Here is a 72,089-nt window from a genome sequence, read left to right as displayed (position 1 = left end):
CAGCGAGGGATAAATGAAAAGCCACCTACAAAGGAAAGTCTATAAGAATAAGTTCAGACTACTAAGCAGAAACCATGCAGGCAAGAAGGCAATGGGATGACATATTTAAAAAACTGAAGGAAAAAAATGTCTGCCAAGAGTCATATATCCAGCAAAACTGTCTCTTAAATACGAAGGTGAAATTAAGACATTTCCAGATAAATACAAGTTGAGGGAATTTGTAAAAACCAAACCAAAACTACATGAAATACTAAAGGGGGTTCTTTGGTTAGAAATCAATAATATCAGGTATCAACCCAACTAGAACACTGGGCAGAGCATCCAGAAGTCAATCCAGACAGGGAAATAAAGAAAAAAAAAGCTCAAAACAGGGTAACAGCAATGTTATTATATAAAAGAAGACAACATTAGAATAATAAAGAGGGACTATGAAATGTAATCATACACCTTCCATATGGAGAGGAAGATACAACAATACAAAGAAATAAAAGTTAGGTTTAAATTTAGAAAAATAGGGGTAAATAATAAGGTAACCACAAAGGAGACAAACTATCCTACTCATCAAAATAAAATACAAGAAAAAAATAGAGACTCCGCAGAAACAAAATCAACAACAACAAATATGAGGAAAGGGCAATATATAAAGATAATCTACTCAGCACCTAAAATTAAGTGGGAGAAAAAACTGTCAACAACACACAAAAAAAGACATCAAAATGATAGCACTAAATTCATACCTATCCATAATTACCCTGAATGTAAATGGACTAAATACACCAATAAAGAGACAGAGAGTGGCAGAATGGATTAAAAAACAAGATCCATCTATATGCTGCCTACAAGAGACATGCCTTAGACTTAGAGACACAAACAAACTAAAACTCAAAGGATGGAAAAAAATATATCAAGCAAACAACAATCAAAAAAGAGCAGGAGTGGCATTATTAATTTCTGACAAAATAGACTGTGAAGTTAAATCCATCATAAAGGATAAGGAAGGACACTATATAATGATTAAAGAGACAGTACATCAAGAAGATATAACCATATTAAATATTTATGCACCCAGTGACAGGGCTGCAAGATACATAAAACAAACTCTACCAGCATTGAAAAGTGAGATAGACAGCTCCATAATAATAGTAGGAGACTTCAACACACCACTTTCAGTGAAGGACAGGGCATACAGAAAGAAGCTCAATAAAGACATGGAAGATCTAAATGCCACAATCAACCAACTTGACCTCATAGACATATACAGAACACTCCACCCAAAAGCAACCAAGTATAGCTTCTTTTCTAGTGCACATGGAACATTCTCTAGAATAGACCACATATTAGGTCATAGAAAACCCTGGTGGCGTAGTGGCTAAGTGCTACGGCTGCTAACCAAAGGTCGGCAGCTCAAATCCACCAGGCGCTCCTTGGAAACTCTATGGAGCAGTTCTACTCTGTCTTATAGGGTTGCTATGAGTTGGAATTGACTCGACAGCACTGGGTTTTTTTTATTAGGTCATAAAGGAAGCCTTAGCAGAATCCAAAACATTGAAATATTACAAATCATCTTCTCTGACCATAAAAAAAAAAAAAAACTGACCATAAGACTATAAAAGTGGAAATCAGTAACAGAAAAAGCAGGGAAAAGAAATCAAACACTTGGAAACTGAACAATACAGTGCTCTAAAAAGACTGGATTGGAGGTGGGGCCAAGATGGCTGACTAGGTAGAAGCTACCTGGGATCCCGCTTGCAACAAAGACTCGGAAAAACAAATGAATTGATCACATACATGACAATCTACGAACCCTGACCATCAAACACAGATCTAAAGAGTTGATCTGAGTGACAAGGGAGCAAAAGGCTGCGCCCTGAAGCAGCGACCGCCCCTGGAACCAGTGACCAACTCCACAGCCTTGAGCCCTCACAGTTCCCTGGTGCAGAGTGGCGGGGCTGATTGTGGCTTACTGAGGTGGGGCAGGCATGGGACACAGCCCTAACCCCTAGGCCCCTGGGGTAACCTCGGTAGAGACTCAGCCACACTGACGTGGCTAATGAGAGAATGAGCAACCACGGGGAAGAAGCGACTGTTTTCGGAGCCTGGACCCAGCATCCCAGTCAGAAAACCTTGGCGCTAGGCTTTGAACTGGGCACGGGGAGCTGAGCATGGCTTCCTGAGCCTGAGCAAACATGGGACACAGCCCTAGCCCCCTGAAGTGACCTCAGGGGAAGCCCAGCCAGTGCATGCAGCAACACAATGACATGGCTGGCAGGAGGAGAAGTCACTGGGAGGCAGCGACTGGTTTTGGAGCCTGGAGTGCAGCGTCCCAGCCAGGGAACCTCGGCGCTGGGCTTTGGACTGGGAGCAGAGGAGCTGACCACGGCTTCTGAGACAGCACAAGCACGGGACGAGGGTCTGACCCTTGGGGGCAATCTCGACCCAGCCAGCGCAGGCAGGCTACATGCCCCTTGGGAATCTCAGATAAAACAGTCATTGCCAAGCAAGATAAGTAACTTTGTCTATATTGCTGGGTGCTACTCTCTCCTATCTATCTGATCCCTCCCCTTGCTGCCCCAGGTGGCTTCCTTAACATTGGAATTTCCTGGGCCAGGGAGTGAAGAGTGCTCTGCAGTTTGTTTGTTTGTTTTTTTCTTTTCCTAACCCATTCTCCTGGCCTGAGAGAAGCAGCTACTAAAAACCCAGGGACAAAAAATACTTCCCTGACTTCCCGAAATTGACATAAAAATACAGAACCAGCTCCAGCCAAGCATATGAGATCCACAGTCTTTGGCTTTCATCCCTACAGGGAACAAGGTGCCTATTATCAAGCAAAGGCAATTCTGATAGAGATCTGACTGTAATTGTTTTAGCAGATCACTGGAAAGACTAGTTTTCCAGGTCTGATATCTCTACCTATTAAACAGAGCCCTCACTCATCCACAACAAGGAACTGAGGGCTGAAGCTCCACTCAAACCACCTAGCCACCTGCCAAAGGGGTCTGAGGATACTGACACCTACCAGTCTTTAGAGGTACATGCATTGGGTGCCTAAGGTACAGCTGCAGAGCCCACCCACCAAAGTGCTTTAGGAATAGAGACACACCTACCTCACTGGCATGTGGGGGAAGGCTGTCAGCAACCTGTCCCCCATGGAGTGTGACCCCCTGCTGCTACTAGAATCTGGTGCACACAACTATCACCACTACTCCCCTAAGTTAATAGGTGACAGTCTACACCACACACTTGGTGACCCAAAATCAGAACACCTAAGCTGATTCTATTCAAGAATAGTGAATGGACTCTTAGGCTTATATATCTGGTAACAGCCCAAACCAGCTGGTAATAGGACATAAGTGATTCAAAGGCTACAACAATCAAGAGATTGCAATCTAGTAGCCCATCTGCATATATTGAAAGAAAACAAAACAAGATAAGACTCAGTGAGCAAATATAAAATAAATCATTACAATATCTTATAGATGGCTTGGAGACAGCAGTCAATATCAAACCACATAAAGAAGCAGACCATGATTGCCTCTACAACTCCTCAAATTAAAGAATCAAAAACTTTCCTAAATGAAGATACCATCCTGGAATTGCCAGATGCAGAAGATAAAAAACTAATATCAGAATGCTTCAAGACATCAGAGATGACCTCAGAAATGAAATAAGGCAATCTACAGAAAAAGCCAAGGAACACACTGATAAAGCAGTTGAAGAAATCAAAAAGATTATTCAAGAACATAGTGAAAAAATTAATACGCTGCAAGAATCCATAGAGAGACAGCATTCAGAAATCCAAAAGATGAACAGTAAAATTACAGAATTAGACAACTCAATAGGAAGTCAGAGGAGCAGAACCGAGCAATTGGAATGCAGAGTGGGGGAGCTGGAGGATAAGGCAATTGACACCAATATAGTTGAAGAAAAATCAGATAAAAGAATAAAACAAAATGAAGAAACCCTAAGAATCATGTGGGACTCTATCAAGAAGAATAACTTGTGTGTGATTGGAGTTCCAGAACAGGGAGGGATAACAGAAAATACAGAGAGAATAGTTGAAGATCTGTTGGCAGAAAACTTCCCTGGCATCAAGAAAGATGAAAGGATATCTATCCAAGATGCTCATCAAACCCCATATAAGATTGATTGAAAAAGAAAATCATCAAGGCATATTATCATCAAACTTGCCAAAACCAAAGATGAAGAGAAAATTTTAAAGGCAGCCAGGGATAAAAGAAAAGTCTCCTACAAAGGAGAATCAATAAGAATAAGTTCAGACTACTAGACAGAAACCATGCAGTCAAGAAGGCAATGGGATGACAAATATAGAGCACTGAAGGAGAAAAACTGCCAGCCAAGGATCATATATCCAGCAAAACTCTCTCTCAAATATGAAGGTGAAATTAAAACATTTACAGATAAACACAAGCTTAGAGAATTCACAAAAACCAAACCAAAGCTACAAGAATTACTAAAGGAAATTGGTCAGAAAATCAGTAATATCAGATGCCAACACAACACAAGGTCACAGAACAGAACATCCTGATATCAACTCAAATAGGGAAATCACAAAAACAAATCAAGATTAATTTTAAAAAGAAAAAAAATGCTCAAAACAGGGAATCATTGAAGTCATTATGTAAAAGATCACAATAATCAAAAAGAAGGACTAAATACAGGAGGCATAGATCTTCCACATGGAGAGGAAAACAAGGCGATATAGGATGATACAAGTCAGGTTTTTACTTAGAAAAATATGGGAAAACATTAAAGTAACCACAAAGAGGTCTAACAATTCCATAATTCAAAATAAAAACCAAGAAAAACATAACGACTCAGCAAACATGAATTCAACTACTATGAAAATGAGGAACACACAATTTACAAAGAAAAACGTCTCAGCACAAAAAAGTAAGTGGAAAAATGAAATTGTCAACAACACACACAAAAAGGCATCAAAATGACAGCACTAAACTCATACTTATCTATAATTATGCTGAATGTAAATGGACTAAATGCACCAATAAAGAGACTGTCTCAGACTGGATAAAGAAACATGATCCGTCTATATGCTGCCTACGAGAGACACACCTTAGGCTTAGAGACACAAACAAACTAAAACTCAAAGGATGGAAAAAAATATACCAAACAAACAACAATCAAAAAAGAGCAGAAGTGGCAATATTAATTTCTGACAAAATAGACTTTAAAGTTAAATCCACCACAAAGGATAAAGAAGGACACTACATAATGATTAAAGGGACAATTTACCAGGAAGAGATAACCATATTAAATAATTTACCCAATGACAGGGCTGCAAGATGCATAAAACAAACTTTAACGGAACTGAAAAGTGAGATAGACACCTCCACAATTATAGCAGGAGACTTCAACATGCCACTTTTGAAGAAGGATAGGACTTCCAGTAAGAAGCTCAATAGAGGCATGGAAGATCTAATTGCTACAATCAACCAACTTGACCTCAAAGACTTATACAGAACACTCCACCCAACAGCCGCAAAGTATACTTTTTCTTCTAGTGCACATGGAACATTCTCTAGAATAGATCACATATTAGGTCATAAAACAAACCTTTGCAGAATCCAAAACATCGAAATATTACAAAGCATCTTCTCAGACCACAAGGCCATAAAAGTAGAAATCAATAACAGAAAAGTCAGGGAAATCAAATACTTGGAAACTGAACAATACCCTGCTCAAAAAAGACTGGATTATAGAAGACATTAAGGAGGGAATAAAAAAATTCATAGACTGCAATGAGAATGAAAACACTTCCTATCGAAACCTCTGGGACATGGCAAAAGCAGTGCTCAGAGGTCAATTTATATCGATAAATGCACATATACATTTAAGTGTTCTTCAATTCCCATTCTTCCCAATGTTATCCATAATTTGTTATGATCCACACAGTCGAATGCCTTTGCATAGCCAATATGTTAATTCTTGCCTTCCTTTAAGTGTCCTGTCTTGCCTTGGTCATGTAGGGTTGGCTTCTCCTACGTTACGTACTGCCCCTCTCTTCAGCAATATTAGTATTTGTCTTCTGTCCAGTTGATAATTTACCCTCTCTCCCCCTCCCATCCCTGGTAACCATTAAAGAATGTTATTTTCTTGTGTGTAAATTATAAAATGACAATGAAAGAGTTTAAACCTTTCATTGTCATTTTATAAAAGCGGCCTCATATAACATTTGTCCTTTTGTGACTGAATTCACTCAGCATAATGTCCTCCAAATTCATCCATGTTATGAGATGGTTCTTGGATTCAACATTATTCTTTATTGTTGTATAGTATTCTATTGCATGTACCACAGTTTGTTAATCCATTCATCTGTTGATGGGCATTTATGCTGCTTCCACCTTTTTGCTATTGTGAATAATGCTGCAATGAACATGGGTGTGTATATGTCTATCTGTGTCACAGCTCCTGTTTCCTTAAGGTATATACCTAGGAGTGGGATTGCTGGATCTTATGGTATTTCTATTTCTAGCTTTTTGAGGACGTCCATACCATTTTCCATAGTGGTTGTACCATTTTACATTCCAACCAAAATGTGTGAGATTTCCAATCTCCCCACAATCTTGCCAACATTTGTTATTTTCTGACTTAAAAAAAAAAAATTATTGCCAGTAATTATGAGTGAGGTGGTATCCTACTCGTTTTGATTTACATCTCTCTAATTGCTAATGATCACAAGCATTTTTTCATGTTTGTTAGCAGCCTGAATGTCTTAGTGAAGTGTTTGTTCATATCCTTTGCCCATTTTTTAATTGAATTGTCTTTTTATTGTTGAGATGTTGAAGTTATCTATAAATTTTAGAGATTAGTCCACTGTCAGAAATGTAGCCAAAAAATTTTATGTGTGTGTGTGTATATATATATACACACACATATATACATATATATATATAAGGAAACCCTGGTGGTGTAGTGGTTAAGTGCTATGGCTGCTAACCAAAGGGTTGGCAGTTGGCGCTCCTTGGAAACTCTATGGGGCAGTTCTACGTTGTCCTTTAGGGTCACTATGAGTCCGAATCGACTCAAATGGCACTGGGTTTGGTTTGTTTTGGTTATATATATATGTGTACTTATTTATTAGATATATTACTTTATGTGCATGACACACTGCATGAAAGTTTCAAAGAAGATTACAGAGTTTTCTGATAGAAACCTGGATGGCAACACTGGGTTTATTGCTGAGATCATTTCAATTCCACCTGAGGGTCTGAATCCATGGACATGGCATCTGGACACCAGGGCTACTGGTTCTTATAGTTGGGCTGGCCCCATGTCCCCATAGGGCCCCTCTGAGGCCTGTTTACTGAGAGGACAGTACTGAGCATGCTCAAGAACAAGGGCACCTTCAGGAAGACCAGGAGTAGGAAGTGAACACTGCTGAGTGGGGACTTGGGGACACGGTAACAGTGAGGTGCTTCCTTGGGGGGAAGTCCTAGAGCCTCCTATTCCCCTTGTCCATGAGCTCAGGTCCTGTGTTCACAATAATCCACACCAGGAACAACCCTGGATGGGTCCAAGAACAGGATGCCCCACTAGAAGGACTGCTGTCCATGACCATTAACTTAGGCCTGATGACTTGAGGAAGGGCCCAGCTCTGGGGATGAAGTGAAGGGAGACTCAGGGGTCCAGGTGGGACCTGCATCTTTGCCACTGTACCCCTATGCCTGGAGAGCCCCTGCACTTAGTAGGACCTAAACAATTAGATGTGGAATTGCACCACCCAGGGACGTTTTATATACAAGCATATATACATCTACATTTTTTCTCCCATTTCACACACAAAAAATATAGTATACATACTACAAGTAGTCCCTGACTTACGACGTATTTAAGTTACCACAAACCACACTGATGATCATCTTTTTTTTTTTTTTTTGTATATATTATTGAGCTTCCAGACTAAGACAGACTAGGAAGAAGGACCCGGCAGTCTACTTCTGAAAGCATTAGCCAGTGAAAACCTTATGAATAGCAGTGGAACATTGTCTGACATAGTGCTGGAAGATGAGCCCCCCAGGTTGGAAGGCACTCAAAAGATGACTGGGGAAGAGTTGCCTCCTCAAAGTAGAGTCGACCTTAATGAAGTGGTTGGAGTAAAACTTTCAGGACCTTCATTTGCTAATGTGCATGACTCAAAATGAGAAGAAACAGCTGCAAACATCCATTAATAATCGGAACCTGGAATGTACGAAGTATGAATCTAGGAAATTGGAAATTGTCAAAAATGAAATGGAACGCACATTGATATCCTAGGCATTAGTGAGCTCAAATGGACTGGTATTGGCCATTTTGAATTGGACAATCATATAGTCTACTAGGCTGAGAATGACAACTTGAAGAGGAATGGTGTTGCATTCATTGTCAAAAAGAATGTTTCAAGATCTATCCTGAAGTACGACGCTGTCAGTGATAGGATAATATCCATACACCTACAAGGAAGACCAGTTAATACGACTATTATTCAAATTTACGCAACAACCACTAGGGCCAAAGATGAAGAAATAGATTTTTACCAGCTGCTACAGTCTGAAATTGATCAAACATGCAATCAAGATGCATTAATAATTACTGGCGATTGGAATGTGAAAGTTGGAAACAAAGAAGAAGGACCAGTAGTTGGAAAATATGGCCTTGGTGATAGAAACAATGCCAGAGATCGAATGATAGAATTTTGCAAGACCAACAACTTCTTCACTGCAAATACCTTCTTTCACCAGCATAAATGGTGTCTATACACATGGACCTCACCCAATGGAACACACAGAAAATCAAATCGACCACATCTGTGGAAAGAGACAATGGAAAAGCTCAATATCATCAGTCAGAACAAGGCCAGGGGCCAGCCGTGGAACAGACCATCAATTGCTCATATGCAAGTTCAAGCTGAAACTGAAAGAAAATCAAAGCAAGTCCACGAGAGCCAAAATATGACCTTGAGTATATCCCACCTGAATTTAGAGACCATCTGATGAATAGACTTGATGCATTGAACACTAGTGACCAAAGATCAGACGAGTTGTGGAATGACATCAAGGACATCATCCATGAAGAAAGCAAGAGGTCATTGAAAAGACAGGAAAGAAAGAAAAGATCAAGATGGATGTCAGAGGAGACTCTGAAACTTGCTCTTGAATGTCAAGCAGCTAAAGCAAAAGGAAGAATTGATGAAGTAAAAGAACTGAACAGAAGATTTCAAAGGGCTTCTCGAGAAGACAAAGTAAAATGTTATAATGACATGCGCAAAGAGCTGGAGATAGAAAACCAAAAGGGAAGAACAGGTTTCTCAAGCTGAAAGAACTGAAGAAAAAATTCAAGCCTCGGGTTGCAATAGTGAAGGATTCCATGGGGAAAATATTAAATGATGCAGGAAGCATCAAAAGAAGATGGAAGGAATAAGCAGAGTTATTATACCAAAAAGAATTAGCCGATGTTCAACCATTTCAAGAGGTGGCATATGATCAGGAACCAATGGTACTGAAGGAAGAAGTCCAAGCTGCTCTGAAGGCATTGGCAAAAAATAAGGCTGCAGGAATGGATGGAATATCAATTGAGATGTTTCAACAAACAGATGGAGCGCTGGGTGTGCTCACTCGTCTATGCCAAGAAATATGGAAGACAGCTTCCTGGCCAACTGACTGGAAGAGATCCATATTTATGCCTATTCCCAAGAAAGGTGATCCAACCAAATGTGGAAATTACAGAACAATATCATTAATATCACACGCAAGCAAAATTTTGTTGAAGATCATTCAAAAATGGCTGCAGCAATGTAATGACAGGGAACTGCCAGAAATTCAGGCAGGTTTCAGAAGAGGACATGGAACCAGGGATATCATTGCTGATGTCGGATGGATCCTGGCTGAAAGCAGAGAATACCAGAAGGATGTTTCCCTGTGTTTTATTGACTATGCAAAGGCATTCGACTGTGTGGATCATAACAAACTATGGATAACAATGAGAAGAATGGGAATTCCAGAACACTTAATTGTGCTCATGAGGAACCTTTACATAGATCAAGAGGCGGTTGTTCGGACAGAACAAGGGGATACTGATTGGTTTAAAGCCAGGAAAGGCGTGCGTCAGGGTTGTATTCTTTCACCATACCTATTCAATCTGTATGCTGAGCAAATAATACGAGAAGCTGGACTATATGAAGAAGAATGGGGCTTCAGGATTGGAGAAAGACTCATTAACAACCTGTGTTATGCAGATGACACAACCTTACTTGCTGAAAGTGAAAAGGACTTGAAACACTTACTGATGAAATCAAAGCCCACAGCCTTCAGTATGGATTGCACCTCAACATAAAGAGAACAAAAATCCTCACAACTGGACCAATGAGCAACATCATGATAAACAGAGAAAAGATTGAAGTTGTCAAGGATTTCATTTTCCATGGATCCACAATCAACAGCCATGGAAGCAGCAGTCGAGAAATCAAACGACGCATTGCATTGGGTAAATCTGCTGCAAAGGACTTCTTTAAAGTGTTGAAGAGCAGAGATGTCACCTTGAAGACTAAGGTGCGCCTGACCCAAGCCATGGTATTTTCAATCACATCATATGCATATGAAAGCTGGACAACAAATAAGGAAGACCAAAGAAGAATTGATGCCTTTGAATTGTGGAGTTGGCAAAGAATATTGAGTATACTATGGACTGCCAAAAGAACGAGCAAAGCTGTCTTAGAAGTACAGCCAGAATGCTCCTTAGAGGCAAGGATGGTGAGACTGCATCTTACATTATTTGGACATGTTGTCAGGAGGGATCAGTCTCTGGAGAAGGACATCATGCTCGGCAGAGTACAGGGTCAGTGGAAAAGAGGAAGACCCTCAGTGAGGTGGATTGACACAGCGGCTGCAACAACGAGCTCAAGCATAACAAAGATTGTAAGGATGGCTTAGGACCGGGCAGTGTTTCGTTCCATTGTATACAGTGTCGCTATGAGTCGGAACCGACTCAATGGCACCTAACAACAACAACATTGTTAGTAACACGTATGTATGTATTAAAATAAATCTCTAAGTTTATATAGAATTCTTCCAACCCCCAAAGACAAATAAAGATTGAATTTATAAAGATCCTCTCTGGAAGCTCAGTGCAGGTCTAGCATGGCTTCAGCTACCCAAGCTGGGAAACACAGCCTTGGACGTCCAACCCGGCCTGGGACAGAGGGGCCCGAGAGGTTCCAGCTGCGAGGTTATAAGTGCCGCTGTCTACTGGGCCAAGTCTGGACCACCAGCGGGGAGGAGGCACAGGCCAAGAATTCCCACCTCCAGGTCACGGGGACTGTGGTGCCTTACTCTGGGCCCTGGCTCTGGTTGGAGTTCTCCCGGCTGTTCATGCTATGGGTTGCACCCACTGTGGCCAGCATCGTGAACACCAAATCTAGACCTTCAGTTGTTGTTGTGGAAGTCATCGAACTTGTAGGTATGCTTGGCGTTGGTGCTGGTGCTAAAAACACACATCAGACCCAGGAGCTCTTCTCTGACCCTCCTGCCACTCACCACCTTGGTGACTTGATTTCACATATCACACTCACTTAAGAAGGGGGAGGACAAAGGAGCCTGGGCCAAAGGAGCATTTCCAGCAGGACACAGGGACCCCACAGTCCTGATTCCATCCTGCTGACACAGGCAGGATATCACTGAGAGCTCTAACTTCTCACCCACCCCAGTCTCGCCCCCTCCAAGCACAGCCAGACAGCGTCCACAGCCGTGTGTCCACACTGTACATCTGGCATGTCAAGGGTTAAAGTCCTCACTGAGCCCAGCACTGGCCCTGTCTGAGTTTCTGGGGTGCTGACCACAGAGGGCTCTCACTCTCTGTCCTTTGCAGGCTCAGCTCTCAGCCCTCTTGTCTCCTGCAGCAAGGCTGAGCAGAGACATTAGCTTCCTCAGGGAGCCCTCCCCGAGGTCATAGCAATGAGTCACCCCCTGAGTCCTGACCCCCTTGCTGCGGGAGTCTACAGTAATATGGGTGTCAGTCTGTCTGTATTGCAGTGGTCCCTGTCCCTGACTCTGCCTACTTGGCCACAGAATGGTGCCTGAGACTCCTTTGCACGGCAGCACCTGATAGAGAGGTGGCCCTGTAAAATGGGGTTGCCGAATGGACTTCCCAGTGGACGAGCACTTCACTGCTGAGGGGGGATCCCAGGTTGAGGAGAGGATCAGGGAGGCGCTGTGAATGGGACCCCACAAGGCAGAGAGAGCCCCACAGGAGGCAGGGATCCACTGAGCCTTCTCCATGGTCGCTACAGTTGCACCAGGACCCATACTCAGGCTGGTGGCCAGGCCTTCACAGGGAAAGTTTGTACAAAGTAAGAGGAACCTGGGGTTTGCATGGGTAGCACAGGAAGTGAAGGCCAAACTAAGTGGCTTGAGGCTGGTGATATGGTCTAGAGAAAGGGTGGGGCCTGTGTTTGAGGATCAGGCAGCAATCAGGACATGGGGTTTCGCAGAGGCTGGGCCACCCCAAGTCCCCTCCACACTGGGAAGTCTGGATGGCTGTGTGTGTGACCTCTGTTCCTTGACAATAGATGCCAGAGGCCCCATGCCGTCCAGGCCCAGGGAGACGACAGGGAGCCATTCAGAATGGGCCTGTCCCACACAGCTCCAGTGGGGCAGAGGGTGCAAGGACCGTGCTGATCTGGGGATTCAAACTCAGGTACTCCTCACTCACCCCACCCCTCCTGCCTCAGTACCTCCCAGGCCCACTGAGATGACCGCAAAGTTGGCGCAAGGTAGATTGCTCGTGGGTTCTCTAGCGTGCTCTCTCTCACACATATGTGCACATACACACACACACATGCACACACACTCATAGTTTTCCCCAAGTCTCTGATCTGAGACCTGCCCCAGCCATTCTGATATGAGCTTGTTCAGTCCTGGTGCTGGTGTGGGGGTGGGGCTCAGCTGGGGACACAGACATTACCACTGGGAAGGTGAGATCTAACCATGTCCTGTAGTTCCCATACCAATATGTGCCTGCGTCCTCTGCTCTGAGGTTCCTTATGGTCACTGTGAAGCTGAGCCAGGCAGGATGGTCCCTGATGGACACTCAGCCCCTCCTCAGCTCTCTCTCTGACCCTCTGGTCTTCACAATCTTGTCACACGGTCTGAAAACTGGTTCTGTGCACCAATATTTGTCACTTTCCTTGAATTTCTCCTCATACCAGCAGTGCACACAGAGATTCTCCCACATAGCCTGTCACAGTGCTGGGGCCACTCAGCATCAGGCAGCCTGGAAAACACAAGCCAAGTCCAGGCTCCACACCCGGACAGGCCTGGGTCAGCAATGCCCTGGGGGTCAGTCTTCCTGAAGCTTCTTCCCCCCACTCCACATCAGCTCCTCCCCAACACACCTTAGGTGTCCACCTCTGGCAAGCTGCCAACCCCAGGATTTTGATCATAGTAGTCCCTTCCTCCGCCCCAATCTCCTTTCCTGCTGCCTCTCTCATCTTCCTTACTCATGCCATTTCCAAATTCCCTCCCATTGGCCTTCCATTTCCAAACTCACCAAAACTATAAGAAGCCCCTCCTCTAAGCACACTGCTCTTACCAGAAAGGCCACCGCAGGTTTCACAACAGCCCCTAGCATCTCACAAACCAGACACCCATCTGCTCCCACCAAGGGATATAAACCAGGGCACAAATAAAGTTGCCAAATCCATTTAACAAAAATGCTGGATACACTTGATAAAACTTGTGGAAGATTCACAAGGACAAAACATTTAAATGAACTTTTCACAGTTTCCAAAGCTGTAGAGCTCTGGAAGGTTGCATCACTCCTAATCCAGATAAAGATGCAGGCTAGAGAGCACCAGTGTCCTCCATAAGATGCGCAATGAGCCAGCAGCAGAGCTGAGACACAACAAAAACCATTCACGTGCACAGAATATTTGCTGGTGATGGCCTTCATCTCATTTTTCATTTGCCCAGCTCTTGTAGACTTACAGAAAAACACTCTTTGTCCTTCCTAGATTTATGTCCACTGTTTTCTCCAATAGCTCTCAGATGTCAAGCACAGAGAGTAAGGTGATGTGTGTGAAGCTGATGCTGGCCACCCAGGGTAGAGGACACTGGCCCTGCCCTGAGCTGAGGGGCAAGTGACCCTGAGCAGCTGTGAGTGCTGCTCCCCACCACCCTCGTAATTCTGTGATCAGGTCCCAAGGTGGCTTAGTCTCTTCTCTTAGAGTTACCAAAAAACCAAACCCATTGCCATCAAATCGATTCTGACTCATAATTTTACTTGCTTTTTCAGGTTTTTAAATTCCTTCCCTTACAGACTTCGGCACCACTTGAATATCAGCTCCAGGAAGGTAGGGCCTTGTCCTCGTTACATCTTCAGTGCCTAGAAGTGCCTGGTACATAGAGGCCCTCAATAGACACTTCACTGTGAGGTTCCTGCCTCATCCGGGGCTTCTTCAAAGCCTTGGGCCCCTCATGCAAAGCACCGAGGCTCTGTACTCTCCTCAAAGGCTGCCCAAAGCAGCCCATCGGTCCCCCTCCTGGGGGCCCTGGACCTCCTCTCCTGGCCTGGGTGCCCAAATCCTCTGCAGAGGGGTGCAGAGAAGGCCTTCCAAGCTCTGAGGTGGGCTTGACCTTTACAGAAATCTAGGCGTGATTCTTCTCCAAGGCGAAGTTCAAAGGTACACCCTGACTTCAGCATCCCAAGAACCTGGGTTTATGTCTCAGCTCTATTTCATATCAGCTGTGTGTCCAGGGGCAATTTCCTTACCCTTTCTGGGCTTCAGACACCTTAACTGTAAAGTGATGAAAATCGTGCCCACCTCGTGTGGCATTTGGGGGCGTTAAATGAGATAATGGATGTAAAATGCCTGCCAAATAGTACCAGGTTGAACCATATGAAACTGCTGATGTTCAATTGTTTTTGGACCAGAAAGGCAGGAATGTCACATGATAGAATCTAATAAAAATCGATAACCCTCTGGCAGGCCAAAAGAAGAAAAAAGAGAGAACACAAACACATAAAGTTAGAAATGAAAGAGAAAATAACCAGAAATACAGAGAAAATCAAAAGATTCAAGGCAGTACACTGCAGAAATTCTCTACAAATACATTGTCAAACTTGGATGCATGTATGGTTTTCTAGAATAACATAAATTATTAAACTGACATACATTTAGTGTTTAATAAATAAATATCAGTCCCCAGCCCTCCTTCACCCAAGATGCTGTTCCTGGTCCCTACGTCCTAACTCTGTTCCCTACCTCTGTTTGGCTGTAAATTGTCATCTTTCTTTGCCGAGTTATGGCTCCTCTGCCTGATCTGGGTGACCCACTGCCCCTGCCCACAGCTTCTTGTCTGCTGTTCTGTCTCCAGTGTCTGGCTTCTCTTTGGTTGGTCTCTCTCTCTTTCTCTCTCTCCTGATTCACTTTTCTCATCGTACAAGCAACAAAAATTAGCCCACCTTAAAGCACATCCTACATTTGAAATTTTGAAGGTAAAAATATCACCAGGACTCCCAAAGGATTCTATGTCACCTGTGAAGGTGTCCTTATCCTTTAGAGATAGCAAGGATGTCAGAAAACCTTCAGTGTTATCTCCCCACTTACCTGGAACAACACACTTATTTACAAGCCTCCTCATTTGCCTTTCTGTGCTTTCTCCCACCCAACACTTACCAATCCTCTTCCCCAATTTCACTAAACATGAACAGGGGGGACTGGAGGCCATTCTTGGGCTAGGATTTTCACTATTTCTGTAACTCCTCCTACTGGGAGGCTCCCTGTTGTCTTAATGTTTTATGTTAGGATCCCTACGTCTCCTCTCATATATATCGCTGAACAAGAAACCAGGAAGGTAAACAAACTAAACATTCAACTCAAGAAGTTGGCAAGGATGCCCGGCACAGAAGGGAAGACAGGATAAATCTAGTGCAGACATTGGTGAACTAAAAAAAAAAAAAAACAGGAAAACAGTGGAATTAATATAAACATTGAACACCTGATTTTTCTTTGGGAAGGAGCTAATGGTAATACAGACAAACCAGTGGGTAGACAAGTTAAGGAAAAAAAAAAAAAAGGTGACAAGAATACACAATTTAAAAGAAAAATAACCAGGGTAATTTGCAAGTCTCTACAAATAAGGTTGTAAACTTGGATGAAACCAATGATTTTCTAGGAAAATACTATCAATTATCAAAATCGGCCCAGAATAGTTTCTGTTTTTTTGTTTCTTTTTAGGTAGACCATGTAAGGATGAATGTTATCAAGAGCTTCCCCTCCCAAAACTGGCAGAATTCAGACAGTTTCCCAAATTAACTCTTCTAAACTATCAAGGAACAATCCCAACTTTATTTAAACATTTGCAGAAAATATACAAACAGAGAAATCTCTATAATTCTTTCCATAAAATCAGCAGAATATATGGAGAGATCAAGTCTGACCAAATCTCTTAATATAATTCACCACCTTCTTAGTTCACAGGAGAAAAAAACAATCATCTCCATGGATACTGAGAAGACATCCAACACCTGTTACTGGTGTTTTTAAAAACCCGTTATAAGTAGGCATGAATGGACACCTCCTTTGGTTTCCAGATTAACACATAAAAATTATTTGGTTTTCTATAGACAACGAATTAGCAAATAAAATAGAAAAAACATCCAATTTATGAGAAAAACAACCAAAAAGATTGTAGATATCCTGGAAATAAACCTAACAAGAAATGCACAGGGCCTGTGTGAGGAAACTGTCTTGGCTGAGGGCCCAGAAGCTGAATCCCTGGGAAGACTCCACCCTGTGAGTTCTCACCAAAGAAAGGCTCCACCCTTCTCCCCCACTGTTTCACTTCTCTGCCCTTCCTTCCCACGGCTCTTCCAACTCTCATCCAGCCCCATCTCTCTTCCCTGGAGACAATGAACCCCTGGTCTTCAGGCGCACCTTGGGATTGTCACCACCCAAACCCATATCAGGGCTTCTCTCTGCTCAATCTCCAGTCAGCCCCTGTGTTGCCCTAGCTACACCTCCGTGTACCTGACACAACAGCCCACTTGTCCCCAGTCGCCATGGTCCCTCCACACCCAGCAAAGGGAGAACCATGGGGAGGAGGGTTCCTCCCCGCAAAATGCATGCCCTCAGGTGCCCTTAACTATCCTCTTGCACCCACTCAGAGGGTAACCTGCTTCCCACCTTCCTTCTTTCCATAATGATTTCTCTGAGAACCTCCCACAAATACCCTCCTCCACACCTGTCCCTGTCTCCCACACCCTACGAGGCCCATTCGAGATCAGAAGGGTACAGAAAGAGGCACAGGCCTTCACCCCTTCCCTCCCAGGGTCGCAGTCCTTCAGATGTGGACAGGGTTCTGTCAGAGTCCAGAGTTTGGGTGCCTCACGTGACACTTCCCTTGCCTCCTTTCCTTTCACACACCTTCCCTGCCTCCCACCCACTGGAGACAGAGTTTCAGTCCAGGATACCCCCTCACCTTGGACCCAGAGAAGCAGCAGAGCTGAAGGCAGCCACATGGCCCAGTCCCACTGGGTCACTTCTTGAAGCCAGGTGTCATCTGAAATATCCTGGGTCTCAGCTGGACAACAGGCTTCAGTCCTCACCAAGAGGAGGGGGCCAAATCTCCAAGAGTCACACTTCTACTTTTCTTTGTGCTGCAGTGCTCCTTCCTTCTTCAGCCTTTTTCTCCTAGAGCTGGTTAGAAAATGGAGGACACGGAGGAGGCGGAGCAGCCCATAGTCTACAGAGATGCCACTTGGAATGAGTATTCTCCTATTTGATCCAAGTTGAATCAAGGGTCTCTAGCTATTTCCAGTCAAGTTACCTCCCCCACCCCCATTACTCACCATACTCACAGGCCTGCTCTGTCCACCGTCACCCACACGCCCCAGGACTACATGGCCTGGTGGGGTGGCTCCCTTCTGGCTGAGCAGTAGCTCCTCCCTCACTTCCTTGTGGTCATGATGAGCAGCCCTGTGGGGAGGAGTAAGGCCAAGCCTCCTTCTCTGACCTTGGTGGTACCCACAATGAGGCTGTGTCCCAGGAAGCTTCCCTAATCCCATGAGCCTCCCAGCTCTAGGCCTGAACCACCACTTGGCACTATGACCCCAGAGTTCCTGAATGGTTTCTAGTCTTGAACATGTGTCCTCAACTTGTCAGGTTGTGGCCTTCCTTCCTATATAACCCCCACCAGACCCATTTCAGTGCTGGGCACAAAGCAGGGACCCTACAAACTTGCATGGACCTACCTTCTTTCGGATACAAACTCTAAAAACACACACACACACATTCCTTGTGGTAAGTGCCTTCGGTTTGCACAGAGTGGCCACATGTGGTTAGGAAACTTGAATCTTAACTTGTATTGCATTCCCTGAGAGCTTGCAGTTCTTAAACTCACAGCATCTACCCATAGGGAACAATGTTTCAACCATGAGGTCCAAGAATGTCCTTCCTTTCTGGCTCATTGATGCTCCTTTTGGAATTTCCACTTTCCTCCTTCCTTCTGGCCACATCAGCACCTTCCCTGGGAGAGCTCTAGGAAAGGAAGAAGAGTTGCTGGTTTTCCTCCTGGAAGATTCCAAAGATAGAGTGTTGTAGACACTGGAAGAATTTCTATGATAAGGGGTTGATTAAGTAAAGCTAGTATGGTTTTTCCTTTGTATCTTCACGTTTTTTTAGGTGAACATGAAAATGTATGAGAATTTTATGAGGTTGTTTACTTGGTCTAATAACTGTAATGTGTTCAATCCAGCCATGATCCAAAAAGCATTCCTACAGTCATGAATGTCAAACTTAAGAGGAGAATGCACTAGACTGGGAAGCAGGAGGCTAGGTCCTCCTGTGGCTTGTCCACTTATGACTTGCATGACCTTGAGCAAGACCTGTGGTCTCTCTATAAAATGATGATAATAAAATCTAATCTATGGAACAACCAACAAGAAAAGACAAACAATCCAGTTAAAAATGGGCAAAGAAAAAAAAAAGCAAAGGACCTGAATAGACATTTCTCCAAAGAAGATATACAAATAAATGGTCAATAAGCACATGAATAAGGCTTTGGTGATATAAATGATACCAGAGATTACATGACAGAATTTTGCAAGACCAATGGCTTCTTCATTGCAAATACCTTTTTTCAAAAACATAAATGTCGAGTATACACATGGACTTCGCCAGGTGGAATACACAGGAATCAAATTGACTACACCTGTGAAAGAGATGATGGAAGAGCTCAGTATCACCAGTCAGAAAAAGGCCAGGGGCCAACTGTGGAACAGACCATCTATTGCTTCTATGCAATTTCAAGTTGAAGATAAATTAAATTAAAACAAGTCCACGAGAGCCAAAATATAACCTTGAGTATACGCCACCTGAATTTAGAGACCATCTCAAAAATAGATTTGACACATTAAACACTAATGACCAAACCAGGGGAGTTATGGGATGACATCAAGGACATCATGCATGAAGAAAGCAAAAGTTCATTAATAAGACAGGAAAGAAAGAAAAGGCCACAATGGATGTCAGAAGAAACTCTGCAACTTGCTCTTCAATGTAAAGCGTCAATGGAAAACATGATGAAGTAAAATCTTCTGAAAATAGTAGATTTCAAAGGGTGACTGGAGAAGACAATGTAAAGTATTATAATGAAACATGAAACGACCTAGAGTTAGAAAACCAAAAAGGAAAAACACAGACAGCATTTCTAAAGCTAAAAGAACTGAGAGAAAAATTCAAGCCTCGAGTTGTAATACTGACAGATTCTACCGGGAAAATATTAAACGACGTCGGAAGCATCAAAAGAAGATGAAAAGAATACACAGAGTCAGTGTACCAAAAAGAATTGATTGATGTTCACCCATTTCAGGAGGTAGCATATGATCAAGAACCGATGGTACTGAAAGAAGAAGTCTAAGCTTCACTGCAGACATTGACAAAAAACAAGGCTCCAGGAATTGAGGGAATACCAGTTGACATGTTTCAACAAACGGATGTAAGTCTGGAAGTGCTCCCCTGTCTATGCCAAGAAATTTGGAAGACAGCTACCTGGCCAACTGACTGGAAGAGATCCATGTTTGTGCCCATTCCAAAGAAAGTTGATTCAACAGAATGCAGAAATTATCAAACCATATCATTAATATCACACTCAAGTAAAATTTTGCCTAACCAAAACGTTGGCAGTTCGAATTCACCAGCTGCTCCTTGGACGCCTGTGGGGCAGTTCTACTCTGTCCTATAGGGTTGCTATGAGTTAAAAGCAACTTGATGGCCAGGTTTTTTGTTTTGTTTTGTTTTGTTTTGTTTTAACTGTGCCCTGTAGGTTCCCTATGAGTAGCAATCGACTTGATAGCAATGGTTATTTTTTTTTTTTCAGGATTGCTATGAGTTGGAATCGACTTGATAGCAACAGGTTTTTAGGTTTTTTAGTGAAACAAAAAAATCAAAGCCTTTTCAAAGATCTTTTTATAAGGTGCACTTGCTGCAGGTGAAGGTGGCTGTAATGAAGAATTTGTTGTGAGTTGGGGTTGGTTCAATCTTTTCAAAGTGAGGACAAATTTACATAACATGAATGGGCAAGCAAGTTGTCGGTAAGTCAGACCTACTGTATGTAGTTTTTGGGTTTTCTTTGCTTATCTTTTGTTTATTACTTTTCCTTGACTCCTTTTTATCTTTCTTTCTTTTTTTTTATTTATAAAGTTTGTCCTTTTTATCTCATATTTCTCTGAATGTATTATCTGTTAAATTTATCAGCTCTCTGTTCTTTCTTGCTTAGTTTTTATTTCTGCCATTTCTTTTGTTCATATTCTTTCCTGAACTCTATCAGCTAATTGATGAGTTTTTCTAATTCTGATTTATGATGTTCTTTCAAATTTTATATCTTTTAAAACTAACTTTTAGATTGGTTTGAAATATTAAGTTGGAGATTTTAGTCTTTTTTTTGAGTGTGGATATGATTTTCTGACACGATTTTATTATCTGTAGGTATGTTATTCTCCTTTTCCTTCTTCTTCTTATAATAACTTCGAATGAGATCTGACCGTGATCTTTTTCTGTTGGTTGGTTTTATGTGTAGTTTTCCTGAACTTTTAGAAGACAGGTGTGATTTAGAATACTTTTTATATTTTTCTAGAGCTTTTTCATTCTTGTTGTTTTTGTGTTGTTGTTTGCTTGAAGTGTTCAGCAATAAGGCAGTTTACTTTACAAGATCTTCTGGCTCTGCTCACCCCTTTTGTGTGGACTTCTTTTTCCTTTGTCTCTGTTGTCCCTGTTCAACTCAATTTAGATTCAATTCTCAGCGCTTTTTCCTTAGTATGGTGCTATAAAAAGAAACTACAGCTGGCAAGTTTTGGGAGGTCATAGGGATCAGATCCTCATGATTGGAGGGTGCAAACTCCTTGGAGTTGAAGCTGCTGTTCTCAAATTGGCTTGCTGAGCTTCGGGGCAAGTATCTGTTGGTTATATCTGTCAGGTACTTTGCTGCTTCCTCCTTCACAGATGCTGATATTGTGCTGATTTTATAACTGCCAATTCCTACCTGTCCATATTTTGGGGTTCGTGGGGTACCTTCTAAGCTCCTCACCTCCTAATTCACTCTTCTTGGCCCTGCTTTGTGATACTGGAGCTGGGTCCTGTAAACATGTCTCCTTTTTCAGCTGGCACGATGTTAAGCTTAGTCTGTAGAGGGCACTAGAGGGACAGTGGAGGACAAAGAAGCTCCTCTCCTGGTTCTGATGTTCTTTACCTGGCTTGCCTCTGTGGCTTACCTCGGCCTGCCAGGGTGTAGGACACTGAATGGTGTGCAAGTCCAGTGAGTAGCAGTGATATCACCTCCATGGACAATTTCCCGGTGAGTCCAGCAGCACTCCTGTGAGGCTTCTGAGTGAAGCCCAGCAAGTCTTGCTGGTGCCCCTGTGGGTGGCTTCTTAGTATGTTCTATCACACCCCATACCTCAGTGAACTTCTCTGCTATTCAGTCCCCTACAGCCACATCCTTTCCAATGATGTCTGCATCTCAGAAATGGGGTTGGAGAGGGAGGATATGCTCTATCAGGTTTATGCTTTCCTTGGGTGACCTGTATCAGCCCTGAGGTAGTGAGTCCTCCCTATATCTGCTCTTCCCATGTCCTTTACCTGTTAGTAGTTAATATCATGTTGTTCTTGTTGGGTGCCATGTATTGGTTCTGACTCATAGTGACTCTATGTACAACAGAATGAAATACTGCCTGGTCCTGTGCCATCCTCACAATCCTTGTTGTGCTTCAGCTGTTGTTGCAGCCACTGTGTCTGTCAGTCCACCTCATTGAGGGTCTTCCTCTTTTTCGCTGATCCTCTACTTTACCAGGCATGTCATTCCCTAGGGACTGGCCCTCCTGATAACATGTTGAAAGTATGTGAGATGTAGTCTCACCATCCTTATTTCTAAGGAGCATTCTGGTTGTACTTCTTCCAAGACAGATCTGTTTGTTCTTTTGGCAGTCCATGGTATGTTCAATATTCTTCACCAACACCACAATTCAAAGGTGTAAATTCTTTTTTGGCCTTCCTTATTCATCATATAGCTTTTGCATGCATAAGAGGCTATTGAAAATACCATGGCTTTGGTCAGGCACACCTTAGCCTTCAAGGTAACATCTTTGCTTTTCAGCACTTCGAACAGGTCTTTTACAGTAGATTTGCCCGATGCAATGCATCTTTTGATTTCTTGACTGCTGCTTCGATGAATGTTGATTGTGGATCCAAGTAGAATGAAATCTTTGACAACTTCAATGTTTTCTCCATTTATCATGGTGTTGCTTACTGGTCCAGTTGTGAGGATCTTTGTTTTCTTTATGTTGAGGTGTAGTCTGTACTGAAGGCTGTGGTCTTTGATCTTCATCAGCAAGTGATTCAAGTCCTCTTCAATTTCAGCAAGCAAGGCTTTGTCATCTGCAGAACGCAGCTTGTTAATGAGTCTTCCTCCAATCCTGTTGCTCTGTTCTTCATATAGTCTGACTTTCCAGATTATTTGCTCAGCATACAGATTGAACAGGTATTGTGAAAGGCTACAACTCTGACGCACACCTTTCCTGACTTTAAACCACATAGTATCCCCTTGTTCTGTTCGAACGACTTCCTCTTGATCTATGTACAAGTTCCTCCATAGCACAATTAAGTGTTCCAGAGTTCCCATTCCTCATAATGTTATCCATAATTTGTTACGGTCCTTACAATTAAGTGCATTTGCATAGTCAAAAAAAACACAGGTATACCCTGGGCAGAGCTGAAGAAAAATGTGGAACAAAATTCTAACTCAAAAAGAAAGACCAAACTTGCTGGCCTGACAGAGACTGGAGAAACCCTGAGTATGTGGTCCCCGGACAGCCCTTCAGCTCAGTAATAAGGTCACTCCTGAGGTTCACCCTTCAGCCAAAGATTGAACAGGCCCATGGAACAAAACAAGACTAAAGGGGTGCACCAGCCCTGGGGCAGGGACCGGAAGGCAGGAGGGAACACGAAAGCTAGTAACAGGGAACACAGGGTTGAAAAGGGAGAGTGTTGACATGTTGTGGTGTTGTTAACCAATGTCACACAATAATGTCTGTACTGTTTGTTGAGAAACTAGTTTGTTCTATAAACCTTCATCTACAGTTCAGTTAAAAAAAAAACACAGGTAAACATCTTTATATACATATAGGAAATATTTTTGTTTTCTTCCCTCACTTATTTCATCACTTATTACAAAATATAAGATATAAATAGAGCTACTGTGTTTTTGGTTGTACATGTGTTGTATCATGTTAGGCGCAAGTATGACTTTATAATTGTCTTTATTTGGAAATTACATATGGTTTCAAGAAATGTGCACAGGTGCAAAGTTGACAAGGGATGGCCTGTGATTTTTAAGGTTGAATGTCAACTTGGCTAGGCCATGATCAGTGGTTTGGCAGATATTATGTAATCACTGTCCATGAGGTGATCTGTTGTGAGCAGCCAATCAGTTACTAGGGGAGTTTCCTTGGGGGTGTGGCCTGCATCCATCATATATGCATGTTCTGGCAAAGCTCACTCTCTCTCCATCCTAAATCTGACTCATCATCCTCTCACCTTTGGTTCTTGGGATGTGAGCCAGAAGCCGGCTGTCTGACCTGCAGATTTTGGCATTGGCCAGTTCCTGCAGCCCCATGAATCAGCGGCCTACCACCTGACCTGCTGATTTTGGGTTCGTCAGTCCCTGCAACCATGTGAGTCAGGAGAAGCCTACTGCCGGATACCTCACCCATGGATTTGGGACTTGCCACCCTTCACAACTGTCTAAGCCATTTTCTTGAAATGAATCTATGTGTGTATATATATATATAAACACTTTACTGGTTTTACTCCTCTAGAGAACCTACCTTTAGAGAACCCAGCTTAAGACATTTACCAACCATGATACCCTTCTCCAGAAACTGTCCCTCCTGGCAACATGTCCAAAATACATGAGACATACCCTCTTCTTTGCTTATGGTTTAGTCCAGTTGTGCTGACCTCCCCTGTATTGTGCGCTGTCTTTCCCCTCACCTAAAGTAGTTCTTATCCATCAACTAATTAGCGAATACCCCTCTCCCACCCTCCCATCCTCCCTCCTCTTGTAACCACAAAAGAATGTTTTCTTTTCAGTTTAAACTATTTCTCAAGTTCTTATGATAGTGAACTTATACAATATTTGTCCTTTTGCAACTGACTAATTTCACTCAGCATAATGCCTTCCAGGTTCCTCCATGTTATGAAATGTTTCACAGATTCCTAACTGTTCTTTATCGATGCATAGTATTCCATCGTGCGAATATACCATAATTTATTTATCCATTTATCTTTTGATGGGCACTTTGGTTGCTTCCATGTTTTTGCTATTGTAAACAATGTTGCAATAAACATGGGTGTGCATATATCTGTTCGTGCAAAAGCTCTTATTTCTCTAGGCTGTATCCTGAGGAGTGGGATTGCTGGATCGTATGATAGTTCTATTTCTAGCTTTTTAAGGAAGTGCCAAATCGATTGCCAAAGTGGTTGTACCATTTTACGTTTCCACCAGCAGTGTAGAAGTGTTCCAATCTCTCCATAGCCTCTCCAACATTTATTATTTTGTGTTTTTTTGATTAATGCCAGCCTTCTTGGAGTGAGATGAAATCTCATTATAGTTTTGATCTGCATTTCTCTAATGGCTAATGATCATGAGCATTTCCTCATGTATCTGTTAGCTACCTGAATGTCTTCTTTAGTGAAGTGTCTGTTCATATCTTTTGTCCATTTTTTAATAGGGCTACTAGTCTTTTTGTAGTTGAGTTTTTGCAGTATCATGTAGATTTTAGAGATCAGGCGCTGATCGGAAATGTCATAGCTAAAAACTTTTTCCCAGTCTGTAGGTAGTCTTTTTACTCTTTTGATGAAGTCCTTGGATGAGCATAGGTGTTTGATTTTTAGGAGCTCCCAGTTATCTAGTTTTTCTTCTACATTCTTAATAATGTTTTGTATACTGTTTATGCCACGTATTAAGGCTCCTAACATTGTCCGTATTTTTTCTTCCATAATCTTTATCGTTTTAGATTTTATATTCAGGTCTTTGATCCATTTTGAGCTCGTTTTTGTCCATGGAGTGAGGTTTGGGTATTGTTTTTTTTTTTTTTTTGCAGATGGATATCCATCTATACCAGCACCATTTGTTAAAAAGACTGTCTTTTCCCCATTTAGCTGTTTTGGGGCCTTTGTCAAATATCAACTGTTCATATGCGGATGGATTTATGTCTGGATTCTCAATTCTGTTCCATTGCTCTATGTATCCGTTGTTGTACCAGTACCAAGCTGTTTTGACTACTGTGACGGTATAACAGGTTCTAAAATCAGGTAAAATGAGGCCTCCCACTTTATTCTATTTCAGTAATGCCTCATTTATCCAGGGTCTCTTTCCCTTCCATATGAAGTTGGTGATTTGTTTTTCTATCTCATTAAAGAATATCGTTGGGATTTGGATTGGAATTGCATTAAGTGTATAGATCGCTTTTGGTAGAAGAGACATTTTTAGAATGTTAAGTCTTCCTATCCACGAGCAAAATATGTTTTTCCACTTATGTAGGTCTCTTTCGGTTTCTTGCAGAAGTGTACTGTAGTTTTCTTTGTATAAGTCTTTTACATGTCTGGTAAGATTTATCCCTAAGTATTTTATCTTCTTGGGGGCTACTGTAAATGGCATTGATTTGGTGATTTCCTCTTCGATGTTGTTTTTGTTGGTGTAGAGGAATCCCACTGATTTTTGTATGTTTATCTTGTATCTGGATACTCTGCTGAACTCTTCTATTTGTTTCCGTAGTTCTCTTGAGGATTCCTTAGGGCTTTCTGTGTATAAGATCATGTCATCTGCAAATAGAGATACTTTGACTTCTTCCTTACCAATCTGGATGTCCTTTATTTCTTTATCTAGCCTAATTGCTCTGGCTAGGACCTCCAACACAATGGTGAATAAGAGCGGTGATAAAGGGCATCCTTGTCTGGTTCCCCATCTCAGTGGGAATGTTTTCAGGCTCTCTCCATTCAGGGTGATGTTGGCTGTTGGCTTTGTATAAATGCCCTTTATTATGTGGAGGAATTTTCCTTCTATTCCTATTTTGCTGAGAGTTTTTATCATGAATCGGTGTTGAACTTTGTCAAATGCCTTTTCTGCATCAATTGATAAAATCATGAGACTCTTATCTTTTGCCTTATTTATGTGGTGGATTACATTAATTGTTTTTCTAATGTTGAACCATCCCTGCATACCTGGCATGAATCCCACTTGGTCATGGTGAATTTTTTTTTTTTTATATGTTGTTGAATTCTATTGGCTAGAATTCTGTTGAGGATTTTTGCATCTAAGTTCATGAGGGATATAAAATATATATATATATATATATATATATATATGTCTATAATTTTCTTTTCTTCTGGTGTCTTTACCTGGTTTTGGTATATGGTGGCTTCATAGAATGAGTTTGGTAGTATTCCATCCTTTTCTATGCTCTGAAATACCTTTAGTAGTAGTGGTGTTAACTCTTCTCCGAAAGTTTGGTAGAACTCTGCAGTGAAGCCCTCCAGACCAAGGCTTTTTTTTTGTTGGGAGTTTTTAAATTACCTTTTCAATCTCTTCTTTTGTTATGGGTCTATTTAGTTGTTCTACCTCTGTTTGTGTTAGTTTAGGTAGGTAATGTGTTTCTAGGAATTCATCCATTTCTTCTAGTTTTCAAATTTGCTAGAATACAATTTTTCATAGTATTCTGATATGATTCTTTTAATTTCAGTTGGGTCTGTTGTAATATCGCCCATCTCATTTCTTATTCGGGTTATTTGCTTCCTCTCCTGTTTTTCTTTTGTCAGTTTGGCCAGTGGTTTATCAATTTCGTTGATTTTTTCAAAAACCATCTTTTGGTCTTGTTAATTCTTTCAATTGTTTTTCTGTTTTCTATTTCATTTAGTTCAGCTCTAATTGTTATTATTTGTTTTCTTCTCGTGCCTGTGGGTTTCTTTTGTTGCTCTCTTTCTATTTGTTCAAGTTGTAGGGATAATTCTTTGATTTTGCCCTTTCTTCTTTTTGGATGTGTGCATTAAAAAAAGCATGTATTGATGTAAATAGGCCTCTGAGCACAGCTTTTGCTGTCCCAAAAGTTCTGATAGGAAATGTTTCCATTCTCATTGGAGTCTATGAATTTCTTTATTCCATCCTTAATGTCTTCTATAATCCAGTCTTTTTTGAGCAGGGTATTGTTCAGTTTCCAAGTATTTGATTTCTTTTCTCTGTTTTTCTGTTATTGATTTCCACTTTTATGGCCTTATGGCCAGAGAAGATGCTTTGTAATATTTCAATGTTTTGGATTCTGCTGAGGCTTGCTTTATGATCTAATATGTCGGTCTATTCTAGAGGATGTTGGGTGGAGTGTTCTGTATATGTCTATGAGGTCAAGTTGGTTGATTGTGGCATTTAGATCTTCTGTGCCCCTATTGAGCTTCTTTCTGGATGTCCTGTCCTTCACCGAAAGTGGTGTGTTGAAGTCTCCTACCATTATTATGGAGCTGTCTATCTCACTTTTCAATGCTGATAGAGTTTGTTTTATGTGTCTTGTAGCCCTGTCATTGGGCACGTAAATATTTTTTGTGGTTGTATCTTCTTGGTATATTGTCCCTTTAATCATTATATAGTGTCCTTCCTTATCCTTTATGATGGATTTAACTTCACCGTCTATTTTGTCAGACATTAATATTGCCACTCCTGCTCTTTTTTGATTGTTGTTTGCCCGGTATATTTTTTTCCATCCTTTGAGTTTTAGTTTGTTTGTGTCTCTGAGTCTAAGGTGTGTCTCTTGTAGGGAACATATAGACGGATCTTGTTTTTTAATCCATTCTGCCACTCACTGTCTTTTTATTGGTGCATTTAGTCCATTTACGTTCATCGTAATTATGGATAGGTATGAATTTAGTGCTATCATTTTGATGTCTTTTTTTGTTGTTACAAGTTTCTTTTTCCCACTTGATTTTATGTGCTGTGAAGATTTTCTTTATATATTGTCCTTTCCTCATATTTGTTGTTCTTGATTTTGTTTCTGCTGAGTCTGTATTTTAACCTTGTATTTTATTTTGATGAGTAGGATAGTTTGTCTCCTTTGTGGTTGCCTTATTATATACCCCTATTTTTCTAAATTTAAAATTAATTTTTATTTCTTTGTATCACCATATTTTCCTCTCCATATGGATGGTGTATGATTACAATTCTTAGTCCCTCTTTATTATTTTAATGTTATCTTCTTTTTTATGATAACATCGTTGTTACCCTGTTTTGGGCCTTTTTTTTTTTTTACTCTTGCTTTGTTTTTTTGGATTTCCCTGTCTGGGTTGACTTCTGGTTGCTCTGCCTAGTGATCTACTCTTGGGATGATACCTGATATTATTGATTTTCTAACCAAAAGACTCCCTTTAGTATTTACTGTAGTTTTGGTTTGGTTTTCATGAATTCCCTAAAATGTGTTTATCTGGAAATGTTTTAATTTCACCTTCATATTTAAGACAGTTTTGCTCAGCCGGCAATTTTTTTCCCTCAATTTTTCAAATATGTCATCCCATTGCCTTCTTGCCTGCATGGTGTCTGCTGAGTAGTCCGGGCTTATTCTTATTGGCTCTCCTTTGTAGGTGACTTTTTGTTTATCCCTCACTGCTCTTATAATTCTCTCCTTATCATTGGTTGTGGCAACTTTGATTATAATATGTCTTGGTGGCTTTCTTTTCACATCTACCTTATGTGGAGTTCGATGAGCATCTTGGATAGATATCTTCTCATCTTTCATGATATGAAGGAAGTTTTCTGCCAACAAATCTTCAACAATTCTCTCTGTATTTTCTGTTATCCCTCCCTGTTCTGGTACTCCAATCACTCGTAGGTTATTCCTCCTGATAGAGTCCCACATGATTCTTAAGGTTTCTTCATTTTTTAAAATTCTTTTATCTGATTTTTCTTCAGATATACTAGTGCCAGGTGATTTATCTTCGAGTTCAGAAATTCTGACTTTTACCTCCTCAATTCTGCTCCTCTGACTTTCTATTGAGTTGTCTACTTCTGTAATTTTATTGTTTTTCTTCTGAATTTCTGATTGCTGCCTGTCTATGGATTTTTCCAGCTTATTAAACTTTTCATTATGTTCCTGAATAATCTTTGTAATTTCTTCAATTGCTTTATCTGTACGTTCCTTTTCTTGTTCTCTGTATTGTCTCATTTCCTTCCTGATGTCCTGAAGGGTTCTGTATATTAAACTTTTGTATTCTGCATCTGGTAACTCCAGGAATGCACTTTCATCTAGAAGATCCCTGGATTCTTTGTTTTGAGAGCCCATTGAGATGATCATGGTCTGTTTCTTTATGTGATTTGATATTGACTGTTGTCTCCTAGCCATCTATAAGTTATTGTATTAGTTTATGCTTGCTTACTGTGTCATTGCTTCTTACTTTGTTTTGTTTTGGTATACCCCTATGGGTTGCTTGAGTGAGCTAGCTTGATTATTTTCACCCTTGGAGCTCTGACATCCTGTCCCCAGCTGCCTAGAGCTGTTATCAGATATATCAGTCTAGGAGTCCATTCAGTTTTCTTGTATGATTTCAGCTCAGGTGTCCAGGTAGCTGTTCATCAAGTGTGTGGTACAGGCTCTGTCCTACAGTCTTAGAGGGGCAGGGGTGATTGGCATATATACGGGTATCTGATTACAGCAGGGGGTCACTCTCTGAACAAGGGAGGGGGCTAAGGACTGGCCCCCGAGTGTTTCTGAAGAAAGTGCTTCCCTGTTCCCTAGATCGTGCAGCTGGGTGGGTTCTGCAGACAGACCATGGGCAACCAAAGCTTTTGATTGTAAGGACTGGGAGGTACCAGTTATATTTGGACCCCTGTCGCAGGTGGCTCGGTGACCTGAGTGGAGCCACCAGTCCTTAGGTCCCTCATATAGGTAGGTGGGGACCTAGTTTAATAGGCAAAGCAATGTCAACCATCAAACACCCACCTATCCACTGCACAGCTGAAATGGTTGGAGTCTGCCAACAAGGGCCTATTCTCCTGAAATAGGTCCACACAGGTCCATGCAGAAGGGAAAGGTGCTCAAAGTCCATGGGCGGTTTATGCCTGGACAGGAGCTGTTTCTGTCCTGAGCTCCCCTGGTTAGTGGAGCTAGCAAATTATCTTTTCCACCAAATGCAAATTTTTTCCTTCCCCAAGGCCGGGAGGATGGCTGAAAAACTCTCAGCAAAATAGGAATAGAAGGAAAATTCCTCAACATAATAAAGGGCATTTACAAAAAGCCCATAGCCAACATCATCCTAAATGGAGAGAACTTGAAAGCATTCCGCTTGTGATCGGGGACCAGACAAGGATGCCCTTTATCACCACTCTTATTCAACATTGTGCTGGAGGTCATAGCCAGAGTAATTCGGCTAGATAAAAGGGCACCCAGATTGGCAAGGAAGAAGTAGAAGTACCTCTATTTGCAGATGACATGATCTTATACACAGAAAACCCTAAAGAATCTTCAAGAAAACTCGTTGTTTTTGTTAGGTCCCGTGGAGTCAGTTCTGACTTATAGCTATCCTATGTGCAACAGAACGAAACACTGCCCAGTCCTGTGCCATCCTTACAATTGTTGTTATGCTTGAGCTCATTGTTGCAGCCACTATGTCAATCCACCTCGTTAAGGGTCTTTCTCTTTTCCACTGACCCTGTACTTTGCCAAGCATAATGTCCTTCCCCGGAGACTGATCCCTCATGACAACGTGTCCAAAGTGTGTAAGACACAGTGTCGCCATCCTTGCTTCTAAGGAGCATTCTAGTTGTACTTTTTCTAAGAAAGACTTGTTTGTTCTTTTGGCAGTCTGTGGTATATTCAATATTCTTCACCAACACCACAATTCAAAGGTGTCAGTTCTTCTTCAGTCTTCCTTATTCATTGCCCAGCTTTCACATGCGTATGATGTGATCGAAAATACCATGGCTTGGGTCAGGCGCACCTTAGTCTTCAGGGTGACATCTCTGCTCTTCAACACTTTAAAGAGGTCCTTTGCGGCAGACTTACCAATGCAATCCAAGAAGCTATTGAAACTAATAGGAAGTTCAGCAGAGCTTCAGGATACAAGATGAACATAAAAAATCAGTTGGATTCCTCTACACCAACAAGAACATCGAAGAAGAAACCACTAAATTAATACCGTTTACAGTAGCCCCCAAAGAGATAAAATACTTAGGAATAAATCTTACCAGAGATGTAAAAGACTTATACAAAGAAAACTACAAAACACTTCTGCAAGAAACCAAAAGAGACCTACATAAATGGAAAAACATACCTTGCTCATGGATAGGAAGACTTAACATTATAAAAATATCTATCCTACCAAAAGCAATCTACAAATTTAATGCAATTCCGATCCAAATTCCAACAACATTCTTTAATGAGATGGAGAAACAAATCACCAACTTCATATGAAAGGGAAAGAGGCCCTGGATAAGTAAAGCATTACTGAAAAGGAAGAACAAAGTGGGAGGCCTTACTCTACCTGGTCTTAGAACCTATTATACCGCCACAGTAGTCAAAACAGCCTAGTACTGGCACAACAACAGATACATGGACCAATGGAACAGAATTGAGAATCCAGACATAAATCCATCCACATATGAGCAGCTGATATTTGACAAAGGCCCCAAAACAGTTAAATTGGGGAAAAGACAGTCTTTTTAACAAATGGTGCTGGCATAACTGGATATCCATCTGCAAAAAATGAAACAAGACCCATACCTCACATCATGCACAAAAACGAGCTCAAAATGGATCAAAGACCTAAATATAAAATCTAAAATGATAAAGATCATGGAAGAAAAATTAGGGCCAACGTTAGGAGCCCTAATATATGACATAAACAATATACTAAGCATTACTAACAATGCAAAAGAAATACTAGATAACTGGGAGCTTCTAAAAATCAAACACCTAAGCTCATCCGAAGACTTCATCCAAAGAGCTAAAAGATTGCCTACAGACTGAGAAGTTTTTACCTGTGACATTTCCGATCAGCACCTGATCTCTAAAATCTGCATGATACTGCAAAAACTCAACTACAAAAAGACTAGTAGCCCTATTAAAAAATGGACAAAAGATATGAATAGACACTTCACTAAAGAAGACATTCAGGTAGCTAACAGATACATGAGGAAATGCTCACAATCATTAGCCATTAGAGAAATGCAAATCAAAACTACAATGAGATTCCATTTCACTCCAACAAGGCTGGCATTAATCCAAAAAACACAAAATAATAAATGTTGGAGAGGCTATGGAGAGATTGGAACACTTCTACACTGCTGGTGGGAATGTCAAATGGTACAACCACTTTGGAAATCAAAGCTAGAAATAGAACTACCATACCATCCAGCAATCCCACTCCTTGGAATGTATCCTAGAGAAATAAGAGCCTTTACACAAACAGATATATGCATGCCTATGTTCATTGCAACACTGTTTACAGTAGCAAAAAGATGGAAGCAATCAAGGTGTCCATCAATGGATAGATAAATAAATTATGCTATATTCCCATAATGGAATACTACACATAGCTATAGAACAGTAATGAATCTGTGAAACATTTCATAACATGGAGGAACCTGGAAGGCATTACGCTGAGTGAAATTAGTCAGTTGCAAAAGGACAAATATTGTATAAGACCACTATTATAAGAACTGGAGAGATGGTTCAAACAGAGAAGAAAATATTCTTTGATGGTTACTAGAGGGGGGAGGGAGGGAGGGTGGGAGAGAGGTATTCACTAATTAGTTAGTGGATAAGAACTACTTCAGGTGAAGGGAAAGACAACACACAACACAGGGGAGGTCAGCACAACTGGACTAAACCAAAAGCAAAGGAGTTTCCTGAATGAACTGAATGCTTCGAAGACCAGTGTAGCAGGGAGAGGGTTTGGGGACCACGGTTTCAGGGGACAGCTAAGTCAATTGGCATAATAAAATCTATTAAGAAGACATTCTGCACCCCACTCTGGAGAGTGGCGCCTGGGGTCTTAAACTCTAGCAAGTGGCCATCTAAGATACATCAATTGGTCTCAACCCACCGGACCAAAGGAGAATGAAGAACACCAAAAACACAAGGTAATTACGAGCCCAAGAGACAGAAAGGGCCACGTAAGCCAGAGACTACATCATCCTGAGACCAGAACTAGATGGTGCCCAGCTACAACCGATGACTGCCCTGACAGGGAACACAACAGAGAACCCCTGAGGGAGCAGGAGAGCAGTGGGATGCAGACCCCAAATTCTCATAAAAAAGACCAGACTTAATGGTCTGACTGAGACTAGAAGGACCCCGGTGGTCATGGCCCCCAGACCTTCTGTTGACCCAGGACAGGGACCATTCCCAAAGCCAATTCTTCAAACAAGGTTTGGACTGGACAAGGGCTGGAGAGGGATGCTGGTGAGAAGTGAGCTTCTTGGATCAGGTGGACACTTGAGACTATGTTGGCATCTCCTGCCTGGAGGGGAGATGAGAGGGTGGAGGGGGTTAGAAGCTGGTGAAATGGATATGAAAATAGAGAGTGGAGAGAGGGAGTGGGCTGTCTCATTTGGGGAGAGCAATTGGGAGTATGTAGCAAGGTATATATAAGTTTTTGTGTGAGAGACTGACTTGATTTGTAAACTTTCACTTAAAGCACTTTTTAAAAAAAATCCTATGGAACAGTTTTACGGTGCACATGTGGGGTCGCCATGAGTTGGAATCGCCTGAACTACAACTACAACAACAAAGTTTAATATAAAGAATTATTAACTGTAACAAGATATTATGCTGATCAAATAATTCGAGAAGCTAGAGTATATGAAGAAGAATGCAGCATCAAGACTGGAGGAAGACTCATTAACACCCTGTGGTACGCAGGTGACACAGCCTTGCTCACTGAAAATGAAGAGGACTTAAAGACCTACTGATGAAGATCAAAGACCAGAGCCTTTAGTATGGGTTATACCTCAAACAAAAATCCTAACAAGTGGACCAATAAGTAACATCGTGATAAGCAGAAAAGGGTTTTTTTTTATTGTACTTTAGATAAAGGTTTACAGAACAAACTAGCTTCTCATTAAACCATTAGTACACATATTGTTTTGTGACATTGGTTACGAACCCCATGACATATCAGCATTCTCCCCTTCTCAACCTTGGGTTCTCTATTACCAGCTTTCTTATTCCCTTTTGCGTTCTAGTCCTTCCTCCTGGGCTGGTATGCCCCTTTAGTCCCGTTTGGTTTTATGGGCCTGCTTAATCTTTGGCTGAAGAGTGAACCTCAGGAGTGACTTCATCATTACTGAACTACAAGGGTGTCTGGGGTCCATACTCTCAGGGATTCTCCAGTCTCTGTCAGATCAGTAAATCTGGTCCTTTTTTTGTGTGTGTGAGTTAGGTCTTTGTTCTACATTTTTCTCCAGCTCTGTTCAGGACCCTCTATTGTGATCCCTGTTGGAGCAGTTGGTTTTGGTAGCTGGGCACCATCTAGTTGTACTGGACTCAGTCTGGTGGAGGCTGTAGTATTTGTGGTCCATCAGTCATTTGGACTAGTCTTTACCTTTGGTCTCTGGTTTTCTTCATTCTCCCTTGCTCCAGATGGGGCAAGACCAGTGGAATATCTTCGATGGCTGCTCAGAAGCTTTTAAGAACCCAGGTACTACTCACCAAAGTAGAATATAGAACATTTTGTTTATAAACTATGTTATGCCAATTGAGCTAGATGTTCCCCAAGACCATGGTCCCCACAGCCCTCAGACCAGTAATTTGGTCCCTCAGGGAGTGTGGAAATGTCTATGGAGCTTCCATGACCTTGCCTTGGAGCAGTTGTGCTGGCTTCCCCAGTGTTGTGTACTGTTTCACCCTTAACCAAAATTACCACTTATCTATTGTCTATTTAGATAAACAGAAACCTGAGGCTATAGTGATCAAGAGTTCTGCTGCTAACCAAAAGGCCAGCAGTTCAAATCCACCAAGCTCCTTGGAAACACTATAGGGCAGTTCTACCCTGTCCCATAGGGTTGCTATGAATTGGAGTCAACTCAACGGAAATGGGTTTGTTTAGTTCAACAGAGGAAAGATAGAAGTTGTCGAGGATTTCATTATACTTGAATCCACAATCAATGCCCGTGGAAACAGCAGTCAAAAAATCAAATGCTGTGTTGCATCAGGCAAATCTGCTGCAAAAAAAGCATCCTTAAAGTGTTAAAAAGCAAAGATGTCACTTTGAGGACTAAGGTGAGCCTAACCCAAGCCAAGGTATTTTCAATTACCTCATATGCATGTGAAAGCTGGACAATGATCAAGGAAGACTGAAGAAGAATTGACACATTTGAATTATGGTGTTGGCAAAGAATTTGAATATACCATGGACTGCAAGAAGAACGAACAAATCTCTACTGGAAGAAGTACAACCAGAATGCTTCTTAGAAGTAAGGACGGCAAGGCTCTGTCTCACGTATTTTGGACATGTTGCCAGGAGGGACCAGTTTCTGGAGAAGGATATCATGGTTGGTAAATGTCTTAAGCTGGGTTCTCTTAAGCTGGGTCCTCTAAAGCAGTAAACCAGTGAAGCATATATCTATATACATAAAATATATACATACATATATATGACATTTCTGACAGGGGCCTAATCACTAAAATTTCTATTAAAAAAAAAGAACTCCAACATCTCAACAATAAAAAGACGATCCAATTAAAAAATGGGCAAAGGATATGAACAAACACTTCACTAAGAAATTCAGGCTGCTAACAGACTTAAGAAGAAATGCTCACTATCATTAATAATTAGAGAGATGCAAATCAAAACTGCAATGAGATACCACCTGTCTTAGTCATCTAGTGCTGCTATAACAAAAGTACCACAAGTGGATGGCTTTAACAAAGAGAAATTTATTTCTTCACAGTAAAGTAGGCTTGAAGTCCAAATTCAGGGTATCAGCTCCAGGGAAAGGCTTTCTCTGTTGGCCTTCTCTCTCTAGGTGTAGCCAGGAGCAGGCCCCAGCTGGGTACTCCCCTGCTGAGCTCCACAGGCCCCCGCACACTGGGGAGTCCTCCTCCCTCCAGACCCAGGCACCTGTGATGAGAGGTCAGAGCCTTCCTGGAGGAGGTGCAGCTTTGTGGGCAGAAGGTTTCGTGTGTGCTCTGGGGGTACAGTGGGGGCTCCCAGGCCTCTGGCTGGTCTTGCTACCCATCCCCTGGCCTGCCTGCAGCTTCCTCTTCCTCTCCCTCTTGACTACAGCCACACCCAGGACCAAGGAGATGAGCATGTTATGACCTTCATAACCAGCTGGTGTGGGCTGGGGCCTGGGAACCGTGAGTCACACTGGGACCCAGGCTGCTCTCTTGTCCCCTGGTGGGTCCAGCTGGGCTGGGCTACCTTCCCTGGAGATGGGCAGGAGGGTGGTATGGGGAGTCCCCAGAAAACAAGCACAGAGTCAGGCCAGGCCAGATCCAGCAGGGTCAGGCCCTGCATGCTGGTCTCACCTAGGGTCCTGGAAAGAGGAGCCAGGCCTACTCTGTCCTCCCCTCCATCAGTCCTTCCCTGCTACCCCTCCACCATGCTTCTCATTCCTATTCAGCCTGTTGGCCTCATGGACCTTGCACTTTCTAAACTCCCAGTTGTGTGAATTCAAAAGCACCCGACGAACAGTAGATGCTCAATGCACGTGCTCCCCCAACTGTCGAGCTCTTCTTCCTATTGTCCCCCACAATCATGCAGACCTACTTCCTATTTCTCAGCCCTGGGTACCCGGCTTCCTGGCTGCACTTGGGCAGCACCCACATGTGGTGAGGTCCCCCCACTGTCTCCCCTCAGCTTTCATGCTCAGGGGAGGAACACAAAGCATGGATGGGGGTTCACTAAACGGCCATCTACAGCCTGAGAAAGGGATGTTCTGCTGAGAGGCCCCACAACTACCCCCCATCTTTTCTGGGGACGCTGCGGTTAGCAGGACTCAATGATGCTGCTGCAAGTTTGCCGAGAAAGCCTCACCGTCACCACCCATGCCCTGCCCACTGACCTCCTCACACACGTCCGTCCGTGCTGGGAATGATCCAAATCAGAGCAACGGTTTCATGGCTGCAAGACTGTGGGTCTCTGAACCCCCATGAGAAAGGGGGTTCATCCCTGAGGATCTTGGGGTCAGCTTTTCTCTGTGGCACTTTTAGTGATGTTGTCAGGGAGTACCAGGGAAAGTGCCACTTCCATAATTTTCTCATGTCATATGGTAATTTTACATCATTTCGTTTATTCTTTAGGGTTTGTGGACAAGTTGGGGTGAGTAGGATAGATATGTCAGGGACCAATTGCCCTGAACTTTTTTTTTCCCTGCGATAGTTCAGGTGTTTCTCTATGATTCTAAGGAGAATTGTATCCCATGGATGATTTGTAAAGCATTCTCCTCTGTATTGAATCCTATTTTCCTATTGCCTTTCAGTAAGAGTAGAGATGTATCCCCTTAGGAAAAAAGACTGGCCTAAGGGTGGTGAATGGCAAAAGTGGTTTGTGATTGGTTCTAATACACTCAGCAGCTCTGCAGAAGAAAGGCCTGGCAAACTGCTTCCATAAAGATTACAGCCAAGCAAGAAACGAAAAGAGACCTACACAAATGGAAAAACATACCTTCCTCATGGATAGGAAGACTTAACATTATAAAAATATCTATCCTACCAAAAGCAATCTATAGATTTAATGCAATTCCGATCCAAATTCCAACAACATTTTTTAATGAGGTGGAGAAACAAATCACCAATTTCATACGGAAGGGAAAGAGGCCCTGGATAAATAAGGCATTACTGAAAAAGAAGAACAAGGTAGGAGGCATTACGTTACCTGATTTTAGAACCTATTATACCGCCACAGTAGTCAAAACAGCCTAGTACTGGTACAACAACAGATACATGGACCAATGGAACAGAATTGAGAATCCAGACATAAATCCATCCACATATGAGCAGCTGATATTTGACAAAGGCCCCAAAACAGCTAAACGGGGAAAAGACAGTCTTTTTAACAAATGGTGCTGGCATAACTGGATATCCATCTGCAAAAAAATGAAACAAGACCCATACCTCACTCCATGCACATAAACTAACTCAAAATGGATCAAAGACCTAAATATAAAATCTAAAATGATAAAGATCATGGAAGGTAAAATAGGGACAACGTTAGGAGCCCTAATACATGGCATAAACAGTATAGAAAATATTATAGAGAATGTAGAAGAAAAACTAGATAACTGGGAGCTCCTAAAAATCAAACCCTTATGCTCATCCAAAGACTTCACCAAAAGAGTAAAAAGACTACCTACAGACTGGGAGAAAGTTTTTAGCTATGACATTTCTGATCAGCGCCTGATCTCTAAAATCTACATAATACTGCAAAAACTCAACTACAAAAAGACAAATAACCCAATTTAAAAAATGGCAAAAGATATGAATAGACACTTCACTAAAGAAGACATTCAGGTAGCTAACAGATACATGAGGAAATGCTCACGATCATTAGCCATTAGAGAAATGCAAATCAAAACTATAATGAGATTTCATCTCACTCCAACAAGGCTGGCATTAATCCAAAAAACACAAAATAATAAATGTTGGAGAGGCTATGGAGAGATTGGAACACTTCTACACTGCTGGTGGGAATGTAAAATGGTACAACCACTTTGGCAATCGATTTGGCACTTCCTTAAAAAGCTAGAAATAGAACTACCATACCATCCAGCAATCCCACTCCTTGGAATGTATCCTAGAGAAATAAGAACCTTTATACGAACAGATATATGCACACCCATGTGTGTTGCAGCACTGTTTGCAATAGCAAAAACATGGGAGCAACCAAGGTGCCCATCAGTGGAGGAATGGATAAATAAATTATGGTATATTCACACAATGGAATACTACGCATTGATAAAGAACAGTTAGGAATCTGTGAAACATTTCATAACATGGAGGAACCTGGAAGGCATTATGCTGAGTGAAATTAGTCAGTTGCAAAAGGACAAATATTGTGTAAGACCACTATTATAAGAACTGGAGAAATAGTTTAAACTGACAAGAAAACATTCTTTTGTGGTTACGAGGGGGGGAGGGTGGGAAAGGGGTATTCACTAATTAGATAGTAGATAAGAACTACTTTAGGTGAAGGGAAAGACAGCACACAGTACAGGGGAGGTCAACACAATTGGACTAAACCAAAAGCAAAGAAGTTTCCTGAATAAACTGAATGCTTCGAAAGCAAGCGTAGCAGGGGCAGGGGTCTGGGGACCATGATTTCAGGGGACATCTAAGTCAATTGGCATAATAAAATCTATTAAGGAAACATTCTGCATCCCACTTTGAAGAGTGGCGTCTGGGGTCTTAAACGCTAGCAAGCAGCCATCTAAGATGCATCAATTGGTCTCAACTCACCTGGATCAAAGGAGAATGAAGAACACCAAGGACACAAGGTGATTACGAGCCGAAAAGACAGAAAGGGCCACATGAACCAGTGACTAGAACATCCTGAGACCAGAAAAACTAGATGGTGCCCGGCTACAATCGATGACTGCCCTAACAGGGAACACAACAGAGAGCCCCTGAGGGAGCAGGAGAGCAGTGGGATGCAGACCCCACATTCTTATAAAAAGACCAGACTTAATGGTCTAAGACTGGAAGGACCCCGGTGGTCACGGCCCCCAGACCTTCTGTTGACCCAGGACAGGAACCATTCCCGAAGCCAACTCTTCAGACATAGATTGGACTGGACAATGGGTTGGAGAGGGATGCTGGTGAGAAGTGAGCTTCTTGGATCAGGTGGACACTTGGGACTATGTTGGCATCTCCTGCCTGGAGGGGAGATGAGAGGGTGGAGGGGTTTAGAAGCTGGTGAAAAGGACATGAAAAGAGAGAGTAGAGGGAGAGGGCAGGCTGTCTCATTAAGGGGAGAGTAATTAAAAAAAAAAGTGTGTAGCAAGGCATATATGGGTTTTTGTGTGAGAGACTGACTTGATTTGTAAACTTTCACGTAAAGCACAATAAAAATTATTTAAAAGAAAGAAAGAAAGAAAAAGATTATAGCCAAGAAATTCCTATGGAGCAGTTCCACTTTGTAGCAGTACATGGGGTCACCATGAGTAGCAACCGATTTGATGGCAACAGGTTTTGGTTTTTAAAGACAGTAAATGATACCTCACATTTGAATATCTTTATAATCATTATACTATTTATTTCTATAGATTATATACATATGTTTTTAATTTTATTGTGGTAAAAAATGCATAGGACAACCAAACATATCAGGGATTTGTTTCCTTGATTTGAAGGATTAGAGTCATGGTTTCACGGGATGTCCCAGTTAATTGGCCTAATAACATGCTTATTGCTTCTGTCCTATCTCCTTGTTTGTTGAATAGTGCCTAGTGTCTTAAAAGCTTGAAAGCAGTCATCCCAGGTACAACAATTGGTCTCTATTTGCCTGGAGCAACAGAGGAAAAGAGTCAGGAAAAGGAGGAGGAAATGGATGTGTGGCCTATCGCCTCCATGAACAACTGCCTCTTCTGCCATGAGACCAGAAGAACTGGATGGTGTCTGGCTACCATTACTGAACAATTTAATCCAAGATTCTATAGAAGAATCTTGATCAGAAAGGGGAAAATTCAAACATAATTTCAAATCCTTGTGGACTCTGGACTTTCTGGAGCCATGGAGGCTGAAAGAACCCCTGAAATGATTGCCCTGAGATAATCTTTAAACCTGAAACCAAAAACATCCCCTGAAGTCTTCTTGAAACCAAACAATAGTTTAACTAGAAAAGAATGCCTGCCTTGGGCATTATGTTCTTTTAAGAACTATGTGTGTGGGATCAAATCCACAACAGTAACTTGAAAGATTAGATAGGAACCTTAGGGGGCAGTGAGTTTATGTTCATGGAGGAGGAACAACTCAGAAAAGGGGGGTGAGGATGGCGACACAACTCGGATGTAATCAATGTCACTGGATTGTGCACGTAGAAACTGTTGCATTGGTGTGTTTTGCTGTGTATAGTCTCAACAACAACAAAAATAAAATAAATGATAAAAAATTTTTAAGAAAAAAATACATGTATGTACTTAGGGGCACTGGTGGTATAATGGTTAAGTGTTTGGCTGCTAACCAAAAGGCTGGTGGTTCAAATCCACCAGCAGCTCCGCAGGGGATAAAAGAACTGGTGACCTGTTTCCGTAAAGACTACAGCCTAGGAAACACCATGGGGCGGTTCTACTCTATTCTATACGGTTGCTATGGCCAGAATCAACTTGACAGCACACAAAAAAAGCAACTAAATATATATAACCAAAAAACTTGCCATATTCACCATTTTCTTATTTTTTTAAATTGTGATAAATACATACGTAACAAATCATTTCCCATTTCAATATTCTCCATGCATACAATTCAGTGGCTTAGTTATGTTTGTCATGTTGCATTTTAATCATTTTTAAGTGTACAATTCAATGATATTAATGACATTCACCATGTTGGGCCACCATCACCTCTACCCATTTCCCAAAGGTTTTCGTCATCCCAAACAGAAACTCACACCCCTTAAGCAATAACTCCCATTGCCTCCCGTCAGCCCCCGACAGCCAATATTCTACTTTCTGTCTCTATACTCTTGCCTATTCTATATACCTGTATACATGAAATCATATGATATATGTCCTTTCGGGTCTCATTATTTCACTGAGCATAATATTTTTAAGGTTCATCCATGTTGTAGCATGTACTCATTCCTTTCTATGTTTATCCATTCAATTGTTGATGGACACTTTTTGGCTACTGTGAATAATGCTGCAACAAATGTTGGTATACAAGTATGTGTTTGAATCTCTGCTCTCAAGCCTTTTGGGTATATACATACCCAGCAGTGGAATTGCTGAGCCATATGGTAATTCTACGTTTAATTTTTTTTTTTAATTTTTATTGTGCTTTAAGTGAAAGTTTACAGATCAAGTCAGTCTCTCACACAAAAACTTATATACACCTTGCTACATACTCCCAGTTGCTCTCCCCAAATGAAACAGCCCACTCCCTCTCTCCACTCTCTATTTTCATATCCATTTCACCAGCTTCTAACCCCCTCCACCTTCTCATCTCCCCTCCAGGCAGGAGATGCCAACATAGTCCCAAGTGTCCACCTGATCCAAGAAGCTCACTTCTCACCAGCATCCCTCTCCAGCCCCTTGTCCAGTCCAATCCTTGTTTGAAGAATTGGCTTTGGGAATGGTCCCTGTCCTGGGTCAACAGAAGGTCTGGGGGCCATGACCACCGGGGTCCTTCTAGCCTCAGTCAGACCATTAAGTCTGGTCTTTTTTATGAGAATTTGGGGTCTGCATCCCACTGCTCTCCTGCTCCCTCAGGGGTTCTCTGTTGTGTTCCCAGTCATTGGTTGTAGCTGGGCACCATCTAGTTCTTCTGGTCTCAGGATGATGTAGTCTCTGGCTTATGTGGCCCTTTCTGTCTCTTGGGCTCGTAATTACCTTGTCTCTGGTGTTCTTCATTCTCCTTTGATCCAGGTGGGTTGAGACTCATTGATGCATCTTAGATGGCTGCTTGCTAGAGTTTAAGACCCCAGGTGCCACTCTCCAGAGTGGGATGCAGAATGTTTTCTTAATAGATTTTATTATGCCAACTGACTTAGCTGTCCCCTGAAACCGTGGTCCCCAAACCCCTGCCCCTGCTACGTTGGCCTTCAAAGCACTCAGTTTATTCAGGAAACTTCTTTGCTTTTGGTTTAGTCCAGTTGTGTTGACCTCCCCTCTACCGTCTGTTTTCTTTCCCTTCACCTAAAGTAGTTCTTATCTGCTATCTAATTAGTGAATACCTCTCTCCCACTCTTCCTCCCTCCCTCCTCTCGTAACCACAAAATAATGTTTTCTTCTCAGCTTAAACTATTTCTCCAGTTCTTATAATAGTGGTCTTACACAATATTTGTCCTTTTGCAACTGACTAATTTCACTCAGCATAATGCCTTCCAGGTTCCTCCATGTTATGAAATGTTTCACAGATTCCTCACTGTTCTTTATCGATGCGTAGTCTTCCATTGTGTGAATATACCATACTTTACCTATCTGTTCGTCCATCGATGGGCACCTTGGTTGCTTCCATCTTTTTGCTGTTGTAAACAGTGCTGCAATAAACATGAGTGTGCATATATCTGTTCGTGTAAAGGCTCTTATTTCTCTAGGATATATTCCAAGGAGTGGGATTGCTGGAACCTATGGAAGTTCTATTTCTAGCTTTTTAAGGAAGCACCAAATCGATTTCCAAAGCGGCTGTACAATTTTACATTCCCACCAGCAGTGTAGAAGTGTTCCAATCTCTCCACAGCCTCTCCAACATTTATTATTTTGTGTTTTTTGGATTAATGTCAGCCTTGTTGGAGTGAGATGAAATCTCATTGTAGTTTTGATCTGCATTTCTCTAAGGGCTAATGATCGTGAGCATTTCCTCATGTATCTGTTAGCTACCTGAATGTCTTCTTTAGTGAAGTGTCTATTCATATCTTTTGTCCATTTTTTAATAGGGCTACTAGTCTTTTTGTAGTTGAGTTTTTGCAGTATTATGTAGATTTTAGAGATCAGGCGCTGATCGGAAATGTCATAGCTAAAAGCTTTTTCCCAGTCTGTAGGTAGTCTTTTTACTCTTTTGATGAAGTCCTTGGATGAGCATAGGTGTTTGATTTTTAGGAGCTCCCAGTTAACTAGTTTTTCTTCTGCATTCTTAATAATGTTTTATATACTGTTTATGTAATGTATCAGGGCTCCTAACGTCCCTATTTTTCTTCCACAATCTTCACTATTCTAGATTTTATATTTAGGTTTTCGATCCATTTTAAGCTCGTTTTTGTCCATGGAGTGAGGTATGGGTCTTGTTTCATTTTTTTGCAGATGGATATCCAGTTATGCCAGCACCATTTGTTAAAAAGACTGTCTTTTCCCCGTTTAGCTGTTTTGGGGCCTTTGTCAAATATCAGCTGCTCATATGTGGATGGATTTATGTCTGGATTCTCAATTCTGTTCCATTGGTCCATGTATCTGTTGTTGTACCAGTACTAGGCTGTTTTGACTACTGTGGCGGTATAATAGGTTCTAAAATCAGGTAAAGTAAGGCCTCCCACTTTGTTCTTTTTCAGCAATGCCTTATTTATCCAGGGCCTCTTTCCCTTCCATAGGAAGTTGGTGATTTGTTTCTCCATCTCATTAAAGAATGTTTTTGGGATTTGGATCAGAATTGCATTAGATGTATAGATCGCTTTTGGTAGAAGAGACATTTTTATAATGTTAAGTCTTCCTATCCACGAGCAAAATATGTTTTTCCACTTATGTAGGTCTCTTTCGGTTTCTTGCAGAAGTGTACTGTAGTTTTCTTTGTATAAGTCTTTTACATATCTGCTAAAATTTATTCCTAAGTATTTTATCTTCTTGGGGGCTACTGTAAATGGCGTTGATTTGGTGATTTCCTCTTCGATGTTCTTTTTGTTGGTGTAGAGGAATCTCACTGATTTTTGTACATTTATCTTGTATCCAGATAGTCTGCTGAACTCTTCTATTAGTTTCAGTAGTTTTCTGGAGGATTCCTTAGGGCTTTCTGTGTATAAGATCATGTCATCTGCAAATAGAGATACTTTAACTTCTTCCTTACCAATCTGGATGCCCTTTATTTCTTTATCTAGCCTAACTGCTCTGGCTAGGACTTCCAGCACAATGTTGAATAAGAGTGGTGATAAAGGACATCCTTGTCTGGTTCCCCATCTCAATGGAAATGCTTCCAGGCTCTCTCCATTTAGGGCGATGTTGGCTGTTGGCTTTGTATAAATGCCCTTTATTATGTGGAGGAATTTTCCTTCTATTCCTATTTTGCTGAGAGTTTTTATCATGAATCGGTGTTGAACTTTGTCAAATGCCTTTTCTGCATCAATTGATAAAATCATGTGATTCTTCTTGAGACTATGTTGGCATCTTCTGCCTGGAGGGGAGATGAGAGGGCAGAGGGTGCTAGAAGCTGGCGAAATGGACATGAAAAGAGAGAGTGGAGGGAGAGAGCAGGCTGTCTCATTAGGGGGAGAGTAATTGGGTGTGTGTAGCATGGTGTATATGGGTTTTTGTGTGAGAGACTGACTTGATTTTTAAACTTTCACTTAAAGCACAATAAAAACTATTTTTTAAAAATCATGTGATTCTTGTCTTTTGTTTTATTTATGTGCCTGATTACATCAATTGTTTTTCTAATATAGAACCATCCCTGCACACCTGGTATGAATCCCACTTGGTCACAGTGAATTATTTTTTTGATATGTTGTTGAATTCTATTGGCTAGAATTTTGCTGAGGATTTTTGCATCTACATTCATGAGGGATACAGGTCTACAATTTTCTTTTCTTGTGGTGTCTTTACCTGGTTTTGGTATCAGGGATATGGTGGCTTCATAGAATGAGTTTGGTAGTATTCCATCCTTTTCTATGCTCTGAAATAGCTTTACTAGTAGTGGTGTTAGCTCTTCTCTGAAAGTTTGGTAGAACTCTGCAGTGAAGACCTCTGGACCAGGGCTTTTATTTGTTGGGAGTTTTTTGGTTACCTTTTCAATCTCTTCTTTTGTTATGGGTCTATTTAGTTGTTCTACCTCTGTTTGTGTTAGTTTAGGTAGGCAGTGTGTTTCTAGGAATTCATCCATTTCTTCTAGGTTTTCAAATTTGTTAGAGTACAATTTTTCATAGTAATCTGATATGATTCTTTTAATTTCAGTTGGGTCTGTTGTAATATTGTCCATCTCATTTCTTATTAGGGTTATTTGCTTCCTCTGCTGTTTTTCTTTTGTCAGTTTGGCCAGTGGTTTATCAATTTTGTTGATTTTTTAAAAAAAAAAAAACCCATCTTTTGGTCTTGTTAATTCTTTAAATTGTTTTTCTGTTTTCTATTTCATTTAGTTCAGCTCTAATTTTTATTATTTGTTTTCTTCTGGTGCCTGTGGGTTTCTTTTGTTACTCTCTTTCTATTTGTTCAAGTTGTAGGGATAATTCTTTGATTTTGCCCTTTCTCCTTTTTGGATGTGTGCATTCATTGATATAAATTGGCCTCTAAGCACCGCTTTTGCTGTGTCCCAAAGGTTCTGATAAGAAGTGTTTCCATTCTAATTGGAGTCTATGAATTTCTTTACTCCATCCTTAGTGTCTTCTATAATCCAGTCTTTTCTGAGCAGGGTATTGTTCAGTTTCCGAGTGTTTGATTTCTTTTCCCTGCTCTTCCTGTTATTGATTTCCACTTTTATGGCCTTATGGTCAGAGAAGATGCTTTGTAATATTTCAGTGTTTTGGATTCTGCTAAGGCTTGCTTTATGACCTAATATGTGGTCTATTCTAGAGAATGTTGCATGTGCACTAGAAAAGAAAGTATAGTTGGTTGCTGTTGGGTGGAGTATTCTGTATATGTCTACGAGGTCAGGTTGGCTGAGTGTGGCATTTAGATCTTCTGTGTCTTTGTTGAGCTTCTTTCTGGGTGTCCTGTCCTTCACCGAAAGGGGTGTGTTGAAGTCTCCTACTATTACTGTGCAGCTGTCTATCTCACTTTTCAGTGCTGATAGAGTTTGTTTTATGTATCTTGTAGCCCTGTCATTGGGTGCATATGTATTTAATATGGTTATATCTTCTTGGTATATTGTCCCTTTAATCATTATATAGTGTCCTTCCTCATCCTTTATGATGGATTTAACTTCACAGTCTATTTTGTTAGGCATTAATATTGCCACTCCTGCTCTTTTTTGATTGTTGTTTGCTTGATATATATATTTTTTCATACTTTGACTTTTAGTTTGTTTGTGTCTCTAAGATGTGTCTCTTGTAGGCAGCATATAGACGGATCTTGTTTTTTAATCCATTCTGCCACTCTCTGTCTCTTTATTGGTGCATTTAGTCCATTTACGTTCAGTGTAATTATGGATAGGTATGAATTTAGTGCTATCATTTTGATGTCTTTTTTTGTGTGTTGCCGACAGTTTCTTTTTCCTACTTAATTTTATGTGGTGAGTAGATTATGTTTATATATTGTCCTTTCCTCATGTTTGCTGTTGTTGATTTTGTTTCTGCTGAGTCTGTATTTTTCCCTTGTATTTTATTTTGATGAGTAGGATAGTTTGTCTCCTTTGTGGTTACCTTATTATTTACCCCTATTTTTCTAAATTTAAACGTAACTTTTATTTCTTTGTATCATCGTTTCTTCCTCTCCATATGGAAGGTGTATGATTACATTTCTTAGTCCCTCTTTATTATCTTAAAATTGTCTTCTTTTATATAATAACATTGCTGTTACCCTGTTTTGAGCTTTTTTTCTGTTTTTTTTTTTTTTTTAATGATCTTGCTTTGTGTTTTTGGATTTCCCTGTCTGGGTTGACTTCTGGTTGCTCTGCCCAGTGTTCTAGTCTTGGGTTGATACCTGATATTATTGATTTTCTAACCAAAGAATTCCCTTTAGTGTTTCTTGTAGTTTTGGTTTGGTTTTTATGAACTCCCTAAACTTGTGTTTATCTGGAATGTTTTAATTTCACCTTCATATTTGAGAGACAGTTTTGCTGGATATATGATTCTTGGCAGGCAATTTTTTTCCTTTGATTTTTTAAATATGTCATCCCACTGCCTTCTTGCTTGCACGGTTTCTGCCTAGTAGTCCAAGCTTATTCTTGTTGTCTCTCCTTTGTAGGTGACTTTTTGTTTAACCCTCACTGCTCTTTATCTTTGTTTTTGGCAAGTTTGATTATAATATGTCTTGGTGACTTTCTTTTCACATCTACCTTATGTGGAGTTTGATGAGCATCATGGGTAGGTATCTTCTCATCTTTCACGATATCAGGGAAGTTTTCTGCCAACAAATCTTCAACAATTCTCTCTGTATTTTCTGTTATCCCTCCCTGTTCTGGTACTCCAATTGCTCGTATGTTATTTCTCTTGATAGAGTCCCACGATTGTTAAGGTTTCTTCATTTTTTAAATTCTTTTATCTGGTTTTTCTTCAAATATATTAGTGTCAAGTGATTTATCTTCGAGTTCAGAAATTCTAGCTTCTACTTGCTCAATTCTGCTCCTCTGACTTTCTATTGAGTTGTCTGCTTCTGTAATTTTATTGTTTATCTTCTGAATTTCTGATTGCTGCCTGTCTATGGATTTTTCCAGCTTATTAAACTTTTCATTATGTTCCTGAATAATCTTTGTAATTTCTTCAATTGCTTTTTCTCTGTGTTCCTTGCCTTGTGCTACATATTGTCTCATTTCCTTCCTGATGTCTTGAAAGGTTCTGTATATTAAACTTTTGTATTCTGCATCTGGTAACTCCAGGAATGCACTTTCATCTAGAAGATCCCTGGATTCTTTGTTTTGAGAGCCCATTGAGGTCAGCATGTTCTGTTTCTTTATGTGACTTGATATTGACTGTTGTCTCCTAGCCATCTATAAGTCATTGTATTAGTTTATGCTTGCTTACTGTGTCGTAGGTTCTTGCTTCGTTTTGTTTTGGTATTCTGCTATGGGTTGCTTGAGTGAGCTAGCTTGATTATTTTCACCTTTGGAGCTCTGACATCCTGTCCCCAGACAGCTACAGCTGTTATCCGGTATATCATTCCAGGAGTCCATTCAGTTTTCTTGTATGAATTCAGCTCAGGTTTCTAGGTAGCTGATCATCAAGTGTGTGCCACAGGCTCTGTCCTACAGTCTTAGAGGGGCAGGGGTGATTGGCTTATATACCGGTACCTGACTGCATCAGGGAGTCACACTCTGAACAAGGTAGGGGGCTGAGAACCAACCCCCGAGTGTCTCTGAGAAACTTGCGTCCCTATTCCCTAGAGCGTGCAGGTAGGTGGGTTCTGCAGATGGACCGCGGGCGCCCAAAGTTTTTTGTTGTAAGAAATGGGAGGCACCAGTTATCTCTGGACCCCTGTCACGGGTGGCTGGGTGACCTGAGTGGAGCTACCAGTCCTTAGGTCCCTGATGTGGGTAGGTGAGGACCTTGTTTAATAGGCAAAGCAATGTCAAACATCAAACACCCACCTCTCCACCACACAGCTGAAATGGTTGGAGTCTGCCCAAAAAGTGCCTATTCTCCCAAAACAGGTCCACACAAGTCCATGCAGAAGGGAAAGGTGCTCACAGTCCACAGACAGTTTATGTCTGGACAGGAGCTGCTTTTGTCCTGAGCTTCCCCCGTTAGTGGAGCTAGCAAATTATCTTTTCCCCCAATTGCAAAATTTTTTCCTTCCCCAAGGCCAGGAAAATGGCTCTAGGTTCTCAACAGGGCCTATCTCAGACCCAGGGAATTCAGCCACTGAAGCCGGCTTGCGGGTGTATGGGCACGGTAAAATATACACAAGTACTTAGCTTTTGCCAAGAGCACGTTCTTCTCAGGTTCCGGAGGTGTGAGTAGGCTGTGTGGCTGGCTGCTTCTTCCTGAGGAAACTGTGGCCGAATGCTAGGGCCAGGCCACCGCCGCACTCCAGGAATGGTGCCCAAGGGCTCCACATGATTCAGGTCCAGTAACTCCTCTCTGCTTCTGAATGGTATCTTCCTCCCCCTCCCCCTCAGTTCGTTTTCTAAGCTTGCCTTTGAAGCTCAGGGCTCCCAGCTTGTCACAAATATACTCGTTTCACTTGTTTTTTCAGGTCTTTGTTGTAAAGAGGGCTCACCGGAAGTGTCTGTCTATTCCGCCATCTTGGCTTTGCCCTATGTTTAATTTTTTGATGAACCACCAAACTCTTTTCCACAACAGCTGCACCATTTTACATCCACATCAGCAACATGAGGGGGGTTCAATTTCTCCACATCCTCATCAACACTCACTGTTATGTGATTTTCGGATCATAATCATTCTAGTGGGTATGAAATAATGTGGTGGTTTCGATTTTCATTTCCCTGATGACTAATGATGATGAGCGTCATTTCATGTGCTTATTGACCATTTATTTGAACATCTTCTTGGGAGAAATATCTATTCAAGCCCTTTGCCCTTTTTTTTAATCCATTTTATAATTGCTTTTTTTGTCTTTTTTTTTATCGGTGGTTCCATAGATTGGATTTTATTATTGTCATTTTATAGAGAGACCACAGGTCTTGCTCGGTCATGCAAGTGGTAAGTGGACAAGTCACAGGAGGACCTAGCCTCCTACTTCCCAGTCTAGTGCATTCTCCTCTTAACCTTGACATTCAAGACTGTAGGAATGCTTTTTGGATCATGGCTGGATTGAAACATACATTTCTGGAACACATTACAATTATTAGATCAAGTAAACTACCTCATAAAACTCTTCTCATGCATCTTCATGTTCACCTAAAAAATGTGAAGATCCAAAGGAAAAATCATACTAGCTTTAGTTAATCAACCCCTTTTCATAGAGATTCTTCCAGTGTCTACCACACTCTGTCCTTGGAACCTTCCAGCAGGAAAACCAGCAACTCTCTTTCCTTTCCTAGAGCTCTCCCAGGGACAGTGTTGATGTGGCCAGAAGGAAGGAGGGAAGTGAAAATTCCAAAAGGAGCATCAATGAGCTAGAAAGAAAGGACATTCTTGGGACCTCATAGCTGGAACTGGGGTCCCTATAGGTGGATGCTGGGAGTTTAAGAACTGTAAGCTCTCAGGGAAAGCACTGCATGTTAGGACTCAGGTTTCCTATCTTCACAGGGCCACTGCAACCCGAGGGGACTCACCACAAGGAATGTGTGTGTGTGTGTGTGTGTGTGTGTGTGTGTAGAGTTTGAGCTCCAGGCAAATCTTTTCAGAAGGTGGGTCCATGCAGGTTTGTGGAGTGCCTGCTTTGTGCCCAGCACTGCACTGGGTCTGGAGGGTGTTATTTAGGAAGGAAGGCCACAACCTAAGGACCTTTTGTCAAGTTGAGGACACATGTTCAATTCAGGAACTCTGGGGTCATAGTGCCAATTGGAGGTTCAGGCCTAGAGCTGGGAGGCTCATGGGGTTAGGGAAGCTTTCTGGGACACAGCCTCATTGTAGGTACCACCAAAGGTCAGAGGAAGCTTGGCCTTGTTCCTCCCCACAGGGCTGCTTGTCATGACAACAAGGAAGTGAGGGAGGAGTTTCTGGTCACACCAGAAGAGAGTCACCCCACCTGGCCCTGTAGTCCTGGGAGATGTGCAAGATGGTATACACAGCAGGCCTGTGAGTAAGGTGAGTAATGGGGGGCCGGGGGAGATATCTTCACTAGAATTAGCTAGGTATCCCCAATTCAACAGTGGTTAAATAGGAGAATACTCATTCCAAATGGTATGTCTGCCAGCCACAGTACACTCTGCTCCCTCAAACCAAAAACCAAACCCACTGCTAGCTATCCAGTCGATGCTGACTCATAGCAACCCTCAGTGTCCTCCATCTTCTGACCACTGCAAGTGAAAGAGGCTGAGGAAGGAAGCAGCGCTGAGCCCCTAAAAAAAAAAAGCAGAAGTGTGAGCCTTGGAGATTTGGCCCTCCCTTTTTTCTTGTGGATGACTAAAGCCTGGCGTCCAGCTGAGACCCAGGCTGTTTCAGGTGGCGCCTGCCTTTGAGAAATGACCCAGGAGGAATGGGCCCTGTGGCTGCCTTCAGCTTTGCTGCTTCTCTGGGTCCCAGGTGAGGGGGCATCCTGGACTGAAACTCTCTCCAGTGGGTGGGAGGCAGAGAGAGAGTGTGTGAGGGGGAAGGAGGCAAGGGAAGTGTCACGTGAGGCACACCAAATCTGGACTCTGACAGAACCCTGTCCACATTTGAAGGACTGCGCTAGTGGGAGGGAAGGGGTGAGGGCCTGTGACTCTTTCTGTACCCCTCTGATCTTGAGTGGGCCTCGTGGGGTGTGGAGGACAGGGACAGGTGTGGAGGAGGGGGTTTGTGGGAGGTTCTCAGAGGAACCATCATGTGAAGAAGGAAGGTGAGAGCCAGGCTGCCCTCTGAGTGGGTGGGAGAGCAGTAGCTGAGGCGCCTAAGGGCCATGTGTTCTGGGGGAGGCGCCCTCCCCATGGTTCTCCCATTGCTGGGTGTGGAGGAAGTGTTGGGACTGGGGAGGAACAGGCTGTGGTGTCAGGGACACAGAGGTGTAGCTGGGGCAGTGCAAGGGCTGACTGGAGCCTGAGCAGGGAGGAGCCCTGACATAGGTTTGGCTGGTGACAGCCCCAAGGTGGGCCAGAGGACCAGGGGTGAGTTGCCTCTAAGGAGGAGAGATGGGGATGGAGGGGAGATGGAAGGGCAGTTAGGAAGGAAGGGGAGAGAAGCGAAACTGTGGGGAGAGAAGGGGGGAGCCTTTCTTTGGTGAGAACTCACAGGGTGGAGTCTTCCTTCCCAGGGCTTCAGCTTCTGAGCCCTTAGCCATGCCAGCTTTCCTCTCACAGGCCCTGAGTGTACCTTGTTAGATTTATTCCTGAGGATATCGAAAATCTTTTTGGCTATTTTTCTTACAAACTGGATTTTTTTTTCTTTTTTATTTGCTAACTAGTTGTCTGTAGGAAATCTATTAATTTTTGTGTGTTAACTTGGAAACCGGTCATCCTCCACTATCGGTTTTTCCATTGATTCTCTTGGCTTTTCACACGCTTTGCTTGCATTGAGAGTTTGTGTTCCTCTCTCATATTTATGTCTTATATTTCCTTCTCTCACTGAGAAAGCTGTCCCCCAGGATGACACCTGTGACTGTGGTGATAGTAGTTATCTTTGCCTTGTCCCTGACTCAGGGGAGAGGGCCCACTGTTTCCCAATAAGTCTGAAGGAGGTGTCCATTCACGTCTACTTATGAAGGGTTTTAAAAAACACCAGCAACAGGCCTTGGATGTCTTCTCAGTATCTCTGGAGATGATCATTTTTTACTCCTGCTAACTAAGGAGGTGGTGGATTATATTAAGAGATTAGGTCAGATTTTAGTCTCCACATATTATGCTGAAATAGATACATATATTTATGTAAAGAATTATGGAGATTTCTCAGTTTCTATATTCTCTGCAAATGTTTAAATAAAGTTGGGATTCTTTGTTCCTTTTTGCCCCTTTTTAGAGGGGAAGGAATTTCTTGTTAACATTCTTCCTTATTTGGTCTACTTAAAAAAAAAAAAAAACTATTCTGGGCCAATTTTGAGGATTTATATTTCCTAGAAAATTATCATCTTCAACCAAGTTTACAAACTTATTTGTAGAGACTTACAAATACCCTGGTTATTTTTCTTTGAATTGTGTATTTGTGTCTTCTTCATTGTTTGTTGTTTGTTTTGTTTTGTTTTGTTTTAACTTGGCTACCCACTGGTTTGTCTATATTATCATTAACTCCGTTCCAAAGAACAATCAGTTTTTCAATGTGTATATTAATTCCACTGTTTTCCTGTTTCCTAATTCACCAATGTCTGTGCTAGATTTACTCTTTCTTCCTTTCTATGCCGGGTGTCCTTGCCAACTTTTTTTTTTTAATTGTGCTTTAGCTGAAAGTTTATAAATCAAGTCAGTCTCTCATACAAAAACTTATATACACCTTGCAATGTACTCCTACTTGCTCTCCTCCTAATGAGAAAGCACACTCCTCCTCTCCACCCTGTATTCCCTTGTCTATTCGGCCAGCTCTTATCCGCCTCTGCCTTCTCATTTCGCCTCAGAAAGGAGCTGTCCACATATTCTCATGTGTCTATTTGAGCCAAGGAACTCACTCCTCACCAGTATCATCTTCTGTCTTATAGTCCTATCCAATCCCTGTCCAAAGAGTTGGCTTTGGGAATGGTTCCAGTCTTGGGCTAACACAAGGTCTGGGACCATGACCTCCAGGGTCCTTCTTGTCTCAGTCAGACCATGAAGTCTGGTCTTTTCACAAGAATTTGGGGTCTGCATCTCACTGTTCTCCTGCTCCATCAGGGATTGTCTCTTTTGTTCCCTGTTAGGGCAGTCATCGGTTGTAGTCGGGCACCATCTAGTTCTTCCGGTCTCAGGCTGACATATTCTCTGATTTATGTGGTCCTTTCTGTCTCCTGGGCTTGTAATTACCTGTGTCTTTGGTGTTCTTCATTCTCCTTTGCTCCAGGTGGGTTGAGACCAATTGATGCATCTTAGATGGCCGCTTGCTAGCATTTAAGACCCCAGACGCCACTCTCCAAAGTGGGATGCAGAATGTTTTCTTAATACATTTTTTTTATGCCAGTTGACCTAGATGTCCCCTGAAACCATGGTCCCCAGACCTCCACCCCTGCTACTCTCTTGCCAACTTTTTTAGTTGAATGATTAGCTCGTTTACCTTCCTGTTCTCTTGTTCAGTGATGTGAGAGGAGACCTTGGGATATTAACATAAAACATTAAGACAACAGAGGAGCCTCCCAGTAGACAAGTTATAGAAATAGTGAAAATCCTAGCTCAAAAATGGCCTCCACCAAATTCTCATAAAAAGACCAGACTTAATTGCCAGAATGGGACTAGAAGGATCCCAAAGGCCATGGTCCCCAGACCTTCTGTTAGCCCAAGACAGGAACCATTCCCAAAGCCAACTCTTCAGGCAGGGATTGGACTGGAATATGGGATGAAAAATGATACTGGTGAAGAACGTGCTTCTTGGATCAAGTAGACACATGAGACTATGTTGACGTCTCCTGTCTGGAGGGGAGATGAGAGGGCGGAGAGGGCCAGAAGCTGCCTGAATGGACACGAGGAGAAAAAGTGGAGGGAAAGACTGTGTTCTCATGAGGGAGAGAGCAATTAGGAATGTATAGCAAGGTGTACATAAATTTTTGTATGAAAGTCTGACTTGGTTTGTAAACTTTCACTTAAAGCACAATAAAAATTAATTAAAAAAAAAGAATGGCCTCCCATCTCCTGTGTTTATGTTTAGTGGGGTTGGAGAGGAGGATTGGTAAGTGTTGAAAGGGAGAAAGCACAGAAAGGCAAATTAGAAGGCTTATAAATAAGTGTTATTTTTTCAGGTAAGTGTTCCTGAACGTTTTCTGACTTCTTTCCTATATCTCTAAGGCATAGAGACACCTTCACAGCTGACATTGAAACTATTGGGAGTTTGGTGGTATTTTCTCACCCAGGATTTCAGATGCAGGGTATCCTCAAAAGGGTGGCTTACTTTTATTGCTTCTAAGAAGAGAAGACTGAATCCAGAGAGAGAGAGCAACCAAAAAGAAGTCAAAGAGTGGAGACAGAACAGTAGACAGGAAGCCATGGGCAGGGGCAGTGGGTCACCCAGATCAGGCAGAGGAGCCAAAACCTGGCAAAGACAAATGACAATTTACAGCCAAGGAGAGGTAGGGAACAGTTAGGATGTAGTGACCAGGAACAGCATCTTGGGTGAAGGAGGGCTGGGAGTGACTTTTATGTATTAAGCAGTTAATATATGCCAATTCAAAAATTTTGTGTTTTTCTAGAAAACCACCTATCCATCCAGGTTTGTAAATACATTTGTGGTGACTTTCTGCAAAGTACTGTCTTGATTCTTTTGTATTTGTGATCGTTTTCTCTTTCTTTTCTGGTCTTCTAATGTGTTAGTGTTTTGTCTCTTTTGGGTAGCCAGAGGGTTCTCGATTTTCATTAGGTTGTATCATGTAACATTTCTGTTTCTTTGGTTCAAAAACAATTGAACATCAGCAATTTCATACGGTTCAACATAATATTATTTGGAAGACATTTTACATCTGTTATCTCATTTAATGTCCCCAAATGTCATGTGAGGTGGGCACAACTTTCACCACTTTACAGATGAGGCATCTGAAGGCCACAGAGAGTAAGTAACTTGCCCCAGGCAGGCAGCTGATACGGAATAGAGCTCAGACAAACCCAGATTCTTCTGACGCTGAAGTCAGAGTGTACCTTTGATCTTCGCCTTGGCAATCACTACCTGTTGTTGCTCTTAGGTGCCGTTGAGTCAGCTCCAACTCATAGCGACCATATGTACAACAAAAGGAAAGACTGCCCAGTCCTGCACCATCCTGACAATCGTTGTTATGTGTGAGCTGGTTGTTGCAGCGACTGTGTCAATCCATCTCGTCTAGGGTCTTCCTCTTTTTTGCTGACCCTCTACTTTACCAAGCATGATGTCCTTCTCTAGGGATTGATCCCTCCTGATAACATGTTCAAAGTACGTGAGACAATGTCACACAATCATTGCTTCCAAGGAGCATTCTGGCTGTATTTCTTCTGAGAGAGACGTTTTATTCTTCTGGCATTCCATGGTATATTCAATATTCTCAGCCAACACCATAATTCAAAGACATCAGTTCTTCTTCAGTCTTCCTTATTCATTGCCCAGCTTTCACACCCATATGAGGTAATTAAAAATATCATGGCTTGGGTCAAGTGCACCTTAGTCCTCAAAGTGACATATTTGCTTTTTAACACTTTAAAGAGGTCTTTTGCAGCACATTTGCCCAATGCAATGTGTCTTCTGATTTCCTGACTGTGCTTCCGTGGGCGTTGATTGTGGATTCAAGTAAAAAGAAATCCTTGACATCAGTCTTTTCTCCTCTTTTCGTGACATTGCTTACAGGTCCATTTGTGAGGATTTTTCACCACCTAGATTTCTGTAAATGTCACATACACCTCTGGGCATGGAAGGCCTTCTCTACACCCCTCTGCCAGGCATCTGGGCATCCAGGCCAGGAGAGGAGGTCCAGGGCCCCCAGGAGGGGGACTGCTGGGAGGTTGTGGGCAGCTTTGGGCAGCCATTGAGGAGAGTGTGGAGACTCGTTGGGTTGCAGAAGGGGCCTAAGGCTTTGGAGAAGCCCCAGTTGAGGCAGGAACCTTATGGTGAAGGACTTATTGAGGGCCTCTATATGCCAGGCACTTTTAGGCCTTGAAGATGTAATGAGGACAAGGCCCTGCCCTCCTGGAGCTGATATTCAAGTGGTGTCAAAATCTGCAAGTGAAGGGATTTAAGGACCTGAAAAAGCAAGTGAAATTGAATAGTTTTAGCTCTCGGAGAAGAGAGCAAGCCACATGATCACAGAATTACGAGGGTGGTGGGGAGTGGCTCTCACAGCTGCCCAGGGACACTTGCCCCTCAGCTCAGGGCAGGGCTAGTGTCCTCTCCCTGGGTGGTCAGAATCATCTTCACACATATCACCTTACTGTCTGCACTTGGTATCTTAAAAAAAAAAAAAAAAATTTTTTTTTTTTTTTTTTTTTTTTATCTTAAAGCTACTGGAAAAAAAAAGAAGACATAAATCTAAGAAGGACAAATGAGCTCTTTATTACAGGTCTACAAGAGCTGGGGAAACAAAAGATGAGATACCGCTGGTTCGCTGTGCATCTTGCAGAGGACACTGGCGCTCTCTCACCTGCATCTTTACCTAGATTAGAAGTTATGCAACCTTCCAGAGCTCTACAGCTTTGGGAACTGTGAAAAGTTCATTTAAATTTTTTTGTGCTTACGAATCTTTTTTGATGCACGAGTTTTATCAAGTGTGTCCAACATTTTTGTTAAATGAATTTGGCAAACCTATTTGTGCCCTGGTTTATATCCCTTGCTGGGAGCAGATGGGCTTGTGGGCTTGAGATGCTACCGGCTATTGTCAGACCTGCGGTGGCCTCTCTGGAGAGAACAGCGTGCTCAGAGGAAGGGCTTCTTATATTTCTGGTGAGTTTGGAAATGGGAGGGAATTTGGAAATGGAATGAGTGAGAAAGACAGAGGGGCAGCAGGAAAGGACATTGGGGTGGAGGAAGGGGCTACTGTGATCAAAATCCTGGAATTGGCAGAGTGCCAGAGGTGGACACTCAAGGTGTGTTGGGGAGAAGCTGATGTGAAGTGGGGTGAAGAAGCTTCAGGAAGACTGACCCCCAGGGCACAGCTGACCAGGCCTGTCTGGGTGTGGAGCCTGGACTCGGCTTGTGTTTTCCAGGCTGCCTGATGCTGAGTGGCCCCAGCACTGTGACGGGCATCGTGGGGGAATCTCTGAGCGTGCAATGTCGGTATGAGGAGAAATTCAAGGAAAGCAACAAATTTTGGTGCAGAGAACCAGCTCTGAGACCATGTTACAAGATTGTGGAGACCAGTGGGTCAGAGAGAGAGAAGAGGAGGGGCCGAGTGTCCATCAGTGACCATCCTGCCCAGCTCGGCTTCACAGTGACCATGACGAACCTCACAGTGGAGGACGCAGGCAAATACTGGTGTGAGATCGATATAACATGGCTCAGAGATGCACTGCTTCCATTTGATCCCACCTTCCAGGTGGTGGTGTCTGTGTCCCCAGCTGAGCCCCACCCCCACACCAGCACCAGGACTGCCAGAACAAGCTCAGGTCAGAATGGCTGGGGAAGGTCTCAGATCAGAGATTTGAAAACTATGATGTATGTGTGTTTGTGTGTGTGTGTGCGTGTATATGTGTGTGAGAGAGAGAGAGATCCCAAGAGCAATCTGCCTGGCCCTGACTTTGTAGCCCTCTCAGTGGGCCTGGGAGATACTGAGGCAGGTGGGGTGGGGTGAGTGAGGAGGACCTGTGTTTGAGCCCCCAGAACAGTGGGCTCCTTCCATCTTCTGTTCCCACTGAAGCTGTGTGGGAGGGGCCCTCTCTCCCTGGGCCTGGAGGGTGTGGGGCCTCTGGCATCTGCTCTCAGGGGCCAGGAGCCCCAGATGGACAGACATCCAGGCTTCCCAGTGTGGAGGGGATGTAGCAATGGCCCAGCCACAGCCAAACCCCATGTCCTTATTGCTGTCTGATCAACAAGCCAGGTCCCATCCTTTTCCCAGACTATATCACCGACTTCAGGCCACCTAGTTTAGCCTTAACTTACTGGGCTGCCCAGGGGCACCCCAGATTCCTCTGACTTTGTACAAACCATCCCTGTGAAGGGCCTGGACACCAGCCTGAGTGTGGGTCCCCACTTCCTGTGGGGCTTTTTCTGCCTCCTGGGATCCCCTTCACAGGAACACCCTGGCCCTCTCCTCAACCTGGGATCCCCCATCAGCAGCGAAGTGCTCCTCCACTGGGAAGTCCATTCAGCAACCCCGTTGTCCAGGGCCACCTCTCTATCAGGTGCTGCCCTGCAAAGGAGTCTCAGGCACCTTTCTGTGGCGGAGTAGGGCAGAGAGTCGGGAACAGGGACCACTGCAAAACAGATAATGTGTCCTCAGACAGACAGATGCCCAAAGTGCTGCAGGGGGGTCAGGCCTCAGGGGGTGACTCATCACAAAGGGATCGGGGAGGCCTCTCTGGGGGAGCTGATGTCTCTGCTCAGCCTTGACCCAGGAGAAGAGGGGCTGAGAGCTGAGCCTGCAAAGGAGAGAGAAAGGGAGAGCCGCCTGTGGTCTGCCCCCCAGAAACTCCGGGCACGTGCGGGACAGTTAAGAGCTGAGCAGAGGGGAGGGGCAGGAAGGGCCAGACAGGGCAGATGCTGGGCTCAGTGGGGACTTTAACCCTTGACATGCCAGATGTACAGTCCCAACACACGGCTCTGGCCACTGTGTGGCTGTGCTTGGAGGGGACAAGGCTGGGGTAGGAGAGAAGTTAGAGCTCTCAGAGGTGCTCTGCCTGCATCAGCAGGATGGAATCAGGAGTGTGTGGTTCCTGTGTCCTGCTGGAAGTGCTCTCTTGGCCCAGGCTCCTCTGTCCTGCCCCTTCCTAAGTGAGCATGCTGTGTGAAATCAGGCCACAAAGGTGGTGAGTGGCAGGGAGGGCCAGAGGAGAGCTCCTGGGTCTGATGTGTGTTTTTAGTACCAGCACCAAGGTCAAGCACACCTACAAGTACCACGACTTCCACAACCACAACTGACTGTCCACCTGTGCCATCCACTATGCTGGCCACAGCAGGTGCCACCCACAGCAGGAGCAGCCAGGAGAAGTCCAACCAGAGCCAGGGCCCAGGGTAAGGAGCCCCAGTCCCCATGACCTAGAGGTGGGTTTTCTCGGCCTGGGCCTCTTCCCCGCTCGTGGTCCAGAAGTGGCCCAGTCAAGGGCGGCACTCACATCACTCACTCCCTCTGCCCCAGGCCAGTTTGGAAGCCCCAGGCTGTGTCTCCCAGCTTGGGTAGTTGAGGCCATACTGGACCTGCACTGGGCTTCCAGAGAGGGCTCAGGCTGTGGCGAAGCTGGGATTGGGGTGGAAGGAATAACTTTTAGTGAGAGCTGATGATCCTACCAGGCCCATGCTAGATTTTACTCGAATGTTCTCATTTGCTCCTCGCTGCCACCTGCAGCGGTATTATCCTCATTTTACCACCCATAAGCTGAGGCTCAGAGAGGTGAAGCAATTTGTCCAGGTCCACAGCTCCAACAGGCAGGGTTGTGCTTCTAACAGATTTATGTGACTCCAAAGACTTGGGTTCCTCCCTCTAAACTGTTGTTGTTAGTTGCCAGTGAGTTGATTCCTACTAATGGCGACCCCACGTGTGCAGAGTAGAACTGTGCTCCAATAGTTTTCAAGGCTATGACCCTTCAGAAGCAGATCACCAGGCCTGTCTTCTGAGGTGTCTTTGAGTGGGTTCAAACTGCCAACCTTTCAGCTAGTAGTTGAGCACTTAACTGTTTGTACCACCGAAGGACTTCCCTCTAAACTAGTGGCTCTTAATCTGTCTTGAGGTCACCAACCCCATGGAGAATCTGAAAAAATCTATAGGCTCTTTCCCCCTAAAAATGCCTATGGTCATAAACCATTTCTGGGTTCACAGATGCCAAAGCCCTTCCATAGGCTTCCTGCCGACGAGGAGGTACAATCTTAATATCAGACAAGGCAAAATTCAGGCCTCAAACATGCCACTTTCAGACATTGACCCTGCAGATGTTCACGTACAGGACAACTAGGTTTTATTGGGCCTGAAGCCTGTACAATTTAGGGGGGCATCTTTAGTGAAAAGATTAGAAAATAATGAATACAAACTTAAGTATGAAGTACCAAGCAAGTAAAGGGTCCCTGAAGCTTAAGCTTCATTAAAAAAAAAAAAAGTTCTTACTGCTGAGTCGATTCTCACTCATGGAGACCTCATGTGTTACCGATTAGAACTGCTCCATAGAGTTTTCTTGGCTCTAATCATTATAGAAGCAGATTGCCAGGCCTCTCTTCCATGGCATTGCAGGGTGGGTTCAAACCGCCAACCTTTATGTTAGTCGCCAATCACAAACGGTTTGTACCACCAGGGACCTAATTTTCATTATCTTCACAGTAAATGACTACTGCTCATCCAAGTAGAAAATGGTTAATGGACACCGTCACTTACTGCAGCAATGTTTGTAATCACAAAAAATGGGGCAAATTTTTAAGAAGGAATAGTTAAATTAATTATGGTACAACCCATGCAATGGAATAGTATGCAGCTGTGAAAAGAGCAAGGAACTTCTTTACTACGTCCACTAATATGGGAAATCGCCAAAACGTACTGTTATAAAGTAAAACCAGAAGACAGGTAGTCCTCAATTTACGGAAAATAATGTATATTTATATTTGCTTATATATAAGAAGTCCCTGGGTGGTGCAATTCCACATCAAATTTTTTACATCCTACTAAGTTGCAGGGGCTCTCCAGGCATTGGGGTACAGTGACAAAGATGCAGGTCCCACCTGGATTCCTGGGTCTCCTCTCACATCATCCCCATGGCGAGACCCAATTAATGGTCAGAGACAGCAGTCCTTCTAGTGGGGCTGTCCTGTCCTTGGAGCCATCCTGGGTTGGTCCTGGTGTGGATTATTGTGGACATAGGACCTGGGCTCATGGATAAGGGGAACAGGAGGTTCCAGGGCCTCCCCTCGAGGAAGCAGCTCACTGTCTGTCACCGTGTCTCCCACAGGTCCCCACTCTGCAGTGTCCACTTCCTGCTTCTGATCTTCCTGAAGGTGCACCTGTTCTTGAGCATACTTAGTGCTGTCCTCTGGGTGAACAGGCCTCAGAGAGGCCCTCGGGGGAGATGGAGTCAGCCCAACTATGAGAACCAGTAGCCCTGGTGTCCAGGATGCCCTGTCCAGGATCCAGACCCTCAGGTGGAATTGGAATGATCTCAGCAATAAATCCTGTGTTGCCATCCAGATTTCTATCAGAAAACTCTATAATCTTTTTTGAAACTTCTTTTCATGCAGTATCTCACGCACATAAAGTAATATATCTAATAAGTATACCTTTAACAAAGAATATTCTTCAACACCTGTTTGCCCATCTTACGGCTTAAGAAAGAAAGCATCAGGTTTACTTGGTTTTTTGTTTGTTTGTTTTCCTAACCTGAGTTAGGAATCCGTCTTCCTCCCTCCATACAGATAAGCATTGCCTACAGTTATTGACAACTGCCTCTTTCCCCAACGATCTGCTTTGAAACTTCTGACAGACATTGATTTCTGTGTTTCTGTGGATCTTTTTCTGAGTTCTCTATTCTCTTTCATGAATTGGGATCAACTTGATGGCAAATGGTTTTTAGGGGTTTTTTTTGAGCAAATGCCACATTGTTTTAATAACTACAGTTTTGTTAAAAATCCTCGATATCTGGTATGTCACATCACCACACGTTGTTCTTTCATATCAGGTGTGTTTCTGCAAATATTGGCCCTTTTCTCTTCCATAGAAAATTTAGAATTAACCAGTCAAGTTTCTAAAAAAGACAAATATTAGAGATTTTTAATGAATTTGATATAGCTGCGTTAAAAATCTCAAAAGTTTTTCTTTTTTAGAAACTTGACTGGCTAATTCTAAATTTTCTATGGAAAAGGGCCAATATTTGCAGAAACACACCTGATATGAAAGAACAACACGTGGTGCCATGACATACCAGGTATTGAGGGTTTTTGATAAAGCTGTAGTTATTAAAACAATGCATTTGCTCTAAAAACAAACAAACAAAAAACCATAACCATCAAGTTGATTCCTACTCATGAAAGAGAATGGAGAACTCAGAAAAAAGAAAAACTTTAGAGATTTTTAATGCAACTATATCAAATTCAGAAACCTGGTGGTGTAATGGTTAAGTGCTATGGCTGCTAACAAAAAGGTCGGCAGGTCGAATCCACCAGGCACTCCTTGAAAACCCTATGGGGCAGTTCTACTCTGTCCTATACGGTCTCTATGAGTTGGAATCGACTGGATGGCAACAGGTTTTTTTGTTTGTTTATATCAAATTCATCTTTATAATAGTGAATTTTCTGATCTATGAGCATAGTATAAGACTATAAGTATTTTTGAGCTTCTTAAATGTCTTTTAATAATGTTATATTATTGAATCAAAAAAGAACTCACTGACTGGGAAAAAATCTTTGCCTCAACATTTCCGACAAGGAACTAATCTCTAAAATTTACAGAAAACTTCAGTATCTCAACAATAAGAAGACAAACAATCCAATTAAAAAATGGGCAAAGGATATGAACAGACACTTCACCAAAGAAGACATTCAGGCTGCTAATGAAAATATGAAAAAATATTCTTGATCATTAGCAATTAGAGAGATGCAAATCAAAACTATAATGAAATATCACCTCACCCCAACATCACTGACAATAATAAAAAAAATCAGAAAATAACAAATGGTGGCAAGGTAGTGGGGAGATTGGAAATCTTATACACTGCTGGTTGGAATGTAAAATGGCACAGCCACTATGGAAAATGGTATGGCACTTCCTCAAAAAGCTAGAAATGGAAATACCATATGATCCTGCAGTCCTACTCCTAGGTATACACCCTAAAGAAATAAGAGCTGTGACATGAATAGGCATATACACACCCATGTTCATTGCAGCATTATACACAATAGCTAAAAGATGGAAGCAACCTAAGTGCCCATCAACAGAAGAATGGATTAACAAACTGTGGTACCTACACACAATAGACTACTACCCCATGTTAAAGGACAATGATGAATCCACTAAACATCTCATCACGTGAACGAATTTGGAGGACATTATGCTAAGTGAAATAAGTCAATCCCAAAAATGACAAATATTGTATGAGACCACTTTTATAAAGTAACAACAAGAGGTTTACATACAAGAAAAAGAAAGAAAGAAAATAACATTCTTTGATGTTTCCCAGGGTTGGGAGGGGAAGGGAAGAAAAATCGCAAATTAGATAGAAGTCAAGTGTTAATGTTGAAGAGAAAGGCAGTGCCTAATACAGGGAAAGTCAACACAACATGACCAAGGCAAAAGAGCACACTTAGAAGAAAGCAAGAATAAAGGACAACTACCGTAACTACTATAGCTCAGACAATCCTGCAACAGTAGCATTAACAAATAATAATTTATGAATGTATTAACAGGTGGATAGATACTCCAAAAGGTGTGGGAGGGTGTAAGGGAACACATTCACCGGCAGATACAGGTTTGGTGGTAGATATTTCGGTATACATGACTGTAGGTGTGGGTCATATACAGCACACAAAGTGTACAGTCAAGGGAGCCTCTTAGACATAACCACACACCTTGTGATGAAGTTCCTAGGCTAAAGGACAAAGGACTATGGACTTGTGGGACATCTATTTCAGTTGGCACAACACAGTCATAAGGAAAATACTCTGCATCCTACTTTGATAAGTAGTGTCTGGGGTCTTAAAATCTTGCAAGCAGTCATCTAAGATACAACTATTGGTCACTTCCTGTCTGGAGCAAAAGAGAGTGAAGAAAACCAGAGACTCAAGGGAGCAATTAGTCTAAAGGACTAACGGAGCGCATGAACAATAGCCTACACAACCCTGAGACCAGAAAAACTAGATGGTGTCTGGCTAAAACTACCAACCACTCTGAATATGAACACAACAGAGGGTCCTAGACAGAACAGGAGAAAAATGTAGAAAAAAAATCAAATTCAAAAAAAGGCCACACTTACCGGTCTGACAGAGACTGGGGAAACACTCAGTCTATGACCCTAAGACAACCTTCTGACCCAGAACTGAAGTCATTCCTGGAGGCCTAGCCACACAATATAGACAAGCCCATAAGACAACAAATATTACCCAAGAGGAACATACTCCTTAGAACAATCAATTACAAGAGATCCAAAGGGCAATATTTGCCCAAAAGCAAAGATGAAAAGGCAGGAAGGGGTAGAAAATCAGGATGAAAAGAAATGAGGAACCCAGGGCGAAAATGGAGAGAGTGCTGCCTCATTGTGGTGAATGAAACCAAGGTTATGAAACACTTTAAGTACAAACTATGAAATGGGAAACTAATTTGTTCTGTAAACTTTCACCCAGCGTACAATTTTTTTTAACGTTGTATTATTTTCTCATTAAAGTTGTTCACATATTAGACGTAAATTAAATTTAAATCTGAATACTTTATTGTTATTTTAAGTGACATTTTTATCACATTTTCAAGATATCCTTGGCATGTATGTGGATACACAATTGATATTTGTATGCTGATCTTATATATAGTAACCCTGATAAAATCTTAGTAATTCTTTTCAGTTTTAACATGCTGATAATCAGTTGGTCTATAACTATTTAGAGTTTTGACTCTTCTTTTTAATTTCTCCTTTTTTTTTTTCCTTGTTGTACTCTGAAGGCTGAGACTGAAATCCAGAGTTAAATCAAAGTGGTGATTAACCAGCACCCTTATCCACTTCCTGATTTGAAAGGGAAGATTTTTAATGCTTCACAATTGACTGTAATGTTCATGAAAGGTTTGCTTGTAGATACCCTCTTATTCTTCATTTATCATGAAAAGTAATGTGGGTTTTAGATAATGTTTTTTATGTATCTATTTGCATAATTATTTGAGTTTTCCCCTGATACTGTGAATATGGTGACTGGTATAAAATTCTAATACTGGAATAAAATTGCATTCTAGAATAAACCAAACCCATTCATAATGCATTCTCTGTTTTATTTATTGCTGCATTCATTTTGCTAACGTTTCATTTAGAATTTTTTCAAGTACTTTGAATGAATTTGGTTTATAGCTCCCTTTTGTCCTATGTACTTGTTTGCCTTTGCATCAGAGTTATTTTGGCCTTATAAAATAAATGGAGGTATCTTCTCTATTTTTCTATTCTTGGGAAGACTTTCTTTAAAATGATACCTGTTCTTTAAATTTTGGGTATAATTTTCCTGTAATGTCATCTGCACCGAGGGGGACAGGAGCTGGCTGAATGCGCACGGGGAATACAGGGTGGAGAGGAGGAATGTGCTGTCTCATAAGGGGGAGAGCAACTAGGAGTACATAGCAAGGTGTGTATAAGTTTTTGTATGAGAGACTGACTTGATTTGTAAACTTTCACTTAAAGCACAATTTAAAAAAAAAATCTGCACCTACCGTTTTTTCTTTTTTATGGGACTATTTAGTGGTTCTAAAGTCATTTCTATTTTCTATTTCCTCTTGAATCAGTTTTGTCGTTTATACATTTTTTTAAAGGAATTTGCCTGTCTTCAAAATTTTAACAAAATTATTCATAGTACTATATTACATTTATCACTTCTGATGCATCTATGGGGCCCTGATGGCACAGCAGTTAAGACCTCAGCTGCTAACCAAAATATCAGCAGTTCAAATCCACAAGCTGCCTTGGAAGCCCTGTGGGGCAGTTCTACTCCGTCCTATAGGGTCATTATGTGTGGGAGTTGACTCAATGGGAATTTTTTTTTAATGTATATATTTTTTATCCTGCTTTTATTAGTAATATTGTCCATTTTTATCTTTTTTTCTTGGTTAATATTGGTTTATTAGTCTTATTAGTCTTTACAAAAAACCAGCTTTTGTATGTGCGTGTGTGTTTCTTTTAAATTTTCCTGTAGAGGAAGACTCGTTAACAACCTGCGTTATGCAGATGACACAACCTTGCTTGCTGAAAGTGAAGAGGACCTGAAGCACTTGATAATGAAGATCAAAGATCACAGCCTTCAGTATGGATTACGCCTCAACATAAAGAAAACAAAAATCCTCACAACTGGACCAATGAGCAATATCATGATAAACGGAGAAAAGATTGAAGTTGTCAAGGATTTCATTTTACTTGGATCCACAATCAACACCCATGGAAGCAGCAGTCAAGAAATCAAAAGACACATTGCATTGGGTAAATCTGCTGCAAAGGACCTATTTGAAGTGTTGAAGAGCAAAGATGTCACCCTGAAGTCTAAGGTACGCCTGACCCAAGCCATGGTATTTTCAATCACGTCATATGCATGTGAAAGCTGGACAACGAATAAGGAAGACCGAAGAAGAGTTGACGCTTTTGAATTGTGGTGTTGGAGAAGAATATTGAATATACCATGGACTGCCAAAAGAACGAACAAATCTGTCTTGGAAGAAGTGCGGCCAGAATGCTCCTTAGAGGCAAGGGTGGTGAAACTGTGTCTTACATACTTTGGACATGTTGTCAGGAGGGATCAGTCTCTGGAGACGGACATCATGCTTGGCAGAGTACAGGGTCAGTGGAAAAGAGGAAGACCCTCAATGAGGTGGCTTGACACAGTGGCTGCAACAATGAGCTTAAGCATAACAACGATTGTGAGGATGGCACAGGAACGGGCAGTGTTTCATTCTGTTGTGCCTAGGGTCGCTATGAGTCAGAACCAACTCGACGGCACCTAACAACAACAACAACACAGAAAATCTTGCTTTTTATTTCATTTTCCTACAAAAACCTTGTTTTTCATTTCCTTAAATTCTATCATCATCATCATCATTTTTCTTTTACTTTCTTTGGGTTTCTCTTAACATCTTTGGTTGAAGACTTTGCTCATGAATTTTCAGACTTTCATCCTTTTTAATATAAGTATTTAAGACTATAAATTGCCCTCTACATGCCAATTTAACTGCATTCTACAGGGTTTTACATGGGGTGTTTTCATTATCATTCAGTTTTAAGTGTTCTTATTTCTATTATGATTCCTTCTTTGACTCAACCGTTATTTGGAAGTATTTCTTTTCTTTTGAAAAAAAGTGTTTTTAGTTTACATTTTTGTTATATTTTTTATAACCTTTCTGGGACATCAGAGATTACAGTTCATAAAATACCAGTTCTTTGAAATTTGCTGAGACTTATTTTATGGCTTTGAGCAGCTTTTTCTAAATTGACTTTTAAAGACTATTGCTCTCATGTGTTACAATTAGCAACCTAATTGTGTTACTCAAGTGTTCTACATGCTGACTGGTATTTTTTTTTCCTTGCCTGATCTATCATTTACAGAAAGAGGTTTGTTAGTAATGACAACAGGACAGATTTGTCACTTTCCCCTTGTATTTCTGTCTATTTATGTTTTGTATATTTTTAAGCAATGTGATTAGATGGATTCAAGTTCATAATTGTTATAACTTTCTGATGAAACCAACCTTTTATCAATAGCTGGTTTGGGTCCATTCAGAAGACAGAAGCCACACAGTAATTAGAACTCGGAGACCCTGGGTGGTGCAAACGGTTAAGTGCTAGACTACTAGCCAAAAGTTTGGAGGTTTGAACCCAACAAGAGGCACCTCAGAAGACAGGCCTGGCAATCTGCTCCCAAAAGATCACAGTCTTAAAAACCCTGTAGAGCAATTCTATTCTGCACACACGGGGTCACTGTGAGTTGGAATCGCCTGACAGCAACTACAACAATAACAACAAAGCTTAATATAAAGAATTATTAACTGTAACTAGATATTATGCTGATTAAATAATCCAAGAAGCTACATTGTATGAAGAAGAAAGTGGCATTAAGATTGGAGGAAGACTCATTAACAACCTGTGCTATGCAGATGACACAATCTTGCATGCCGAAAGTGAAGAGGACTTGAAGCACTTATCGGTGAAGATCAAAGACCACAGCAATCAGTATGGGTTACACCTCAGCGTAAAGAAAAAAAATTCTCACAACTGGACTGATGAGCAACATAATGATAAATAGAGAAAAGAATGAAGTTGTCAAGGATTTCATTTTACTTGGGTCCATAACCAATGCCCATGGAAGCAGCAGTCAAGAAATCAAAAGACATATTGCACTGGGCAAATCTGCTGCAAAAAATTTTAAAAAACTCTTTAAAGTGTTAAAAAGCAAAAATGTCACTTTGAAGATTAAGGTGAGCCTGACCAAGTCAGGGTATTTTCAATCACCTCATGTGCATATGAAAGTGGGACAATGATCAAGGAAGACCAAAGAAGAACTGATGCATTTAAATTATGGTATTGGCAAAGAATTTGAATATACCATGGACTGTCAGAAGGAAGACAAGATCTGTCTTGGAAGAAGTACACCCAGAATGCTCCTTAGAAGTGAGGATGGCGAGACTTTGTTTCATGTACTTTGGACATATTATCTGGAGGAACCAGTCCCTAGAGAAGGACATCATGCTTAGTAAATGTCTTAAGCTGGGTTCTCTACAGGAGTAAAAGAAGTGAAGCATATATATATATATATATATATATACACACACACACACAGGGAAACCCTGGTGGCATAGTGGTTAAGTGCTACAGTTGCTAAACAAAGGGTCGGCAGTTCAAATCCGCCAGACACTCCTTGGAAACTCTATGGGGCAGTTCTACTCTGTCCTATTGAGTCGCTATGAGTCGGAATCGACTCAACGGCACAGGTTTGGTTTTTTTGGTTTGGCATATATATACACACACAGAGATTTATTTCAGGAAAACGATTCACACAGGTGTGGAGGGTGGCAGGTCCCAAATCCTTGGGCCAGGTGTCAGGTTGGAGGCTTCTCCTGACTAATGTGGTTGCAGGAGCTGATGAACTCAAAATCGGCAGATCAGACGACAAGCTGCTAGCTCATGTCTCAAGAACCAGAGGTCAGAGGATGACAAGTTGGATGCAGGTCACACCCCCAAGGAAACTCCCCTATTAACTGATTGGCTGCTCACAACAGATCACGTCATGGATGGTGATTACATCATATCTGCCAAACCACTGATCATGGCCTAGCCAAGCTGACACATAACCTTAACGATGACAGTCCACCCCTTGCCAATTTGACACCTGTGCATATCTCTTTAAAGTATACATAATCTTTAAATAGAGACACTTATAAAGTCAGACATGATACAACACATGTAAAACCAAAAACACACTAGCCCCATTTACATCTTATATTTTATAATAAATAATGGAAGGAAACAAAAATATTTGAGATATATATATATTATATATATATATATTAAATTGTGTCCACAAAATTTGTGTCAACTTGGCTAGGCCATGATTCCCAGTATTGTGTGTCCATCATTTTGTGATCTGATGTGATTTTCCTATGTGTTGTAAATCCTACTTCTATGATGTTAATGAGGCAGGATTAGAGGCAGTTATGTCAATCTACAGGCAGGCCTCAAGCTACAGGATTAGGTTGTCCACTGAGTCAATCTCTTTTGAAATATCAAAGAAAGAATCAAACAGAGAGGAAAGGGACCTCCTACCACCAAGAAAGAAGAGCCGAGAGCTAGCACATCCTTTGGACCTAGGAGCTGAGAAGCTCCTAGACCAGGGTTAAGACTGATGACAAGGACCTTCCCCCCCAGAGCCGACAGAGAGAAAGCCTTCCACTGGAGCTGGCATCCTGGAATTAGACTTCTAGTCTCCTAGACTGTGAGAGAATGAACCTCTTTGTTAAAGCCATCCACTTGTGGTATTTCTGTTATAGCAGCACTAGGTAACTAAGAAATATATGCACACATACACATATAAGAAAGCAAGAAATACTAAAAACAATTACTGTCCTCGTTTCTGCAACTGGTGACGTGCTCGTGGCTAGTATTTAGAACCACCTATTCCACATTCCCGTTGCCCTCAGCAAGCACCTCATCTAGCCATGGTTCTTTGCTTGGTGGGGTGACTCAAACCTTCATTCGTGAAGTGCCTGGGCTGTAAGTAGTCATGCTGGAGTTGGGTTGCTGTCATTTTCCATTGACTTTAACCACAGGGTATGGTAGTATTAAGAGATGCCCTAAGGGGTTGCCTGTATTCCAGACATATTCTTCTTTAAAAAAAATTTTTTTTTTTTTTTTTATGTAATATCAATCCAATTTCCCCTTGGAAATCAGGATCAATCACATCAGTTAATATGGTAACTCTCTTCTTTGTTAAACTGGAGGGATGAGGAGCCCAAAGTGGCTGGGTGGTTTTCTTAACTTCCAGTTCTATGGATCAGTGTTGTGTCCCCTGGTGGGAGCATTCCTCCCTTTGGAACTAAGTCCTCTAGACCTGCAGAGCTAGGGTGGTGGGGACAGGAAGCAAAAATTTTGCCAGTGGGTCACTAAGGATAATAGTGAGTGATGCCAATCCCATTTCCACCCCTTGATTCCTGGACATATGAATCCTTGCTACGGAAGAAATAGCACCATATATTGGATGCTGGTTTAGAGCATACACAGTCTCTTGGAGAACATTGCCGCAACCCTGCAAGCTATTGTCACCTAGCTGGCTCTGTAATTGTGTTTTTAGAAGGCCATTTCATCATTCTATCAATCCAGCTGTTTCAGAATGATGATGGGGAACATGGTAAGACCAGTGAATTCCACGAGCATGGGCCCATCGCTGCACTTCATTTGCTGTGAAGTGAGTTCCTTGATTCAAGGCAATGCTGTGTAGGATAACATGATGATGGATAAGGCATTCTGGAAGTCCACAGATGGTAGTTTTGGCAGAAGTATTGCATGCAGGAAAGGGAAATCTATAC

General features: G+C 42.0%; 1 protein-coding gene across 8 annotated transcripts; it reads left to right on the top strand.

Moving 5' to 3' along the window:
* Positions 1–52,061: 52,061 nt before the first annotated feature.
* Positions 52,062–64,293, top strand: LOC126063232 (CMRF35-like molecule 6). Of its 8 annotated transcripts, none has more exons than XM_049861444.1 (5): positions 52,109–52,198; positions 57,777–58,156; positions 58,395–58,818; positions 60,232–60,382; positions 62,299–64,293. In XM_049861444.1, exons 2-5 carry the CDS (start codon positions 58,004–58,006, stop codon positions 62,444–62,446), a joined length of 876 nt encoding a protein of 291 aa, XP_049717401.1. In that variant the 5' UTR covers positions 52,109–52,198; positions 57,777–58,003; the 3' UTR covers positions 62,447–64,293. The 8 variants fall into 8 exon arrangements, with proteins under 8 accessions (XP_049717402.1, XP_049717403.1, XP_049717401.1 ...); XM_049861442.1 differs by having other exon boundaries at positions 52,114–52,198; positions 57,718–58,156; XM_049861448.1 differs by having other exon boundaries at positions 52,116–52,198; positions 57,718–58,156; positions 58,420–58,818.
* Positions 64,294–72,089: the final 7,796 nt, after the last annotated feature.

This window comes from Elephas maximus, chromosome 19 (assembly GCF_024166365.1).
Source record: "Elephas maximus indicus isolate mEleMax1 chromosome 19, mEleMax1 primary haplotype, whole genome shotgun sequence".
Classification (NCBI taxonomy): domain Eukaryota; kingdom Metazoa; phylum Chordata; class Mammalia; order Proboscidea; family Elephantidae; genus Elephas; species Elephas maximus.
This window is presented reverse-complemented; position numbering and strand designations above follow the sequence as displayed.

Coding starts and splice junctions, on each gene's coding strand:
- LOC126063232 (XM_049861444.1), top strand. CDS start 58,004: ATGAATTTGGCAAACCTATTTGTGCCCTGGTTTATATCCCTTGCTGGG. Junction 58,157..58,394: donor AAGGGCTTCTTATATTTCTG/GTGAGTTTGGAA, acceptor CTGGGTGTGGAG/CCTGGACTCGGCTTGTGTTT. Junction 58,819..60,231: donor GACTGCCAGAACAAGCTCAG/GTCAGAATGGCT, acceptor GTGTGTTTTTAG/TACCAGCACCAAGGTCAAGC.